This window comes from Halichoeres trimaculatus, unplaced genomic scaffold (genome assembly GCF_033239565.1).
Source record: "Halichoeres trimaculatus isolate MK-OKI-2021-1 unplaced genomic scaffold, fHalTri1.1 fHalTri1_scaffold_12, whole genome shotgun sequence".
Classification (NCBI taxonomy): domain Eukaryota; kingdom Metazoa; phylum Chordata; class Actinopteri; order Labriformes; family Labridae; genus Halichoeres; species Halichoeres trimaculatus.
This window is the reverse complement of record NW_027437190.1, coordinates 12,456,085-12,527,823: the sequence shown is the minus strand read 5'-3', so window position 1 is coordinate 12,527,823 and position 71,739 is coordinate 12,456,085. Positions and strand designations below refer to the sequence as shown.

Genomic DNA, 71,739 nt, shown 5'->3' with positions numbered 1-71,739 from the left:
ATCCTGGGGCACTTTATTCTCTTTCAATAAAAGGTTTGATGAACAAATATTTACAAAAAAACATTTTGTCCAAATAGATCTTCACAAATTGTATTTGTGCCATGATTTAATAGACTTAAACTTTAAACTAGGTTTGAAGATCATTCAAAGAGCTAGAAAGGTCTAGAAAGCACAGGAACAATGTAGTTGCCCTTTGTATTTGTTATTCAGAGTATAACTGTATTAAACATGAAATTTTCAGAGTTTGGACAAAACTGGGCATTAATGTTTGAATCAATCACCTGAGTGGAAAACCATTTGCACAGCTTGACCATTTCCAATTGAAATAAAAACCTTTTAGCATGTTGTGCTTCAATCAAAAAGTTACTCTTTCTGCTTGCAGAAAAAAAAATGAAAAAATCATCAGTGGTTCAGGGCTCTGTCAGTTTCACACCGCAGCGAGTGACATTGCAGCACTACGTGCTCTCGGGCCTTTGCTCACTGCTGCCAGGGGAAGCTCTCAGAGGTCTGAAATAGTTAAAAAAAAATGTATAAAAATTAATATACAAACTGCCAATGCTGTTATTTGTCTTGAATCTAACAGATGAAATTAAATTCACCAACCATATTCATTTTCACCTTTGCCCAAGAGAGGAGGTTTCTAAAAGGTAAAAATCAGAGCAGTGAACAAAAAAGATTATAGTAAAATTAAAAAAGCAGACAAAATACGTATAACTAGATAAGGAAAAAAAATCAGAGAATAGAAAACAAAAAAAGAAAAGAAGAATTGTGTCTAAAGGATAATATGCAGCTTATGTCTCTGTTAAGGCTCTGGTGGGTTTATGTTTCTGGCTAAGGTGACCCCCACCGGACTCAGTGCTGCAGGAGAACACAGAGGGTGACAGACAAATATAATTTACACTTTCACAGTTGCTAAGTGGTTAAAAGATGCTCAGTATCTCATTTACATAAGTTTATGCAGAGTATTGATGTTGTCAGGGAAAACTCAGAGTCAACCTCCACAAGTGTTCAGTGTGTACACACATTGAACCCAAAGTCCGATGATCCTGCTTCAATACACACCAAACACAGATGCAGCAATTAAAGAGCACAAATACAGTATAAAGTGTCCCCAGCCATGAACGATCTGTCTTTTATTGCACTGACACTGTGTTAATGGATGGTATTAGCTATTGTTGAGTGGCCAAAGCTGTGTACACACAGAGATACAAACATACACCCTCACAGTGACCTTTATATAGCCACAAAAATGAGATTTGTTCATGCAAAAAAGTCTCACAGACTCTTTCATTTTTCATACAAACATCACTTGCCGTCAGTCTGAGTTTGATTATCAGCCATCATAATGAAAACTGCAGTTATATATAAGTCACTAGATCAACAACCTTTTGTTAACCTTTTCTCTATGAAATTTGAAGGAGAGCAGCTGAATGAAGAGCACTAATTTTACTCATTGATGAATCTGCTCTCTCACAATGATGATTTCCTAACAGACCATCATCAACTCTCTTTTTGCTTTTAACATCTGTTTCAAGGTGATACTTCACTGAAATCTTAGAGTTCTAACTGGAAAAGTGAAATGAAATTTGTTTCCCCTCCCTTGTGTGTGTGTTGTTGTTTTCCCTGTTCTGTTCTGTCTGTGTCTGTCAGGGTGTGGCTCTCCCTCTGTCTCTGGTTGCCAGTCTACTCCACACCTGAGACTCATTCACCAATCAAGCTCCTGCACTATATATACCTCAGCTTCACAGCCAGTCCTCCGCCCCGTTTACACAAGAACTTTTCATCTGAAACACTAAAACGCAGTGGAAAAAAATTGCATTTACACTGAAACGCTGAGGGACGGAAAATGCTGTTGTAAGCTTGCCAGGCCTCTAGTTGGCACTATAACTGTCTCGTCAAGAAGCTGCTTTTGGTAGATCTCCACTGAAGCAGAGTTAAGCCGATCATCTGGTGTATTGGTGAGTACTAAGTGCAGAAGTGGCAGAGTGGCCTGAACCCACCAACATAAAATGGCTTCAAAGATTTGGGGGTTTTGCTAACTTTTATTGTCACTTTATCAGGGGTTGTAGTAGGGTTGCTGCTCAACTCTCACACCTCACTTCCCCAACATTTAGTTGTCCTGGACCACAGAATCTAAACAGACCTTTTAAAAAATAAAGAGCTTTTTACATCTGATTCTATTTTGGTCCAACCAGACCCTTCCCACTGTTCATGGTTGAAGTGGATGCCTCTGACACTGGTGTAGAAGCTGTTCTCTCACAGCGCTCTAGCCCTGACCGAAAGCTACATCCATACACGTTTTTCTCTCATTGCCTTTCTCCAGTTGAACGTAATTATGATGTTGGAAACAGGGAGCTTCTTGCAGTTAAACTTGCCTTGGGGGGAATGGAGACACTGGCTTAAGAGGGCAGAAAAAACCCTTGTGGTTTGGACAGAGCATAAAAATCTACTTCTTGGAGTTCCTCTCCTGGATAGAAAACACCCATAACACAGTGGCGGCTGCTGGTCAGTCAAGGAGGGGAAGCTCATTTTTTTCTGGCCTACATCATACATTTTTTTTATTGATTTAAACGTAAATTCTACCCTCCGTTCCTTTTTAAGAAAATGATCAGTGACCCTGTCGTACCAACCAGATGTTTTTTCCAGGGATTTTACCAGTGTTCTCTCAATGGCCAGCAGAGCTAGACTGCTTAAACAGCCTTGGCCCATTGTGTTGTGGTTGTAAGACTTGAGCTGCTTTAAACTCAACGGTCTTCATTTTTAAAAAAGGTAAACTCGCTGGGAACTGAATGTACAACTGAGAAGATGCTCCGGTGGAGGGTTATACTTCAAGATCGCTGACTGGCTCATTTCACTGTCAATCCAAAAGGGATTCAGCCTCAGACAGATCATCCAATCATCATGTAGAAGCCCAGCGTCCAGGCCAGCCCACTGCCTCATAGACCCCCAGAGACGCTGAAAGTCCGAGGGCGGGACAAAGCCCAGCGTTTGTCCAATGACCGTCCAGTTTCCACAGTGGAACAACCCACTCTACGCTTCCCCGCTGAAGTCAGAAGATGCTTAGCATCCGACTGTGTTAAAGCGCTGAGACGCTGCGGGGATGAATGAGAAGGAGGTGGAGCCAGTTACCTGTGTTAGGTAGCTGATTCTGAACAAAAGATGAAGGAATTCTAGCACAAACATTTTAGGGGAAGCTGAGCTTCCCTTGTAGTCTTAGAGCAATCGCCACTGCCATAACACCTTCACCTGTTCTGCCACTGGTTCGTCTCCATTGGTTGGAAGATCTGGAAAGACAAACGCTTGGCTCTGCTGATCAGAACCGGCTCATTGCTGACTGTCACCAGACTCCAGCCGAAGAATAGAAACCAACTCCATCACTTTTCTGCTTTTCAAAGACATTGCAATTTACCCACAATATAAAAAGGGCAACTCAGAAAGAGGGATTTTCTGCTTCCTAACCCAGAGGACTTGAAGCACACAGCTTCAGGTTGTGATTGGTGAGATGGATGATTGGGGCAGCTGAAGAAAGATAAAAAAAAAAAAAAAGGACTTGAGAGGAAGAGAGGTCTAATTGGGTCAGAGTCAGTCTGCAGAGTCACTTGTCTTTTATCAAGAACAAAGAAGCCCGGACAGGGACCGTCATTAAAAAGCAGGCCCTTTAGTGTAATCACTGTGCTGCTACATTTAGCTCAAGTGTTGTGTGTTGACCCTGAATCTTGTGGAGCGTGTCTAACAATCTCTCTGAGAGGCTGTTTGTCCGGCAACTATCCATGCTGAAGCCAGAATATTTATTTCTAGCACTTAAGGGGTGATTGTTGTTGTTGTTGTTGTTTTTTTCTTTTCAATAACCTGCCACCAATTTGTAGATAAAATCCTCAGGTAGATGCAGGGAGGGCTCAGCAGAGAGACTTAAAGAAGATGGATGAAGAAAAGAGACTGTGTACATTCAGGGACATTGGAAGGTATAATACAATAACTGAGTTAATTGGTTACCTGCAGGCATAGAGTTTATATTGTGCTGCAAATCAATAAAGCCAGGGTGGAAACAGGTTTACAGATGATACATGGACATCAATTACAATGCTTCCCAGAGTTAAAGTGACATCTACGGTATGTGCTAAGCTGAAAATTTACTGACACAAGAAGCCCAATGCTTCTGCTTTTAATGCAAGTATAACTAACAGGCTCATCACAGGGCTATTTCTTAAGGCCTTGTCAGGGCTATTAGGAAAAGCGAGTGTTTTACTGGGGTAAAGACTCCTTTCCCATGAGCACCATCACCCTCTATATAAAGATGTGACTCTTACCAAGGTGTGCGTTTATCATCAAATTTTTTCCTTTCCTCCAAGACAACTTTATGCAGGATGCAAACCAAAAAGGTAATGTGTTTATTTGTGTTAATGTAGCCCTTTTATTTGGAACGCGACATCAAGCAGACTTTGAAAAACTCAGTCTGTGACGTAGTTAAGTGCTCTAGGATGTGTCCATAATGTGTTTTTAGTGAATGCTGGTTATGTAGTACCACCGCTCACCTGCCAACTACAACCCCATCAAGCGGAGAAAATGTAACCTTACTCTTCATTTTATTGATAGACTCTCAAGTTTGAGTAGATCACTGTAGAATAACTGCTGACTGTGGGTTAGGATGAACATTATCACAAATCGCTTAACCTGTGCTCCGTCACTCTGCTATTTAGCTTTTTTCTGCTCTTCTGTTCTTTTTCTTTTTGACAGTTCAGCTCCAGTATCCACTATTACAAAATAAATCCAGGAAACCTGGGGCCTGTACTACGAAGCTGGATTAAGTCATCCAGGATAACTCTGCCACAACTTGCTGAACTTCACCGGATCTCCGTCATCCAGATCTGCTGTACAACGAAGCACGTTATCAACTCAATAAGTGAATCCGGCTGGGATCTGTGCGCGCACACATGAAATGGGCGTGGTTAGCGGCCCCAGAGCATTTTCAATGGAGAAGAGAGCAGCCTACTTTACAGCGGACGAGCAGCAAATAATCCTGTAAAAATACGAGTACTGCAGTATTATCCAGGCCAGGAGCAACACGACTGCGGCCGCGAGAAGCCGGAGGGATTGCTGTTAAAAATCCACTCTGTGAATGCGTTAATTTCCAAAAGGCTGATATTAATAGACCTATTTCATCATGTGACGACACGGCCAGTTAGGTCCTTATTCATTCATGTTGTCAGTCAGTGTGTGTGTGATCAGCATCATATCCGACCTCATAATTAGAAAGAGTCCACTTTCCTACAAATCCCAAGGAAAACGCTCATTATAGGCAGTTTGTATAACAGATACAATAGCAGTGGGGAAAAAAGGACGTTGGAGCAAATAAAAAATAAATATAAAAACATCCTTCAAAGTGTTCAGTATGAAAAATTCCATTTGCACACATTTCTACTTTTCCCTGACAATGTCTCAGTTATGATGATCAGTGAGATATTGTTTGTTCACAGCCCATAAGAAAATATGGGCCAAAAAGACAGGGGGCGGTCCCGTGCCGGAGGACTTCACTCCGGCTGAGCAAATTGGTGACTGAGTGGTCTTTCAAGCCCGGGAGAAACGATTGGTCAGCGGGCGGTCTGTCACGCCCCGTGAGCTCTTATCCTGGAACTTAACCTGCTCTGTACCACGTTTGGTGTTCAGTATCAGTTACCGGGGAAACGTGTCTGGATAAAAAGAGATCCACATTCGTAGTATGGAAAACCCGAAACTTATCCAGGAAGTTATCTCTCTAAGAGCTAATCCAGCTTCGTAGTACAGGCCCCTGATGTGTTTCCTGCTCTTGTGATTATTGACCCTGCCCTCATTGTTTCCACCTGTGGCTCATTACCTCAAGTATATATAGGGTGCGTCTCAATGCGTTAACTTCGTGCTTCCTCTGTCCTATCTCCTCCACGACACCGGAAGTACTTTCCCAGTTGCCATTTTGAAGACTGTCCCAAAGTAATAATTGTGCTCGAAGGAGAGAGGAGAAAGGATGGAGGAGACTGATCGGAGGAGCGATGATCACGGAAACATGGGAGCTGGATTTGCGGAAGTTTTTTCACTGACAGATACGCCCCCATATGGAATATCACTCTCTGATTAGACGCTGCAGCGGCTCAGACTTTACATGAAACTTCACAAACACAACAGAGTTTAATGAGAGAGAAAAGACAAGCTGAAAATAGGCACAGAGGATCGTTCAGAAACTGATCATAAATCTGGTGATAAAGTGTTTGTTGTGATTTTAAGGCACAAAACACTGAACACATCCATCATCAAATCAATATAACAGAGGATTTAACTGAAAACTGACTGATATATAATATCTTCCTGTGACACAATAAGGTGGGTTATTACTAATAAGTTTCAGAGTTCACGATCAGATGGGCTCTAGATAAAGGCTAAATAATTCATAAACAATCTAACAATTACACATTTTACCGGTGAAGTGATTCATGAGCTTCTAAACAGCTCAAAGAATAAACAGAGAGCAGGTTTTCTTAATGGTAACATGTTTGTTTAACTGGTTAAAGGAACAGACAAAGCTCTGTTACTGTTTCTGTTCGATCAGAGTTATTACAGCGCACATGTGCAGACACACAAACAGCTGTTAAAGCTGACTGACAGATGATCCAGAGGTGATCAGCTGATGCCGTCATCACTGAAACACGTCACTCCATGTGACGCTCTGGAGGAGAGGATGTCCCATTGTTCTAGAAACGAATCTCCTCTCTCCTCTCTTCATTTCCTCGCGTCTCTCCCATGCATCTCTGGTGGGAGGGACTAAGACGCCAGTGAACGACGCAAGTGGAGGAAGGAAGGATGAAACTTTGGAGCTTCGAGACGCACCCATAGTCTGTGTCTCCCATTGTCCTGTGCCTGTTTCCCTCATCCTGCCAGGTTGACCCTCTGATGTTTCCTATCAAGTTCTTTTATCGTCAGGTTTGTTTAGGCCAGGTGATCCTGTGATTTTTAGTCCATTGTAACTTTGGTTTTCCAGCACACGCTGAAGTTTTTGTTCATTCTTCTTCTGAGTTTTTGCCACCTTTTATTCCCAGTTTCTTTTCAATAAATCATATCAAGCTTTACTAGTCGTGCGCCTGAGTCCTTGTAGACAGTCTTGTCAAAAATCATTTTATCAGAGAAAAGGCCAGATCTCGCTTCTCTCTGCTAGCTTCTGCTGGCTAGCGTATTGTACGAGCATGGTTTTCCAAGCTGTCACCTCGTCTAAGTTACCTGGAGGGCATCTTTCTTCATTGATTATGTCGTGTGAAGTGAGTTAAGGCGGTTACACACTACAGGATAATCGAGCTGATTTTGATCCCGATCTCTAGAAGAGGAAGGGAGAAATCTATCTGTAATACTTGAAACAACTTTACTCACCTCCAACTTGCATTGTTATTCATACAGCCCATATCCCTGCTGTCTCCACAACCTCTTCCACAAGCCCATTTCTTTTTCTTTTTTTTCTTTTTTTTGAAATTCTAGAGTCTAAAGACAAAATATCTTTGCTTTCTCCCAAACATCCGTCATGTTTGTTCACACCGATGTCACCATTTTACTATGCAAGATTTGGACTATTAAGCCTGAGGAGGCTGAAGCTCTGCTGAAGAATCTGTTAGTGTGTGGTGTCCTTGGAGTGCAAACCACATTCTGTAAGAACAGATCTCTGCATCACTCTGAGACAAGATGTGTCTGATTTTTGTATTATGAACAGGGGGACAAAAAACACCATCATTGAGACTTGTTGGATATGAGAGTTTAAGGACATGTCAGGACAAGATGTGTTTTTCAGTTTTCTTCAGATGAACCAGCTGCAAATTAGAAAATTCCCTTGAGTTTTTGATGAAGGCAATGAGTCACTCCGACAGAATTTAATGTCTTGATCTTGCTTATTGTCAGTAAAATATTGCTTCCCTTGACCTAAGCTTTTGAGTTTCTGAACCTTACAACAAGCTTTTTTCTATCCTCTTCCACATAACCATCATTAGTTTCAAGCTGAAAGTTCAACGTCCGCAAATGCACATTTTATCCTTGTTTTTTTAACTGTGCTGCCTTTCTTTAGGTGAAGGACCTTTACTTTAACATTCATCCAGTTTGTACATTTGTTTCTCAGTCCACTGACATCCATCAATGAGCTTAACGTGTCAGTTCATTCAGTTTGCTGCTCATTTGACTGATAACACCCAAAAGGCACAAATGGTTCACTTCCTCAGACCTTTTGTGAGTAAAATACAGTTTTCTTCATGATGTCTATCCTTGGCTGAAGAATTTCTGAATGTAGAAAAATAAGGTGCAAAAATGGGTGTTGGATTTTCTAACATCAAAAATGTGATAAATTGAATTTATTCCACTGGCTCTAAGAGATTACAGATTTAAGCCACATTTCTTGCTTTGGATATCTGGTGTGTTTCGTGATATATTGAGCTCATTTTTTGTCTGGTGTGATCCGTGCAGATTTTAATTCCCACTCAACACAGCTAAAGCTTTCTTCATTTGCACCCAGAGCGCCTTTTGACCTGAGACTGAAGAACTAATGAGGACCGCTGCTTTTGTCCATTAATCAGCCCGACACCATAAAAAAATGACTCAATAATGTTTGAATTCAGAAACACGGAGGCAGATTAGTGGTGGTTTCTCTCTGTAAACTCTCTGTGGGGATTAACCATTTAAGCCCATTAAATCAGGAGGTAGTATAATCCATGTCAGAGGAAATTGTCTTAATTGTGCTGAACCTTCTCTTTTAAATATTTACCAGGAAAAGAGAGAGCGAGAAGGATTTGCATAATGAGACAGAAACAGTAAATCAATGTGCAGCAGAAACAAGTCTGTGGAAATTAAAATTTGTTTTGGCATTTCTTAAAAAAAGTTGTGATTTAACAAACATTTTGATAAACACTTCTAAATAATGAAGCAGACTGTCCCTAGTCACAGTGGGATAGTGATACTTGATACTTGATACTTGAAAGAAATATTGTTGAAAAAAATCTATACATTTTTTTCTTACAGAGGGTATTCATGATTAAAGACATTGGCCTCCATTTATCAAGCTTGAATGGGAGTTGGTGCAGATCTGGGTGTGAAAATGAGCTCACGGCAAATCTCATGTGTGATTTATGAAACATGCGTAGCAGGGCCAACCACTGCGTATGCCTGATCAGGTGTTGATGACTGTGGCAGACGAAAAAAATCGTAATTTAAATAACATACCCGTAAATATTTAAGGTTCAGCTGCCTCAAGCCATGGAATTTAAGACATGGAGGGACGCATTACGGAGAAAAGACTTTTCTGTGCTGGTGATAAACAACACCACAGCAACCAGGGTAGAAAGAAAGGACGCCGTGTTGTTTGGCGGTGGGAAAAGTGGAAAATCACTGAATGCAGTGATCCAGCGTGGGTGTGACAAACTACAGCAGAATTTTAAACATAAAATTTACACATCCTTTTTTATACCTTGATTAATTAATCTGTGATATACCACTATTAGAAGCCACGATTACTGTTTCCGTTCAGGTCCAGAAATGTGGAAAGTTGGATTTAAAAATGTGGTTGAGCTCTTTCAGAGCTCAACCACATTTTTAAGTGACACAAATTTTTGGATTATTCAGGATAAAATGTACGACTTGGGCAAATTAACAAGCTTTCATGATGGCAGAAACAAACTCTTCAATGCAGAAGAAGTTGTAATCATGATTCTTGAATCAGTTGCAACTGGTGTGTGATTCAGTTCACTATCATAAAGGCTAAGGTATAATGTTGTGGAGTAATTTAGTCTAAATTTAACAAGTGACAGTTTAACTACAAATTTAGCTAATTCTAGCTAGCTACCTATTCCTGGCTAGCCCACTTATTCTGTAACCCAACATTAATGAGCATAAGACAATAATACCCTTCAAAGATTTCTACATTTCTACAGCTTCATTTAGCAGATAATTTTGTCCAAAGTGACGTACAACACAAACAAGAATTTAGTCGACAGAAGGGAAAACCTAGTTAGTGCGACAAAGTGCTTCAAGTTATTTGGCTGCAGGTGCTGCCATTAAGTGCAAGAAGACTTTTTTTTCTTTCTGTTTTCTATTTTTTGTAGAATAATGTAGCCAAATAACCACAATTGAGTGCTGCAACAGTATGATTCAACCTTCAACAATATTCAGTAAGTGGTGCTGAAAATTCCCTAAGAGCTGGGTCTGAGCCCTACTGACTCATTCTACCCCTGAGGACAAAGAGGAGAAAGGTCAGATTAAGTGCTAAGTGTTCCCTAAACAGATGCGTCTTCAGACATCTCTTTAAGTAGAAAGGGACTCTATTGATAGTATAGAGTTTGGTAATTCATTCCACCATTCGGGCACAACAGAGGAGAAGAGTCTGGCTAAAGATTCAGAGCCGCGCTGGGCTGGGAGCACCAGGCGTCTTTCACTAAGAAGAGCCTAGTGGGCAAGAAGGAGTGTAGACCTGGAAGAGGGACCCCAGGTAGGCAGGAGCTGTTCTTTTCAGTGTTTTGTAAGTCAGAAGAAGAGCTTTGAATTTGATTCAAGCTGCCACTGGAAGCCAGTGAAGCGAGATTAACAGCTGGGTGACATGTACCGTGTATTTTGAAAGTTAAGAAATGTTTTTTTTTTTCATTTTGCAAGGAGCTGTATGACTATGCCTACTCAGTGTATGAACTGACCTGACATTTGTTCAATTCAGGTTGGAGTTATGTTAGTTTTGAGTTTGCTTTGTAGAATTTAAGGACAGTCAATGGTCAGGTTTCAAAAAGTTGACAAAACTGTAATGGGTTAAGTTTTATAAAAAAACCCAACAAAGAAGAAGACACAAAGTGGGGAAAGGGACTGCCCCCTGACCAATTTAAATTAACCTGACATTTGTTTTATTTAACTCAGGGTAATTTCAGTTTTGAGTTTGCACTATGGAATGAAAGGGCAGTTTAAGCCAGGTTTAAAGTTGCCTAAGTCAGATTAGAGTGTTATTATTTATTTATTATGCCTAAGTCACTTTATTCTTTAATGTTACATGATTGACACACTATGTTACATGTATGTCAACAGCCATCCACTGTGAAGGCCTTTTTGATGTAAATTATTAATAAATTTTTTATGCTCTGTGTTTGGTAAAGTTTTTTGTTTTTTCTCAAAAACTTGAAAAATTGACTTGGGCCATTTGGGTGACGATATGCAGGGACAGCAAAGACCCAGACTATAATTGATTGGCATGCAATGAAAAGTGGGAAACACACACAGGCACATGCACAGATAATTATTGATTAATTACAGCCTATTGTCATTTTTCTCTAAAGTGAAGTAAAATTGTGTCTTTGCCCTTTAAAACAATGTGAACATTTGGATAATAAGCTCCATCAATAATCCCCAGTAATGCCTCACTGACAAGACCCACACATCAATAGAGCCGCACACTCAGTTCACGGCTTCTTTTAATGCTCATTACCATAATGGTTTCCTGTAAGACTGCTGAGGAGCAGCAGCATGATGGGTTGGGGTCAGTGACTCAGGTGAGATCATAAATCACATTTAACACTGCTCAAATTTCTACAGATGATAAAAGCATGCATAGAAAAAAACAACAGACTGCTTGTGACAACTAACAAAACACACTGGACATCAAACAAAGAAAACGCCTGAAAGACAAAACAGGTTCATCTGACCTTATTTAAGTCTGATTTCTCCAACACAACCACAGTTTGATGGTGTTTCTTAATGAGGGGATTAAAATCAATGGGGTCAACACTGGATCTGATGTTACAAGTAGCCCTGCTCAAATTAACATGGGGCTACTTTGAGGTCAACATATCATAATTCATCTCAATGGCTCGGCACAACAAAAATAAATAAATAAAAATGTTGTAAAGTTGCCCGACTATCTTCAAAGGTTCAATAATGTTTGCAAGAATTACAGAAGTAAAAACATTTTGTTACAATAAAGTGCTGTACATCAACATGCTGTCTTATGACAAAGAGACTGTTCTTTTCTTTCTTTTTGGTGTGACACTTTCTACTATAATTACACAGTTCTCATAATGAGATTATTGTGTTTTCTTTATTTCCTCAAAATGAATCAACAGCAAACTTCTCGACTTCATGCAGTCTTTTGCCACCGGGGATACAGCAAAGTCCATGAGTCTTTGACCTGCAAGTGGTTGGTGTTGCATTGGAAGTGCTGCCGACAGTGCAAATGGAAGAGCTATTGTTCAAGATGCAGCTATAAATGAACCATTTAAAAAAACTTTTTTTTTTTTTTTTTTAAGAAACAATCAATAAATCATATTTTGAGATTATATTAGTTGGTTGATAAGCAGGATAATGAATAGCGGGTGAATGGTAATGGCAGATTGGACCTCCTTGGGAAGGACTGAGACGTTCCTGCTGGATTCCAATCTGCTTTAACCACCTGCTCTGCAGTACATTGTCCCTCACTCAAAGCATGGAGGCAATGAAGCAGACCCCATGAAAACGTGACAGTTTACACCACAGGGGTCAGCCTAATGTTCTGTCAGGGTTTTTGTACTCAATATAGAAACAGGGTCATGAATCATGGGACTCTACAACATTTCATATGGAGCCCTGGAAAATAGTTTGAAGTTGTTTTTTTAAAGGTGCCATATTCTGCTCCTTTTCTGCAGTTTAATATGGATCATTGATGTCTTCATGAAGCGGTAGTAACATGTTTTAGTCCAAAAAGCCAATAAATCAAGCACAGCAGTGGGCGTGACCTTCATATGTAAATGAGCCACTGTTGATACCGCCCGCTCTTCCAAGTCACTAAGAGCAGCGCCACAAACTCAGAGTGCACAATGTTTAGAAAACAGCGAAGCTCGTTTACCGTAACATTACAGGCTAAAACAACAGGCTAACCACAGCTACAGTTAGCATCCTGAAGCTAACACAGAGACAGGGGGACACTGAGGAAAAGCTCTTACATCTGCTCCACAGCACACAGCATTTAAAATACTCACATTTCCTGGGTCCGAGGTTTGTTGGTGGATGGTTGGTAATGCGCCTGGATTCAGGACCAGTCTATTCTCTAGCCCTCTGTTGTACTGTCCAAAGTTGGAAAAGCAGTCGGCCGTGAAGTGACTAGCACACACATGCACAGTTTTATTGAGTGTAGCTGGAACATTTCCCTTATAAATGAACTCTAGCCACTTAGTCTTGTCCATTTCCGAGATGTGAAGCTTGTGCATGAAACTATGTGGCCGTTTACAGCCAAAAACAGCTACACTCCAATCTCCAGCAGCGGGAGTGGGTGGGGAGGGGGTTCAGGAGTATCTACTCAGGTGTACCAATCTGGTCAGACTTGTTCCTGATTGGTCAAAAAAGGGAATCACTGACGTCGGCAAATCCCCAAAATCCAAACAGCTCGTTTTAGGTCAGGATTTTACATTCACAAGCACTACTAAGTACAGGTTTTGTCATTAAATATCACATTTTGTGGGCTGGGAGGAAAACCAAAGACCCACAGATTTCACTAAAAGACTTAATAAAGTGATTTTTGCACAAAATGGGACCTTTAAACTCTAATAATAATCATCATCATCATCTTAGAAGAGAGGATTATATAGATTACTTGCACAACGCCAAAGCATTGTTCAGAGCAGAAATCTCCCTTAGAGAGATAAATGCCGCTTTTTTATTCCTCAAATAAATCCCACTGAAAAGTGAAACACCAGGGAATTGGCCCTTCATGTTCAAACACTTAGCTTCAGAGTTAAAGCGACACGTTGAAAGAGACTGTGAGTGTGCGCTGTGGTTGTGACCTGTCCTGTTGGAACAAAGACTGATGGAAAGAAATAGCGTGCTCTCATGATGCCAGCAGCCCTGATTAGCTGCTCAGTCTGCCCGTGCATAATAACTATCATAGACCCAAAGTCAAGTGGCCACTCACAGCATCAAAACCAGCAGCAGAATGTGTGTTTGCTTGTGTGTTAGTTTGTGTCCTTTACTATGAACCCATCAATAACAGTCTCAGTGTAAGTGGTTGAGTATCTTGTAGGGTTGTTGTTTTTTTTGCATGTAATTATTTTGCATTCATGTAATGCTTCAGGGTGAGTGTGTTAATGTCATGATGCTTCTGAACTTGCAGCAGATGAAGTTATGATTTTTATATGGGATGCTTTTACACTCGGGAACCACACACAAATGAGAAATGTAATTTTTCCTTGATTAATTATGTAGCTTTCTAGTTTTTGAGACACAACAAAGATTAAAATTAGAACAAGACCGTTTGAAAAAAGCAAGAATATTCCTATTCCTACATTACTTTCGCTGATGTTCGCTTTTCATAGGTGAACAGCAGCTTTGCCCAAATACTGAAGAAAAAGTGGTGTCATGTCCAATGGACAGCTGTTGAATGATGGTGCAATTTCAGTTTGACATCTCTCAGAAGTTGCACAGGGGACATTTCTTATTAAAATGCCACATCTGATCAGGGTGAAGAATCCTGAATGCGGTAATCAATGTGCCAAAACTCATCATGCAAATGGTTCAATAACAGCTCCAACAATACACACACACACACACACACACACACACACACACACACACACACACACACACACACACACACACACACACAGTTTCAGACATATAAGCAGAGGATAATGTCTTTTTGTGTCATATATCTGGATTAAAAACAGCATCTCTCATTTAGAAAGGGGATGAAACTTTAATTCACTGTATTGGAAGAATCCAGATCAAGTTTCAATATTGCAAGTCTGACTCTAGAAGTATTGTGCAGTCAGATTCAGCGCTGGAAATGAATTATACAGGCTGTTTAATGCCAGTACATGGGTTATATCTGAGAGCATAGGTTTTTCTGGATCAGTTTAACATTTTCAGGGGTTTCTTGATCACAACGCTTCAACTACAAAATCCCAGCAAAGAGTTGAGGGTTGTTGCTCTTTTTGGTACACTGGCTTCAGGTTGTTGTAAGGTTGTCTGGCTGCTCTCTTAAGGTGACATTAATGCCCCCTGTTAATCTGACTTTCCACATCAGATATAAAGGCCCTCAACTATGATAGGCAACTTAAAGCAATCACTGAGCTGTGTTGCAGCAGATTGCTAAAAGCTTCTTTGTCAGTAAAACACACAAGGAGCGTCCTAAAGCCTGGAATACTGAAACCATTGCAGAAGCCCAAGGATGAGCAGTTCCTCAAGTGTCCACTTGGGGCTTGCTCCTAAAACCAAAGAATTTCTCATTAACCCCTACAATATGCCAGAATGCCCTTTTTTATTTTTATTTTTATTTTTTACGGTAAACTGAATATGTCATCCTGGTACCAAAAAACATAGTGTTATTAGTCTTTGTTGCTAGGCACCACCCTGTTGGTTGTTGGTGTTGCAGCAGCTCTCTCTTCTTTGTCTGTTTCTTGTAAATTTTTTGTCTCTTTTTCCTCATCTTTGTATCTAGAGTGGGTCATTATTTTATGTCTTCGACAACTGGTTGTGGCTTCAGTAAAATTTTTACTACTTTTTCTCCTGTGTTTGTCTGGAGATCCTACATGTAACCATGGCAGCATTGTTTACATGTGAAATCAGCTGTTAGCAGCCTGTAGCATGTCAGTGCTAGCTGGTGCAAGGCCTGATGTCTTCCCACAAGATGAGGAGAAGGAGGTGAGGACGACATGTTGGAGAAGAAGTGACGACATCGACCTGTCCTTCTATCCATCATTTTTGGGAACTTAAGATCTATCTCCAATAAGATGGACAAGCTAGCCGTGCTAACCCATCAACAAAGGGAATACCAGAAGACAGATAAGCATCATGCTATTCACAGACATGGCTAACAGAGCTAAGATCAGACACCAACGCCACATTGGAAGATGTTCACACACTGTGAGCAGACAGGATCCAGGAGACAGAGATGGAGCATGACTGAAGAAGCTCAGTCCTGGACCCTGTGTAGGTGGAGGCTGGCTGAACTGGACAATGATGGACAAGCTGTCATCATCTATTTTCTGATGGACCTTTTTGCTTTTCTATACACTTTCTTACATTGTTTTTTTGATTGCTGCTGTGACTCCCTGAATTTCCCCTTGGGGACAAATAACATATTTTCTATTCTATTCTATTCTCTTTCTATTCTAGCTCATGTCTAAATCTTTAAACATTGAAGGTGATGTTTTGAGGATATAAAGAGCAAGATGCATACATTTATTTGCAATAATAGGAGCAGTACCAACAAGCTGGCACCATTTAGTTGTTTGCACTGAGGCCTCAGCTCTAAGTCTTTGTCGGTGTCTGGATGGCTAAAAAGTTTGGCTGTGCCTGGTTTTCCATTATGGTCACTGTCATTGGTGGACTTTAAAACCAAACTATAATATTACCAGTTGAAGACAAGTAGTGGAGAGGAAATGGTAACCGAATGTTGTTCATTTATTTGTATGTGCACAGATATTTCATGAGTCAGTGCACTGATTCAGCCACCATAATCAGAAAATCTGAACACACCCCTGGTAACAAATGTTCATTGATTCTAATGTCAGATAACATCATAATCATTACCATTTGCCAGAGTCTAAATGGTTATACAGCATTATAAAACATTTACTCTAACAATGTTACACAAAACATATAAACACACATAAAGCACTCAATCTTCTTCCAGCCTTTTCTCTTCCTCACCCTCTTTCTGCTGTCGACCATTAAAGCTGCCATAAAGACATTATGACAAACCCACAGAACCTCGAAACCATAAAACAGAGTGACAGATGTGCAGAAAGTGCACATATTAGCAGGAGCCACGTGGTGTCTGAATGCCCAGAGAATGAAAGATAAGAAAGTCAACCAGCTTCAGTTACTGGTAGAAATAGAAAACTGTTTTGCTAGTTTGTCATGCAATAAAAATATCCAATAATTATTATTTATTAGACAAAGTTAATTAAATTCAAACATAGTGCTGTCTGATATGTTTGATTACACTGATTGATTACAGAAATGATTACACCACGGCTCCAGCAATGCAGCTGATCTCTTTTGTTGTCTCTGTTAAAATCAGGTTGGTGTTGCTCTGCATTCAGATGTAGTTTTTCAGTCATTACGGTAAACGTTTGAAAACTGAACATTTTATGCCAATCTACAAGTTTGAAATTGACCAATGGCTAAGCCACACCCTCTACATCCACTCAGACAAACAATGAACATTCAGTAACAGGTGCCATGGCAGGTGTCACAGTAGGAGACATTTCGCAGAAAGCTGTTGATGATTTTTGGAGATAGGAAGATCACATATCATCTAGGAATTAACAAAATGGTATATACTACACATTGGAGGGCTACTTTAATCATTTCATTATTAAGAAGGTCGATAAAAAGCTTCAGTTACAAGCCTTAACTTACGGGTCCCAGTGCAAACTTGATAAATTGCATCCAAATTGCATCAGAATACCTTGTGTTGGAGTTGCATGTACCACATGAAAACCATTTGACAATTTTTAAACTCAAAATCTCAGAAAAACCTCATGAAACAAAAGGAAAAGTAACTTTCTACAATTCATTTCAATGAATGTATTGGCATAGAAAGGGAATGGCTATACGCAGTGTGATTGGCTTGTTTGAGGGTGGGACTTAGCCATAGGTCAAATCAAGCCTGGACACAGATATTGAGTTTATTCAATCAACTAGTCAAAGAATAAGAAAACTTATACTAATTTAGTTAAATTTTAACCTCAGATTTTTTATTTCTGTTGCTCATTATCCAAAGCCTGATTGTCTCATCAGGCAACATTTCCAAGACTTTGGAGTAACCACTTTCATGCTGTGGTTATTTGAAACAATGTGAGTACAAGTGAACTTTAATTTTCCTGTTAGCAGCAGAACCTGAAGGAACAACTTAATGAGAGTCGATGTCTTCACTGCTGTGGCACCTGGGTGTGAAATGGGTCCCTCTGTGTCCCTCAGCAGCTCCACTCATGATGGTCTCACTGTGACATTTTTACCTAATAATATTTACATCAAATGAGCTGAATTAGCCAGACAGAAAATTGAATCAAGTCAGATGAAGTAGAATTACATTTTGCTCTGTTTACCTGGGATCCGAGATGAGCTGAGATCAGGTGCTGACAGATATCACAGCCTAAAACTTTGTGTTTCTTTTTTCTTTTTTTTTCACTCAGCATGTCTGAAAACACTTGGATATATCTGAAGAGTAGCTACATGATCACATAAAATTAACAAATGGAAATGAGTTGAATATTGAGGATACATTTTAACAATGATTCACTGGGCAAATTATTTTTTAAAAAGTAATTAGTCATAGTTACTCATTACTTTTCCAAAAAATTTCAATTCATAACTGAATGAATCTTTCATAAATATAATTAGTTACAAAGCATATTGAATTTGCAGCTCCTGTTCTGGACAGACACATAAGTGATGATGAGTCCAATCATGTTGACACATTTTTTAACGAATTGCAAATGCTGAAGTGAACTTTTCAGTAACAAATATCTCACAGCTACCAGTGTGTGTCTGTGACCTGCAGTCAGAAATGATCTCCTGCAGCGTCTTGGATCCAACCAGCTCGAGGGAGAGGGGTGGATCCTTTTTGAAATTTGAATGTCAGGCTGGAGTAGCCGACCTTCTGAGACTTGAAAAAATATCAGAAATGACAGGGCCATACTTAAAGATCAGTGGGTAATCGGTAGAAATTACAAGTCGGGGATAGAATGGGAGTCAGAAGTGGGAAAATTCCTCCTAAATCTGGAATATTGGAATGTCTATCCAACCTGGATCGCTACAGTTTTTTTAACCCCATAATTCTTAACACTGGATATAACTGCAGGTTTTTTTTTCTTTTTCTTTAATAATCCAACTAGTATTTAATCGATCAATCAATAAGTCAATCTGTCTTCCTTTATGAAGCATCATTGAGAATATGCTGATAGAGCAGAGGCCCGTTGCACCAATTCTGTTTCTGGTGTGTAATACATTAGGGTGTAAAGTCTACACTAAAACTACTTCATTTGGAACTTGACTTGTTTTTTTTGTAAAACCATGTGGCCTAACACCTTAACTGTCACATTCATTGTTGGAGAAATTTTGGTTTTATTCCATTCAGCCATCCATTGAAAAGCTGTTTTCTCAATGGACTGTTTGTTCTGACTCTCATGCCTGATTTCCTCTCTGCAGGGAAAGGACAAAACAGCTGCTATTAAATCACCTTAACCACTTAACAGCAACTTATAGGTATGTGAAATGAGACAAAGCATCATAAGATGCAAGTCTAGACCATTAAAAGAACAAATATTAAGATAAGATGGGTGAGATTCAAACCTGTCTTTTCTCCACCCCAACTTGAGTAAAGCACTTTGTGGTATTCAGCTATGTACTGTAGCAAGGGAAAAAAGACCTGCTTTTCAACATACAGGAACTAAACTCCTGATATTAAAAGTCATCAACTGCAAGTGTATTAAGCTTAGAAAGTGTTCTAAAGGAAAACAAAACAAACAAACAAACAAACAAAAACAGGGATAGAGACAAGGACAACATCAACAACTAAACTAGCAAAACTGGAAACTACTATCATCATTATTGACATCAGGCTGATGGCCTACATTGTTACTATCAATCAGCAGTTGACAACAAGCACATTTTCAATTTAGCAGCATAATAAAAATGTTAAGACTGGTGTAATAGCTACAGCAGTACCCACAGCACCATGTAATACAAAGGAATCTATCAGACAAGGGGGCTCAGGGACCCATGGTTTTAGAGATCTTAGAGGTCTTAGAGAGACATGAAGATTTGTAGTTAGTAAAATTCAGACAGTTAAAGGAGGGAGCAGAAAGACTGGAGATCAGTGTGCCTGGTCCCCTAGCAGTCAGCACCCGAACTAAGAACTGCTCCAAGACTGAGCCAGCTCCAAGTATGAGCCTGGTAAACATTAAAATTTCTGAGTAACAGATTTCATTCCCCCCCAAAACCTTTTCTTGGAATGGGTGTTGTGAAATAGCACTATGGCAGAACACTATGATATTTGCACTAATTATTTTCAGTTTGTATTCATGTATACCATATTTGTCCCTTATTTATAAACCACTAAAAGTGTGTGTACTACTTGTTTTAACCTCAGCAGTCAAATTTATTTTAACTCTTTTCATTAGAATAGAACTTAATTTGTCATTGAAACAGGTACAACAAAATTGCAAATTTCAAAATACATTCAAAAAAAGATGTCATCTGTCATTAGTGCTTGTTTAATGTTGGGTAGTAGAGCATTACCACAACACACAGCAGTAGCCAATAACTGGAGCCATAGCTCAGCTGCACAATTGCTTAGACACAACATATGAACTGTATTTCAGGTCTCAATAACAAAAATACCAATAAGTCCTCCAACTGAGTATTAGGACATGTGCTAAAAGGTAGCAGACAGCTAGCATGTGCTGTCAGTTGGGTTATAAAAAAAAAAAGTTCACACCACCAAAAAAAATAAAAAAGGAAAAAAAATTATTAAAGACCATACATTTACAGTCAATTATAGTAAGACCAAGCAGCAAACTCCATTCTAAAATATAAGGCAGAAGTGCTAAAATCTGCAGTTTGTTGAGTGTCTGCTTGAGGCTGGCTCTGTAAGTACCAAAACCATGTACGCACTTACCCAAATAAGCAATTTTAACAGCAGAAATAAACATGTTTACACAGTGGTACAAAATAGAAAAATCTCACATCTGAATGGCTAATTCCACTAATGGCACACACTATACGGGGTGATTTTTTTCTAACTCTAACTTTGCAGAATTTTTGAAGATATTAACCACGCGAGTTTGCCCAATCAGAGGCACAGTTCAGCTGATTGACAGGCAGGCGCCCTACAGCTGTTATTGTGGAGGCTCAAAGCCTGCCCCATTTCCAATACAGCCCCTGTCGGTTATTTCCTTCAAAACTCTGTTTTAGAAACAGAGGGTGATGACTACATCCATTTATTGTGCAGTCTATAAGTAAGACTAAGGGAAAAACTAATGCTCCTCATTTCTTGAACCTGGGAGAGACAAAATCCTCCTGACCTTTGACTTGAGCTTTGCAAAACATTAACATTAACCTTAATTTGGGAAGCAGTTTATTTTAGAAGTTACATGGAGTGCTTGATGTCCTACAGCACTTGAAGTGGTGGCCTGAGTTTGACTCCCACCACTGGCCCTTCTTCCTCCCACTGTCATTGTCTCCTCACAGTTTCTGACTCCAACCAAGAAAAGCCCGCCCTCACACAATCAAACTACAATAAATTTGTAATGGTTTGCCACCTTTCTGTGAGAAAAGCTCCATACAAGCAAAAACATTTTATATTGTACATTATGTATTTATGGAACTATGCAGGTCTAAAGATGTCTCTAACACTGGTGCTCTCAAAACACCAAAGTTTGTGTTATACAGGAAAAACTCTTTACAGATATAAACAGCTCTGTCACATCTTATGTATTATTATTATTATTATTATTATTATTATTATTATTATTATTATAAAAAGAAGGAACATTTCACTTATATAGACGTGTATAACTATGTAAAACATTTGGAGGATATGAAGCACCATCACACCAGCATTCAGAGTTATTCTGATGTTTGTTGTCTAAACAGCAGACAGAAGCTGTCTAAAGATAAAGTTCACATCTGCTCGTCTGTAATGAAATCCTCAGAGAGTGCTTCATTTGTTCAGTTGTGTGTATGTCTCAGAGCTCGTTCAGCGTCTTAGACAGCCTGGATTAGATTTTGAAACATGGTGAAGTAGATCAGCAGCAAGAAGAAGAAGAAGCAACATAAGTTAAGCCAGAAACAGGACGTTCTGCTCTCTTTTTTCTCTGTGGTTTGTATGAGAAAGAGCAGGAGTGCTTCAGCTGAAATTCTTCATGAAATAAAGACTATAAAGATGTAAGAGTGCACTTCTTCTGCTGATCAGAGAGTCAGATACACTGACACCTTCAACTCAATGTGTTGGTGCGTGTGTCCATTGGAAGCTGGACAGGTGACGATGACAATTAGCAGCTGCTTACGACGGGAAACAGGCTAATGTTAGCCTCATTCACATACTGAAGAAGAAGTAAAAATACACCAGGACTAATCGAGAGAGTTCAATAGTATCTCCACAAACACTCAAACAAACACACATATCCACAATGCACAGAGAATGCACAATGCACTTCTAGTTGACATAATCTATCTCTAGGAAAAAGAAAACACTTTCTGAAATCAGTCATTTACATACTTGCTCCATGCATTCATATTCAGGCTTTCAGATTATGAAGCAACAGAAATGTTCACTATCATTTCTTCCCAAGGTCAGTGCAACATTTCAGACTGGTTGTTGAAATAATTCCTTGACACCAACATTTTTTTTTTTAGCAGGCTAGTGATGCAGGCTCCCTTTAAACTCTGTAAACTTTTCTTCCCTTGTTTTTCTTCACCAAGGACTTCTGAAACAATGACACTGAGCCACACAATAAAACCTTATTCATATGAGTCCCGGCTTCTGCAAAGGTCTCCAGGGATGTCAGAGTTTAGGATCTGAACTCCACAGAGCTTATAAGTGAAAATATTTTTCAAAGGCGCTCTGGATTTGTCCTCTGACCTCGCCTGCAGCTAAACAATTGAAGTATTTGCAGTGATTTACGCGAGCCCTGTGAGCAAATCAGTATTATGAAAGCCATAAAGAACTAGTGAGTCCTCACACAGTGCTGTCTCCCTGCTCTGCAAACCTGAAGCTAACTGATCAGAATTATTAATATCTATATTATTCTAATACTTAATATATGAGTGATTAAAAGGAGGCACTACAGAGGTCATGCTTTAAAATGTGGATTATGATCACACTCATTTCTGAGAGGCCAACAGCAGTCAACGAGGAAACCACCCATGTTGTCACTCATTTTATTCAGCTTTCTGCTACAAAGCAGACTTCCTGATGAATGGAAAAAAAAAAACAGTTTTTTTTTTTTTTTTTTTTTTTTTAAGTTCACGTTATTTGTGACACATTCCAGCAGATTGTAAAAGAGACCTCAAACTTTAATTGTTCATTCATTTATTTTTTTTGTGGGCAGAGTTTCTTAAAATGAGGGACCAGCTTCTTCACCTTTTTGAAACCACAACATCTCAAAGCATGTTTCACTATGTGCAGATATAAAATGTTTGATAATTTAAACAAAAAAGGTCATATTAACCTGCTAAGGGTAGAAATGTAGTGCTTGTAAGCAATATATTAATGTTGTCACTATACAGATAAAAAAAAATCCTATTAAAAAATAATAAAATCAGGATATATATATTAGCTTACCATAGATATTGTGACCATATCCCTTTTGGAAAATACTTAGGGCATGATACTGGTGAGGTGAAGATCTTATATTTTATACTTGTACTTTTTTCATGTTCCCCCCCCCCCCCCCATATTATATAGATTATTATGTGATGTGGAGGCATTGAAACAAACTGGGAATTTGACATGATTTGACACTTGATTTCCAGTGAAATAAACAAAAAGTAAAAAATATTATTGGGTTGTTTAAGGCGCTGTGTGGACTATTGAGATTTTTTTTTCTTTTTTTTCTGGAATAAAGACTCCATTTCCCATGAGCACTATCACCCACTATTGTAAAGACAGCACTTTTGCCAAGATGTGCATTTGTTCTGGGTGCAAATAACTGGAGCAGATCTCTGAACACAAATTGTCTTTGTTCAAGACAACTTCTTGCAGGATGAAAAGCCACAAGGTAATGAGTAAGTAGTTATTTGTAGTTATGTAGTGCTTTTGTTTGAAATGTGACAACAAGCGAACTTTGTTTACTCAGTTTGTTGTGTAGCTTTTACTTGTAGCAGACTGTTTAGTGGATCCTGGTTATGTCCTACTAGTGCTCATCTACCAACTACAACCTCACCAAGCAGAGCTAACGTAACCTCACTCTTCATTTTATTGATAGACTTTCAAGTTTGAACAGACCACTGCAGAATAACTGCTGACTGTGGGTTGGAATGAACATTAGCACAAACAGCTCAACCCGTGTTTTGGCTTGTGTATTCACATTCTCCTGTTTAGCTTTCTTCAGCTTCTTTTTTTCTTTTCACCAGTCCAGTCCAACATTACAACAAAATAAACCAAAGAAATCAATTTCAGTAATTCAGATTCAGCAATTTCAGATTTTGCTTCTCATCTGGTCAACTCAGTTTTCTCTGGTAAAAACCAGCCAGTGTAACGAAATCAAAGGGACTTTTGGGCTACGTGTTGTAAATGGATTGTTCTGGCCTTCCATAGATACAGAGAACTAGCAATCAGAAATTACTGACTTTGATCCAGATGATCTAATTTTAAATCTTGGATTATGAACAATAGATACATAAAAGTGAGACTATTTCACGATTACTTTTGAAGGCCTCACAGAGCCTTAAAGTGAGAAGCATGTTTCCTGTAACATATAACTGACCACACTTCCATCACTCACGACAAAGGTTTACTGAAAGTTTCAGAATTACATCCTGACCCACTTCAGACTCACTTTGTCCGAGATCCATTAGTGATAATTTGTGGTAGAAAAGAAAGCACAACAGAGAAATGTATTTCCTTTAGTGACCTGTCATGGCTACACAATGCAGGAGTGATTCTCCCTCAGTGGAACGCGAAGAACTCTGAAATGTGTGTTACCTCTGTGTGTCAAAAAGAAAAACTCAATCCCCTCAATATGTTGATGAAACAAGGCATCGAGCTGTACAGTGGGACTATTTCTTTTTGTTTCCATCTACCCACATGAATACATAATACACAAGAAAACACATAACCATTTCATTTTCTTTTACTTCCTTTAGTTAAAGTCTCTGCCTGTTTTTCTCAGTCCCCTTTTGCCATTTTTTATTTAATGTCAGTGTCTGTGCATTGTATGTGAGCATGTGTGTGTGTGAGAGAGAAGGAAGGGTGTGTGAGCAACTTTAAACCCAAGACACACCCTGTTCATCTCTGAGGGCCTTTTGCTAATACAAACTCATGTGTGTGTGTGTGATTGAGTGTGTGTGTACCTTTGTTCTTTTAGACACAGGTGAGTGAAGAAGAGGTGACGTGATTAAAGCTCCCACTTTCGTCCCGACCCTCTCTTCAAACTGCCTTGTGTGTGTGTGTGTGTGTGTGTGTGTGTGTGTGTGTGTGTGTGTGTGTGTGTGTGTGTGTGTGTGTGTGTGTGTGTGTGTTTGTGTGTGTGAATGAGTCTGTGCGTTAGCAGTGGACGTCCTCGGTTGCGTCAGTGCTGCTGTCAGTTTCTGCGCCACCAGCAGGCTCCTCCCACCAGGACAGACCCCTCCTCCTTCCGGTGTGTGTCAGTATAAGACATGGTCCCTCCTCTGTTTCTCACACACTCACTCCATCCTGAGGAAGAAAGAAATCTGCATCCTCAGACTCGTTCTCTGCTGGTTCGACTCAAACGATTGCAGGTAGGACTGAAAAATATTTTGAATTTAATCTTTTGTTTCTTGCTCTGCTGTCATGGGATGGAAACAGTAGTGTAGCAGTGTTTCACAGTAGTGTCTTTGATTGAGTTCCTTATAATTTTTTGTAGACATTTGATTTTAATTTCTTTAAATACATTTCAAATTAAATAAATTCCTAAGACAAATTTATATATTTTTGATCTTCCAGCTCTTATTTGTTGTTGTATGCTTATTTTCCTCAGTCTCCTTGCTTGTACTTAGCGTTTTTATTTCTGCTTTTTCTCTGTGGGCACTTTAATGCTTGCTTTTAATGTTAGGAGTATTATTAATGTAATGTACAACAATACAAGACAATGACATTTTAACCTCCTACGAGGAAAAAAAATATTTGTTCAAATCAAAGTTTTTTATATCCTGTGTGTCAGGCTCCAGCTAAATATTTATACTTTTCAAACATTAATTAAAACTTTATTTTGTTCATTGAGTTGCTGCTTTGGGAAAAAAAAATGTTCAAGAGCAAAACCAGAAATCAGAGACACAGCTGAGAGAAGTCTTTCCTGATACTTGCATGAAATGACTAACAGTGACATTAATCTGAGCGCAGCATGAATTATTTCCCTCTTCCCAAGTGTGCCTAGAGACAACACTGCACGTATGTTATTGTCATGAATTAAATAACACGTTCTGTACCTGTTGAGAATATAACCCATTGATTATACAATAGGGCAGGGGGAGACATGCAAACTAGTGTTTGAAAACAATCTCGGGGTAAAACCTGAGCAAAGAGAAGTGGGGAGAAGAGGGCTTTCACACATATTTCAGCACCATATCATTACCAGCCCACTGAATGATGAATCAGAGACAATGAACAGCTGCTAAGAGGAATTATATTAGCATCAAGAGAATGACTATTTACACCGCCACTGCGTGGATTTAAATAAGATTATTCAAATGGACTGTAGTAATGAGTACAGCCATGAAATTAGAGAGATATCAGATCTGATTGGTTTAAAAAAAGTCTCAGATGTGAGGTTTTATTCAAAGATGATGGACAGACTTTACTGTATGAGCGCTTTGATTAAGAGATCTAATCATTCTTTCTAACCATGTACAGTGAACAATCACCTAGATGTTCATCTTGTTACACTCAGCGCCACAGGGCATCTTGTTGATATCACTATTATTTGGTTATGGAGTGAGCATCTGTGTGTGTGTGCATGCTAGTTTGTTTTCTGAATGGATGGAGATTGAAAGCCTCAGAGCGACTCATGTTGTTGGTTTGATTTAATTGGATGATACATCCTGGAAATGTTCATGCTCAGAGTATCATTTATCACAACTGATAAGCTGCTCTATCAGCCTCCAGGGGAATAAACTCCAATCGACAGAAGCGACATGTTTTTTTTTTCTTTGTGTTTTCGTCAAATTGAGACAATTCTTAAACTTTTGCAACAGCATTTTGAACCTTCTCAGCAGATTGAGCAATGACAAAGGATGCAGAACAAGATTCCTAATCTTCATCAATCACAGACCCAAGAGAGTAATTAGAGACAAACCCCAGCATATCTGTTGTCTGGGTGCTGTCTTGTTAATGTCAACTGTCTTAAATCACAAAGGAAAGTGGGGATCAAAAAAAATTGGTATCACTCCTTTGGGATTCTGAAGCTGACAGAGGCATTCATCACAGCAACCACACACACTCTGCATGTGTGTGTCTTAAATATAAGATTGTCTTCTCTGAAACAAAGTGAGGTGTGTAAGACAGACACAATGATGTTGGCCTCAGGGTCCAGCTGAATTGTCACAGGTTAATCTCGTCGCCTCAACGCTCTGCTCCAACATAGTGAAAAGATGTATCACTGCTTTTCGCTCAACCCTCACCGCCTGCGACTGTTTCATCTCACAGAGACTCAACTGTTTTAACGAGCTGAAAGGGGCCGTAGAGGCCAGCAGAGGAGAGATATTGGAAAATGGTGATATTAGATGAGGTGGGTTTTTTTTAACCTTGTTTTATTTCGCTTCGCTGTTTCTCTCTTGACAGTCATGAATGTGGGGATCTGTGTGTGTGTGCTACTTGCTGCTTTATCGAGTGGTTCCCTGAGTCTGCCTTCACGTTTAATGGTAAGACACACGCAACACAAACACACACATACAGAAAGAAATGTCCATCAGCCTCTACAGGGGAACAATCATCACAACACCTGAAATTAATGAATGTTTCCAGAACCACACATTTTTGTCAGTTCAGGGGTTGAATTCATATCTCTCTTGCTGTTTGTAGTCACAGAGAGCTGAGGGTGAGGCTCTCGCTTCCAACAGCCTGCCTCCCCCCTCACCCAACCACACACGCCACACCCGCTCAGCTCCAGCACCACCATCAGGTCTGCTGACCAACCACAGCCAACGCCAGGAGGAGGCAGATGCTCGTAACAGCCTGAGCCAGCTCCTGGCCAGACTCCTCTCCAGGAAAGGTGAGCGGTTTTGTGTCACGTCACAGAGACAGTCAGACAAGAAACTGGAGCAAAGTCTTCCACTTTAGTCGTGACGTCACAGATTGTTCTTCCTCTCTAAGACCCATCCTTGTGTAAATGTGCCGTCAGTCATGCTGTGTCTGTGTCCCACCATCTGGCATTTCTCCTCTCCCTCCAGCTCTCTCCTTCTCCTCCCTCCCTCTGTCTTTTCCATTTCACTCTCGATCATTTCCTTCTGAACCCTCCATCCTTACCTCCTTCACTCACCTCCTCACCTCCTGACCTCACTCTTTCTGTCGTGTTGAGTCTCTGTTTCCTTTTAACTAAACACTGTGTGATAGTGAGACCTGCTGAGCTCACAGAGACAGGAATAGAAACAAAACACGTCAGTTTCATTCAGAGGCTTTAACACCACAGTCAGCACAAGTTGTGAGATGTACTCTATCATGTGATGTCGTCTACATGTCTCGAGCAGTGTCTCTGTCTCCTCTAGTCTCCCCCTACCACAGCAGAAGCTCTCTGACCAGCAGAGCCAGCGGTCCAGGCTCTGCTCACAGAATAATGGACAGAGACTACGAAGGCTGGATGGACTTTGGACGACGCAGCGCAGAAGAGTATGAGTACTCCTCCTAGAGGCATGGCTTGCTTTTGCTCAGACCAGAGCTACATCCCCCAACTCTGCCAATAAAAGCCCTCAAGAAGAATAAGCCCTTTTCACGCTGCACTTACTGGAACCAAGGGCTGAATTGACTGAATCCTAGAAGGTGTTTAACATTGTGACGAAAGAGCGGAGGAAAAAATCATCCATCCGGCAAATCCTGCAATCTGTTGTCCCTGATTCTCTGCATTGAAGTTAAGAGCATTTAAAATATGTCTGAAATACATTAAAGCACAACGTTTATATTTTCAGACATGTCTAATGATATTCTATATTGTGTTTCATGGCAGTAAACCCCATAAAAAAGTCAAAGTACCATTATGTTGTCTCTTATACCTGTCTGTTGAAGCTGAGATCATTGGTTTCTATTGAGGACACTCATTAAAACAGCTCACACACCTCACACATCCATCTTCATTCACAAACAGTCAGAGGGTTGGCAGGAGTGTGTTCAGAGTAGAGTGAAAAAGGTCTTGTACTACCCCTTTATCCTAATTCATAAGTGATTGTTTGGTTTTTATTAACGTAAAGCTCCTGTTGTAATTTGCCCATTAACCCCATTCATGGTGCTTTTAATTGTTAGTCTCAGAGTCAGACATCATCTCTGATCTGACTCACACTGATTTCCAAAAGTAAGCATTGTAGCTTTACAGAATCCTACAAATATTGCATTTATACAATAACATAGTCTTTAAATTAAATTTATCATCTGTGTGATACCTTCATGTATATAAAAAAAATACAACATCAGTGGAAAAAAGGAGTAAATAAATGCAGGCCCCAGTGAGGCCACCCGGGAAATATATCTATAGGTCTCTCTTCACTGGGCATATTGAAGGAGTGGATGGTATTTACTTGGAACTACTTTCATGAGCGGATGAATACAGTTTTAGTACTCTAAGGCCATGTCGACACCATAGAGTGATAAAATATAGATGTGGTCTTCGCAACGTCACCCGTCTGTTCCTCATAGTGTGAAATGAAGTCAAACACAACGAGATATGCCACATTGGATATGACTCCGGCTGTTAGCCAACTTTCGAACAGCTACAGGATGCCCGTTAAGTCACGTGCCCTGAGCTGTGTCTCTGATTGGACAATCAAACGATCCGAATAACTTCCAAACCGCCGTTAGAAAAAAAAATCACCCACCGTACAGAGTGTGCTGATAGCGAATCAGCATTTCAGCCTCAAACCGTTGTTTGAACCAGGCTGTAAATGCAGGCTCTTAAAAAAGTAAGTCTGTTTTTTGGCTTGGTGTTTATGTGACTTCCGGTCTGTCATCCACGCCAAATTACAGTTAAACTTGTGGTTTTGTTGAATTAAACTCAGGGGGCAACGCACTAAAATCGGTCTAATCAAAAGTACAATGAAATACTAAGATACACAACCCAAGAAGCATTCTTAGAGCTTCAGATAGTTACAAAATATTTCTCTATAACTCTCAAATTGAATACAAAATCTGTCTAGACTTATTTTTTCCCCTGATTCCAGTAAAAAAAAAAAAAAAGGTTTTGACTTGTTTGAAGGTAGAGCAGCCACTTCTTGGAACAGCATGAAAGTGAAAGTCTGTCTATGACCATCTTACCACAGGAGCACATTTGGTGGGTTTGCATCCAAACATTTCTTAGATTACATGAAAGCCATGAGTGTCTCTCAGTGGATTTGTGGATGAAAATGAATGAAATTGAGCCAGTTTCCTGATTTAACTGGATTTGACTGATTCTAATCCTGTTTGAGAAGTGGCTCTGAAATGCATCTTAACTCTGAAGAGATTATCATCAGCCATCTGTGTTGTTCTCATTAGACAGAGTTTGTGCTGAAAATCAATGTAAAATCTGTCCTCCTGTGAAGTAAATCTAAGCTTTCACTCACAGAGGAAGAGAGGAAATACTCACCATGAAGTTAAGTCATACCAGGTTTCAAGAAGAATATCATTTTATCACTAATGATATGGTGACATTTTATGGGGAGGAAAGTAATCTGTGTTGGGTTTGATTTATTCAAAGTGAGCAGAGAGGTCTCCCTTGAAATAAATTTTATTTCACCTTCAAATAAAACCCACCCGGCTCCATACTGTGAACGTAAACACACACTCACATCTTTTCTGCTTCAATGACCAACCCATCAAGCTTTTTATGAGTTTGCTGTTTCAGCCACAGAGAGTACAATCTGACGTCCTTACAGGCAGCTGTTCTGTTCTCTCACACAAAGGCTTATTGAGAAATATGAAGTCACAAAGGAGCTCATGTTTGCCTCTGCAAGAGCTGAGAGCAAACAGGAATGTCAAAATCTCATACAACACAAACCAAGGTCATCTTTCACACAAAGGCAAACAAAACCAAGCATGCAATGAAAGGATGTCTGTCAAACCAAAGCCCATGTGTTATACACACTGATGATGGTCATAAAAACAGAACACATTGATCCTATTTTTCTCCAACACTGAAATAGTTTGTGAAGAGAGAGGTGAATGAGTAGAGATCAATTGAGTGAAGATGTTGCAAAGTTTCAGGAGGAGGACACATCATCCCTTTTCATTTGTACATTCAGCACACCTCCCATCTCTCATCGAAGGTCCTAAAGAGGGTTTACTGTGCCTTTGAGCCACACCAATCACCTAACAAGCTACCACAAACTAACAACCGCACAATGTCAAATTATGAATCAACTTCAATTCAGTGAATCAATTATTGTCAAGTTATATCTCATTGATGGTGTTATACCTGCCAGTAAATCAGGACTTTGAATGACACTGAAACAAACAGCATCTGCAGATTTTCAGAATGAGATCATCATCCTGAGTTCTCCTCGCAGAGCTCAGGGGCTGTGGGACTGAGGGAAACGCGCAGCACCAGATTAACCAGATAGAAGCTGCACAAAAATAATAACACTTCACTCAAACAGTAACAGTAACTACTGTGAATTTGAGCCACCTTTAGATCATATTCTATGTTACTGATCTGATTGATTGTGGTCCTTTAGAATGAAATGCAAACACTGTTAGATGGGCATTGAAATGTTGGTCTTAGACCAGCTGAACAGGTGGTGAGTTTATGAGCCTGCCGACGACATTTATGGGAACGAACACTTTGGTCTTCTGCCATCCTGCTCAGTGAAATCATCCCTAGATAAAGTGCATCTGATGTAAAGCTCATTATAACACAGTTTCTCTCTGAAGAAACCAGGAGGTGAAACCCCTGATGCCCTAACAATCATGACATTACCACAGTATCTATGGCTCTCTGCTGCCCCTACATGGACTCAGTGAAAAGTACAGTGTGCCAGACTTTAGGCATATTTTTGCAGACAGTTCAAGAGATATGAAACTCTCCAGTAATATTTGACAGATCTCTTTATTTCTTCATTTAAATACACTGATTACAATCATCCACGCTCTCTCTTCGTAAAGTAGCACATGATAGGACATGCAAATATTCACGTATCAACCTACATGACTCATTCATACAAAGATGTGTAACACCGTTCATCAATAAAAAAAAAACTTGTTGACATGAAAAATTACATGGATGAGAAAAAACACTTTAAAAAGATCGTTAATAACTATTAACCATTCACCCTTAACCAAGCCACAGTGTCAAAAAAGTGCAAGAAGCCACAATCCCATAATGCAACTCACTCAGGAGCAGTCTTTTATGTTTCATTGGTGGTTTGTTGTGTGAATGTTTGATTTTATTCACAGCAAAAAAAACTTTTTTTAAAATATCAATATTTGCATTTCTTTTACCTGGAAGAACAAGAGCAGTGACTGAGGAAGTTAGTTATCTGAGTACAAAGTTATGCAAGTGATCTTCACATTTTAATCAACCATCAATCAGCTCTGATTTTTTTTTTTAGTTGTTAAATTGGGTTTTTGTACCAGGGATTCATGGCAGAGCTCAGAAGTGCAACAGATTATTCCATCAGAAAAGTTGCTCCCATTGGGCTTGATGGTATTTTTTTTTTTTAGTTTTAATGAATTAAAAAAAGATATGCGATGGATAATTTGCTCCCTTAAATGATCATTTGAAAACATTAAAGTCAAAAGAAACACATCCAGACATCCTTACATAACACACACACTCACATAAATATTTACATGAGAGTAAGAGGCCTGTGAACCCACAGCTGTACCTTAAAACTGTACAATCATATCATGGAATAATTACATGGAAACAAAATTAAGTGCTTTCAAAGTACGAGGATTATTAAGAGCATTTCATAGTCATACTATTATTATGTTATTTTATTGTTATAATTAGTTATTTTATTAAAGATTTGGCACTAACTGTTTTTTAGGCATGGTCAGTCGGATTGCTTGAACAGACAGATCAAAACTGTGAAATGATTTTGATTTGATTCAGATGTAAAACCAAATAAACTGTGCAGATGAAACCGGCTAAAGCGAGAAGTAGTTGTTGTGGTGGCAGTGAAAACAAAACAGCGTCACCAAGTTCATGCAAAAAATTACTGAGTAGTATAGTTGTAAAATTATTTAACACGGTTTGTTGAAGTTTGATCAAACATAATTAAAATGGGTGAATTCATGCAGGAATGTGAATAAAAAGGCATTTACTTTAATCTAGCTGCTCACAAATTTTACGAGTGGGTGTTAATGCGGAATCTTGCTCAGAAAACCGTCCGTTTCACACGACTAAATGTATCATTGGATCTTTGCAGAGAGGATGGATGAAACTTGAAGCTTGAAGCTGCTTTGGATAAAAAGGACACCACATGTCCTGAAACTATGAAATGTAGAATGAAAACTAAAACAGACACCCACACACTATCACAAAACGCTGGTATACCTTTACACACACACACACAGAGTGGGATTACTGTAGGTAATCTAAATGTCTATTATCAACATCTGCATTTACGTTATATTTGAAGAAACTATTCTACAAATTCAACTTGCATTCACTCAGGACTTTTGTATGTTTTTTTTGTACCTTCGCAAAGATGTAATGAATAATTTGTTCACCACAGTCAATCTCTGGATTTGACACAAGGAGGCGATAATTGCTACAGACTGTTCCTCTGAATAGAGTAACACAGTTTTTGGTCACTGAAATAAAATAAAAAATGAACACTTCTTTTCAAGTACTATAAGTCAAAGAAGCTACACAACTTCTGACTGAATCAATGTGCATTTGTGTGTAGTAATAGTGTTTAGTTTGAGTGATTTCACAACATTGGTAAATCTAAGAGTTTGGCTTTCTCATGAAGTTGGTTCCTACTTATGCTCAGGTTCAGCTTTAAAAGATTTGAAACTGTAATGTTTACTAAATGACTTTCTTCCATGTAGTGGTTATCTACTGACTGTGACTAAAAGAAAACTGAGATGTGTATATAGCTTTGTGTTGGAGTGTGTGTCAGTGGAAGTGACCCATGGCCTCAGCAGCCTTGGCTCGCACCACAGGATCAGGATCCTGGAGCAGCATCACTAAACCTGAGAGACGACAAAAAAAACCCACAATCTTAGACGAGAACCAGGATGATTCTGAAGTTACCGTGAAAGGGGCGATGTGCAGGGTGCTACCTTTAGTGACGCTTCCCATGTTCAGGTGGGAGAGATGCTCCTCCTGAAGATTCCCCAGCAGAAACCCTGATTACACACACACAAACAGAAGTCTATACACTGTGATGTGAACTAATCATTCTCTGTTTGTCTTAGCCTAACATGCTCCCATTACTAGCTTTATTCATGTGTATTTATTCATGTATTCATGTGTCAACAGTATATCACACAGAGCAAACACAGCAGTAGGACAGTACCTATAAACATTGCTGCTCCTGCTCGGACTTCATGCCAGTTGCTCTTGAAAAACTGGATAACTGAGATGTGATAGAAGTTCAACATGCTGGGGAAGTCTTGAATCTGTAACACACCAAATGTTAAGAATCAAACAACAGTAACTATTGCGTTTCTGCTGAGAAGGATGTCAAGAAGCACAACTGTTGTCAAAACAGTTTTTACTGGTTTAAATGTTTTGTACAGATTGTTCCTGTGACTCAGCAGGACCACAAAACTTCCTGAACAAAGACGCTTCATGCACATTCCCTTCATTCAGCCGTGTTTTTGTGTGTTTGTGTGTGTGTCTCACCAGGTACTTAGTGAGGTCATTGATGAACTCCCCATAGTGCAGGCTCTTGTCTTCATGGAGGTGGTTCTGAAACATGGCTGTGATCTGCTCTGATCCCACCACAGGAGCACACACACGCATTGCATACTTACACGCCTGCACACACACAAAAAAACATGTTTGTTTGAATGTTTCACATGAGTTTAGAAATGGATAAAAAGGATTTTCATTCCTGTACCTTGACCACCTGAGGGTTTGGATCAACCAGGTGTAACAGCAGGCTGACCAGAACATTGTGGATCTGGTCTTTGAATACCGGCTCTCCTGAGCCAAACTTGGACAGATTCCCCATCAGATGGATGGAGGCGCAGCGGATCTCATCATTCTCCTGGACAAGTACAGAAAAACTGTGTTGAATCTTTGTGTCTGAAAGTCTGGAAAACAGTGTCACCCTCAAGCAGAGATGAATGCAGCAACAGAAAACCCCGAATAGTTAAAAAAAACTAAAAAAAAAACTTTAAAAAAAAAAAAACAACAACAACTGTGTGATGCTTTAAGGAACAAAACACTATTGTTTTCAGCAGTGTGGGAAAAAAGTCTCATTTGGAAAACACAAAGGACACTTACACTCTCCAGGAACGGTTTGATCTTCATGAAGATATAAACCACCAGCAGGTGGACGTTCTTCTTGTCCAGATAAAGGAGGACTTTAGAGAGACCTGACATGGCTTCAAGTGTAATCAGTTTACCTGCAGAAAGAGAAAAACAAACATTTCTACCAATAGAGGAAAAGATCTCAGATGATTTATGGTCACATTCAAGATGGATTTGGTGAAGTAATGTGAGACTCTAGGTTTTAGGAGTTATTGCAACAAAGAGAAAGCAACAGTGACCCTGTTTCAATGACTTTGCTGTCAACTCACCAGGATCGTCTTTCTCCTCCATCCCTGAACTCATGGCTGCCAGCAGCTCCTTGGCGTATTTGTTCACCTGAGGAAGGAGCAATGAGTGAAAATAAAAGATGAAAAACTGAACTTCACTCCGGTTTCACAGCTGCTCTGATATTGTAGCACAGTGTATGTTTACTTCTTGGTGTGACTTAGAGTCGTACCTTTTCTGGTGAACCCACGGCTATATTGCCCAGCCCTCGCACGGCCAACATGCGGACAGCGCAGCAGGGATCTGATATCCTCTCCATCATGTTGTTCATCAAAACGTCTATCAGCATCAGCTCTGTCACCACGTGATGGTTCAACAGCTACGCAGAAAAAAAACAGAAAAAACATCACATCCTGTAAGTCAGGCGCACCGTCTGTTGACGTCTGTACATTAAAGATAATGTAAATGCTGTTCTGGTTTTGCACCCTTAGGAGGTTCAGGGTAAATCTGCACAGGTTTGAAGTGTATCACCTCAGAGAAGAAAGCTGTGATAGTGATCCTCTGGCACTCATAAATGTTGTTCAGGGATGGACACAGACATTCAACAATAGCGGGCAACCTGGGACCTGCATGCTTAGCCATCGCCCTGTGGAGCAGAAACACCAAATCTACATCAACAAGAACAATATTCACAGAGCATGTTTATTAATAAAAAGATGGGCTAAATGATTATTAAAAGGGTAAAAAGAGGAAAATTTATACAAGGCTTCTTGTGTTATCCTTTGTAAAGTTAACAAACATTTCTGAACTCTTGTTAAATGTGTGGATTATCACTTGTTTAGTATCCTGTGGTTTTTAAACATACCAGTCACATGTTGAATTGAGGTATTCATGGTCTAATTTTTGACTGTGATCTCAAACAAAATCAGAATCAGAAATAATTTATTAACCCTGAAGGGAAATTGAATAAAAACCCTCTCATACTAGTTTGTATGTGTAATATATGCACCTTGCCAGTAGTGTGACTCCAGTGATGTGTGTATTTTGTTCCTTCATGGCTTCCCAGGCGTTATCTTCATCCAGTTTTTTCATCACTTCATCTAGCTGCGCTCGGGCTAACAGGATGCGCAGAGCATCAGCTGCTACCCTGGAACACAGAAACGACACGCAGATGTGTTAGAGGACACTTAAACGTGTACAGATCTCATGTTGTATAAAGAGAGACAGAACCCCACCCTGCTACATGCACAGGAGCAGCGTTTTTAGTGTTGTTGTCCTTTGGTGCAGAGACCCCGACACTCGCCCCCAGTCTGACAGTGAGACAGGAAAAGAGCTGAGGGAACATGCTGACTGCCGGCTCCTGACTCTGACCGTTTAATAACAGCTCTTTCAGCCCACATGTCATCTGGAGACAGAAAACACACAGACACCAGAGTCAGAGCCAGAATTAACAACCGATTACAAGCACATTTTCAGAAGTCTACAACCATTTTCATCCCACGTTTCAGTGAAACACCAGTAATGATTTTTTATCTATTTTTTTGCAGAACTGAAAGCATTGTGACTGCTGCTCTGTTAAACACAGGTTGTTTAACTTCCAGAGTAAGTGAGAAACACTATTCAGAAAATATTAAACCCCATGACTTCAGTGTAATACTTTCAGGCTTCCCCTGAATAGATGTGAATATGTGTGACACCGTCTGTAGTGAAAATGTAAAAAGATGAATTTTCTTTCGTGACTTACAGCCAGTGGCTGGTTGGTGGCCATCTTTGTCATCCCTCCTCTCATTATTGACTCCTTCTTGTCCACGTAGGGCGCCATGATGACAAGCTTCTCCATCACCATCTCGATGATCTGATTGGCTACGATGGGGTCTGCTCCCAGTGCCATCCACATCTCACTGATCCAGCTGGACGATAAGACAGAAAAACTTCAGTCATTTTAATTAAGAAAAAGAAAGAAAGAAAACTCATGGCTTCATGAAATCAAAATAAAAACAGAAAATCTCAAGAATAAGCTAAATGTATTTGAACACTGATATATTCTGCTCTCATGCAGGTTAAGATCAGTTTGTGTTGTTCCAGCTTTGGATAAATACCTGTCATAAGGAAGTGGCTGGTTAACTAGTGTATTGATCACGGTCTGAAGATGCTGAGAAGCCAGAATGAGAACCGTCTGTCCTGCTGCCACTCTCACCTAAATGCAATCAAAGAGCCATTCAAGCAGACAGAGAGAAGATGAAGACAGAAGATCATTAAGTCATTGTTGATAATTACTGTGAGATTCATCTGAAAAGTTGTTTATGTTTGTTTTTCTGCCTGTACCTGCTCTTCTGTGATGCTCTGCAGACGAGAATGTAGCACCTCCAACATCTCTGGAACCTAAATACACACACACACACACACACAAACACACACACACACACACACACACACACACACACACACACACACACACACACACACACACACACACACACACACACACACACACACACACACACACACACACACACACACACACACAAATACAACAAACGACAAGAAAGAGACAATCTCTGAGTTTGACGACTCAGAGCATCTGTTGTTGTGTCAAATAATAAAAAAAACTATACTCACGGATCTATACAGATGTCTAAAGTCTGTGTGTGTGCGTGTGTGTGTGTGTGTGTGTGTGTGTGTGTATGTGTGTGTGTGTGTGTGTGTGTGTGTGTGTGTGTGTGTGTGTGTGTGTGTGTGTGTGTGTGTGTGTGTGTTCTGCATCACCTGGTCCTGTAGTCCCCCTCCCCTGTTCTTCAGCAGAGTATTCAGGATGACAGATGAAGCTCTGCAGCAGTTTGCCTGACTGTCGACGAGCCCTTCAAACAGCATAAACACTAATGTGGACAGCTGCTCCTGAGGCAGACGCTTACTCATCACCTGACACACACACACATACACACACACAGGTGAGACACAAACATATTGCTAATTAGGTTACAACTTCTGATGGTAACCATTAAAAACATAAACACTTCTCATTTGGTCAAATTCAGGTGGAGAGTCAAGCAGAATAAATTCAAGGTTAACACTTTACTTTAGAGGTCCGCAAATGTCATCACACTTGGGTAATTATTAGACAAAGTTCTTTCTTATATTTTTGAAATAAGCACATAACTTCTTTAAATTAATGTCCAAATTTATTGTCACAAGTCACAATTGGTAGGTTACTGTTTTTTTTCCAGTTTCTTTGAAATTTACTCCAAATTGCAAGGTAAGAAGGTGACAATTAGCAAATAATTGATTTGAAATTAAATCACAACCCACCACAAAATGTTTTCAGAAATATCCCAATGTTTCTGCTATTTCCAGAGAAGCAGGTGATAAATATCTGCTTAGTTCTTGAAAACAGAAGTTAGGTTCATTGTTTCCTCTGAAAATTACCTTTGAAATGTTAAGTGAATAATTCAGTTTCCCAATAAGCAGTTGATAGTTAGCTATTTGTTATTTAATTTCACCAAGTTCTTTAGTACTGAGTTTGTTGATATGCATAATTGAGATCACATGCAAAATGATAAACCTTTATGATTAGGCCTATAATGTTTTACATGATACAACTGAAGGCTTCAGATGTGATATTCACCAAGAATGGGGTTGTAAATTGGCCTTACCTGATTGTGATAGACACTGTGAGTACAAGCGCACTGCAAGACAGAATCTGGCCAGAAGTTATGTGCTAATTTTCACCAAATTCTGATAAAATTTTGGGGGTAATTTAAAATAAGTAAGAAAAAACTTTGTCTAATTATTAACTTAATGCAATGAAATTTGCGGACCTGTAAAGTGTTACCAATTCAGGTTTTTATTTTAAAGAAACAGTTCAATAAAAACAAATTCAAAAAATGTTCACTTTGGGCAGACAAACTGGGAGACATAAAGTGCACCTTGGTGAGGTCAGAGCAGGTCTTGTAAAGGATTGCATGGTCAGGGTTTTCTAGTTGGTCCTTCAGGGGCAACAAACTGTCCACAGCTTCATCCTTATAGTCCAGAGAGAAACCTGCACACAGAGAAAGTGAGGGGACATTACACAATGGATGTAATACAGTAGAAATTATGGGTATTAAAAAACATTCATCATAATGCCAAATAAGGAGAATGTCATGACATAAAACGAAGACTGTGTGTCTCTGTACCTTCATAGCGCAGCTGTATATAGAGCAGTGTGTAAATACAGTCGACAGCAGCGGTGCGTACGGCAGGATTAGGGTCAGAACATCGAGGAGACAGCCGACCCAGCAGAGCCCCGAGGTTGTGAAAAGAGACCATGTTCTGACAAACAGGTTTAAAGGGAAGGAAAAGTGTTAGACTGCTGTCATATAAAATGTCTGAATTTACACTGAGAGGAGGAAAAATAAATCAGAACCAGAGTGAGTTTAATGGCTTTTGAAAATAATTACACATTGACATTTTTTTATAAAATAGAGATTCAAAAAAAAAAATCTTAAATATGCGTTGAGACTCCAATCAAAGTTACTGCCTGAGGTGTGTTAAGGATAGCAAAACTGACAAAAACAAACCCAACAGGACAAACAGGTAGTTGAGGGAAAGTGTGTCAATGTGTGTGTGTGAGTTCACCTTGACTGTCAGGTTATCCAGGAAGTGAGCCAGGATGTGAGCGGTGGCTGTGACAGCTCTTTCTCTCTCGTGGTCGTGAGTGGAGCTCAACCAGGATTCAATGTGCTGCAAAGAACAATAACACATGTGTAAGAAAATAAAGTGCTGCAGCATAAAAAAAAACAGATAAGTGACTTATTTATGTACAGAAGTCCACAGTTTATCAAACTGATTCACACAGCTGAGAAGAATGTAAAGGATGTAAGGAGGGTAGAAACAAGAAATTGTAAAGGACGTAAGGAGGGTAGACAGGAAAGACAGGAAAACATCAGCATAGGAAACTAGGAATAAATTCCACCATCTTGGCTGTTATACATGCTAAGTTTGAAAGACTTAAATGAAGAAGGAGAAACCTGATCAGATGTTTTACCTTGAAGACACTTTGCAGACCATCAGGTGTCGGATCTTTAGCCAGGAAGCTTTTCAGCAGGTCCTGCAGGGCTGCAAACGTGTCTCTGTACAAATCCTGGAAAGGATATTTTAAAAAATGTTGTATTACTGTTTAATGAGAGCAGTAAAAATGTGGAGGCTTGTGTTTCTCTCTAAACAAGAAAACGTGTCACAGTGGAGTTACAGTAGTGATTAGAAAGCGTAGTTTTCAGTCTACTGAACTAGTGATTGAGCAGTATTTGTTTATCACAGCTGTCTGCTTCACTTCACCTTCCTCTGCTTTGGATCCAGGATCTCATCCTCCCTAGTTTTCTCTGGAGTGCTGGTCTCAGGCGGCAGAGACATCACACTGTTCACACACACCTTCAGCAAGTCAGAGCTTTCATTCTCACTCAGAGCAGGATCCAGAGGCCTGAACACAGCTGTTAAAGATACAACTATGGAAAGAGCAAAATCTCAACTGCAAGAAAACATTAAAATATTCTTCTAATGTTGTCAAAGAGCTGTTTTTACTTCAACTCTGGCCAAGATTTGACATATCTGTTTTCTGCTTTGTGCCTTAAAATGAAAACTCCTTGATTTTTATTAAAAACATCCAGTTAAAGAAAACAAAAAGGGACACAAATATATCTTGACAATAATCAAAACTATGGCAGGTCACAAAAAGTGAACTCTTTGTTCTTATTAAAACAGAAACGTGGCTGTTGCTGTCATTCTGTAGTCCTAAACCTTTGAGACCATAGAGATCAGATGTTTCTGATGTTTTTTCTCGTTGGAAGGATACATCAGGTTGGAACATGTGGTCATCACAAGGTGGCGTACTGGAGTCCTCAGTGAGTCAGACGGCTCTGCTTTGATGAAATCCTAAACAGAGTGGATGACGGATCAGAAAACAACAGTGACATTTGCAACAGTCAACACGTTAACTTGTTTTAATAACTGAAATGACTCACCAGCATGACATTGATGAGTTCCTGTTTGCGAGAGAAGACGTAGCCTTGTTTCTTCACACACTCTTTGATTGCTCTGGCGATGAGTCCCACACTCTGGACCAAACTGAGCTTCATTGTCAAGTCCTGAATGTGAGAAAGATACACATGGAAGAGTCACAGAAAAGACAAACCAGGCACAAGTTTTTTTGAAGTTGAATTAAACAGAATAGTTGTTAGAAATGCAAACATCGGGAAACTTCAGCCCCTTCAGCAAATGTAGCTCTAAAGTGACTGAGCAGAAGCAAAACCAGTCCAATCAATCCAGCAAATCAACTAATAAATAAGTTCATCACGGCATTCATTTCAAAAAGAGAGATAATCGATCCTGTAGAGAGCTCACAGACTGATCCGAAATGCTCAGAGAGAGAGAAAAGTCTGAAATCAAAGATTAAATCAGCAACCACCTTAAAGCTCAGCTCTAAGAGGTAAGAGAAGAGGCCCAGAGACAAAAAGATTAGTAGGATTGGCTGAGAAATTAAAAATCTGACAGAAATTAGTCTGAACATTGAAAGAACTGACTATTAAGAGATCAAAAGGAGGTCAAACTCTTTTGTAGAACAATAGTGAAAAAAACAAAATCTAATAAGGAAAATCGTTCCTCAAACTCTTTTTTTGATCAAAAATTGTAATCTTTCAGAAGTCTAAATATCACAACACCATAAAGAAATCATATACCTTCTTTTAAATCAGTGCATTTGAGTTAAACTCCGGGGCAAATATTGTTGATATCAAACAATCACTTCATGTGAAGGTGAATCCAAAGTTCAAGTTTGATGGTGTGATCAAAGACATTAATAAAATGTTGTGTTTTGGGGAAAATGTTCCTCGATGGGAATCCAGTAATCACAACCACCCTCGAGCACTCTGACTGTTTGATACTCAAAAATATTTGATGATGTGTCACTAAGAGCTACATTTCACAGAGGAAGAGCATTTTTTCTTTACACATTAGGTTTATAAGTTAAGCTACTGTCACCATTAGTTTCAGCCTGTGTTTCACATCCAAAGATGTTCGGACAGTTTGATTTCTATGCATCAAGCCTGTCCTCAGTTCCACTTGTCGACTGTCCATGCTGGTGAGGTCAGTTAAAATGGATCAGTCCAGATTTTTTTTAAACATCTATTGCTCGTTTTGTGAAATATAACTCAAAAACACCAACAAGCTCAAAGAAAATTAGTCTGTCTATCACATCAAGCCGCATTTTCTTGATTTGGACACTCTGAAGAACAACTGAAGAACATTCAGTTAAGACACCACACCCAAGTGTGCAGATCAGAGAAGAAAATAAAGGTTAGGGAAAGCGAGCAAGATGAGGAGGCGTAGTATTCCTGTGACGATACCTTTGTCTCTACTTTAATCCCCAGAACCTGTATGAAATAAAGGTGATACAGTCAGGAGTGAACAAACACATACAGCCCTTCTGCCTATGGGATCAAGGAGCTTGGTTCATGTCAAACTGCGTAAAGCATCAATTAATAGCGTAAACTGTAAATGGACTTAAAGCCCTTTGTCTTGTCTTCAGACCTCTCAAAGGGCTTTAACATCATGTTGCATTCACCCAATCATACCTCATTTATACACCAATGGCAGAGGCTCTCATGTAAGAATCCCATCAGTAATATCTAATCCCTGTTACACACTGATGGCACAGTGCCAGGGAAAGTTTAAAGGTTCAGTGTCTGGCTCAAGAACGCTTCTGCATGGGGACAGCAAGCACTGAGCCACAGTCGTCCCGACACCAAGGTCTGTTTTGGATCACGTAGTACAAGGTTGGAATGAAAAAATTAAAATAAAAACACTGCAACAAAGAACCAACTTCTTCTAACATTGATTCAACACAGCTTCAGCCATAATGCCATGTCTCTGTATTTCTGCCTCAAACCACACTCTCCCCTGAATCAGATTGAAACAGATCGACTGTTTGAAGACTGTTCAACTTCAACAGTCCGTCCTCATTTAAAGCTTTGTTACCATTTTAACACATTTGCTTCATGTATTTGGTCTGGTTGACCCTCAGGAAATCTGGGTCAGAACAAATGTGATTCTGAGAAGTTTATCCTCAGCTCAAAGTCTAAAATCCATTTTCAGCAACAAAAAAAACAACAACCACTCTCTTTTAAGCTTTCTCACTGGAATAAATCTTCATCTGTTGGCACCTCTCTGTCTAACTCCATGCTGCCCTTCCTTTTGTGATTACCATAATACCTCACAACCAGGCTAAGCTGCTTTTCAAGTTTTGAAAATACAAAGTTTGGGAGCGCTTCTTGAACTGGTCATTGTATTGGTACACACAGAGATAGATTAGTGCTGGCTTTGATTTGGACACAATGAATGACATCAGTGTGTCAGTTAAACTGTAATTTTTGCTTTGTTATAGAAACATATTGTAAAGTCCTCATTAGTGTTTCTGCAGGTCTGAAAGTCTCCTCATCAATAACAGCCATGTTACCTCAGTATTTCCATTACCTTGGTATTGAAATGTTTACTGATGGAGCGAAGGATGTCTTGATCGATGCGGTTCAGTATTTTCTCTGGAGGTGCATTCAGAGCCACTTGTCCGTAGCACAAGATTAACGTGCTTTTCACTTTCTCAATTTCAACATCATTTCGTTCCTAAGGAACAAAAAAGAGAAATAGAGCTGGAGTTATCATTGATAAAAATGAAAAATCATTAAAAATTAAAGGAAAATTAACAGTATCTTTAACGTGTAACACATCTTGAAACCTCATCATACTTTCAGCAGGTTGAAGATGCTCGGAGACTTCTTGAAGGCATCTGACTTCCCAAACTCATCCAGCTTGGCCAGAGTTCCCTCCAAGTGGCTGTTTGCACACAGACCAACGCCCATTGCAACTCCCTGAGAGACAAACATGTCAAAAATGTAAAAGTTGGATTATAAACAGGATAAGAATCAGTCAGATCAGTTATCTTCCTTTTTAAATATGTCGGACTGCTGTAAGACATCAGTGTTTCAGGCACCTCTCGTTCGATGGCATCACTGTGTCGAGCTGTGAGGAGGATTTCTTGCAGCTGCTTTTTCACCAGCTCTTTGTTGAAACACTGTTGGAGAGTCACTCCTATACATCGATACAGGAAACTCTACAGAGTGACAAAGAAAAAATAATATCAGTGTCAATGATTTAGGGGTGAAGTCTTGTTTTCATAATTTATCAAAAAGCCATAAGTACCAAGCCAGTGTGAATATATTACAGTTGTGTTTGTACCAGCTTGCAGGTTTTCAATATGCACGAGTAAATACAGAAACAATGTCCCCTGGTGTTAGTGTTGATTTAATTGGGTTGTTTGCAGCAGAAAATTCATGTCAGAAATGTTTTTTTTTTTCTCATTACATCTAAAAATCTACTTAACTGATTGTAATAAATGAACTTTCCTCCTAAAATCAAAGTGTTGTCTTTGGGAAAATCCTCTGTTCCTCAGAGAGTCCCAGAGAGTTGGCCCCCACATCAGGTTATCAGATTGAGTCAGGTTGTGCTAATGTTACTCCTTCGTTAGCAGATACCATGGAGACATTTTTGATCACGATTTTTAAAATGTTTTTCTGATTTTCTAAAGTTTCTTCACTTTCTAAGTGTCTTCACTATTGACTTTGATGGGTTCAACTGTTCACACTCTGTGGCTGGTTTTGAGGAATTGTTTCTCTCCTTAGGGCAGTCATGAACTTTAAAGAAACAGGACCACCATTTGACACAGTCTTCTCTGAGCTCATCTCATGAAGCTTTAAACTGAACTCACCCCTGACCGATCAGCAACTACATGTTACTGGACAGATGGTGATTATACAGGAGGATAACATCACAGCAGTAAGCAGTAATCCCACTCTGGTTTGAGAATTAAAAAGTTTTACCTTTTCTTCTAAGGCATTGTTGTAGGTGGGAAGATATCTTGTTGCCTCAGCTGCCAACTGACAAACCCATTTGTCATCATCGATGGTGTCCAGAGTTTTAGACAAAAGCTGGAAACAATTCAATCAAATTTCAATAAATTTCAAGCTAATTTTCTATATGTGAAAAAAATGTCTTCAGAAGTTTAAACCTATATGTTGAATTAATATGGACATTTATTTTATTTGCAGCACACGCTTCATTTCAAACTAATATCAAAGCTCAACAAACATAAAAACAAGAGATTACATTCAATAAAATGTTTTTTAAAAAATGAAGTAATTATCCTTGTAATTCTTCTAAGATGTATTTTAGGCTTCTGCTGACGATCAGAGGCCACAAGCTCAAAATTTAGAATTACAACATAACAGGACTTTTTTTTTTTCCATTATTTATTTTTTCTTTATTTTCATAAACACATAGACACATGTAATTCAATAATATTCCTTTAAATTAATAACTTCTATAGTTGTGTGTGTATGACTCTAAAACATTCTTCTTAGACAAGACGAACATACCTTTAGCAACTTTTCGTCCCAGTTATGTTTATCCAAACTCTCTGAGGTTGGCTCTGATAAAACAACAACATGATTAGAGTGCACTGCAACCAACAAGTTAAGTACTGCTCATGTTAAATAAGAGGGACAGACATAAAACACATGCAGACTATGGTGAGACTACCTCAGCAGATTACGGATATAGATATATAACGTCCATATGTTTCCATACCCTCAATGACGGACAGCAGAGGAGGGATCTCCTTCTCCCAGAGTATCTCTGTGTTGGGATGAATGTTGACGCTGAGGATTTGGAGAAGAGAGAGGGATGGAGCTCCATGTCCTCTGCCATGAAAGGGAAACGCTGCGTTCACCTGAAATATCAAAGTCAAAGGAAAAAAAAACACATGTAGACCAACGGATAACAGTCATCACAAATACTGAACACCAGTCAAATTTTATGCTCTGAGTATAGATATGTACAATGCTTTATTGTGCTCCACTTTACACTGAATATAATAATCAGGAAGTATGTCATAGTGTGTGTGATTTCAGTCTTCTGCTGTAGGCAGATCATATACTGGTAGCCCAGATTCCCTTTGTTTTTTTACTTACTACAATCCAAGAGGCTTTGCCTCTTTAAGTTATGAAACAAAATGTTAATAGAGCTGAATTTACTCACCAGTAATCTGATCATTAGTGTTTGAGGAGAAGGTAGATTCACTGCAGGAAACAGATAAAGCAAAAATGGAACAATAAACATTTCAAAACTCAAGGGTTGTCATGCAGTTCTCCACATTCGCATCGCTTACTTTTGTCAAACAAATATTTTCAGCCTCAATTTCAAAAAATGCTTTCACCATTTGCAAAAAATAATGTATCATCAAATTAAATTTGAGACAGTATGACTTAAAACGAAGAAAATTTGACAATCTTAAGTTAAATATGTCAATTTTGCCCTGTTTTCACAACATTTGGCCCAAATGTTTAGGACTATATCCCACCCTTATTTAAAAACCATCTGATTGGACATTTTGGTGAAGTCAGGTTTGTAACATGAACTGCTGATTGCGCTAAAATATTTCTCCCACCTTCTTGTGTGAAGTCAATGTAGAAACTGGGCTCCTGGCTGTTTTTCTTCTTGGTGCCCAAAACTATCAGACTCTTACACAAAGCGGTGGTGGCATTACTGTACTGTGCGGGGGTCAGGTAGTACAGCAGCTTTGGCCACAGCACCTGTTAATGACAAAACAACAACATCTAAGACAACATCAGTTAAAAACTGCTATTACCTGACATAAATTTAACTAAAGGATCTCTTAACACATGATAGTTAAACACAAACAGATTGGGGAGATGAGAAAACAAACTATCAACGCACGTCAGCTAGTCGTCCAACAGTGGTGGTCAGCAGATGAAGAGTGTTGTCACACATTGTCCTCAACGCTTCATTAGTCACCTCCTCTGGGTCTGCTGGCCTCTGACCTCGCTTCAGACATAAAGAGACACAATTAAAAGCATAAATACTACAAAATACAAAGAAAAAAGCTCATTTGAATTAGAATCATGAACTCTACCCCTGAATAAAATGTGCTCAGAATATCTTTAGGCTCTAAAGATAAAAATGAATGTTTGTGATACCTGATAGGTGTCGGGTAAGGCACAGTGTTGAACTATGAAGCGAACCAGCAGCTCTCCTCCCTCTAACTCCAGGTAGCCATGATGAGCCATTGCACTGATCACCTGGACCACACGCTTCTTCACCTGAAAGGAACAGTCACATGGCGTGTTTACAGAAACTGGTTAATAACACAATGAGCAGTATTTTCTGATGGGATTATTTCTGCATCGGTGAGTGTGTTACCTTGTTGCTCTGGTCAGCCATTGGTTGTCTGATGCTGGCAAGAATCAACAGCTTCTTACTCTCCATCGTTGAAGCTGCAGCACAGACACACAACTCATAAGATGAGAAAATACTACGTGATCAAAACGAGGAGTTAACTTCTGGCTGAGCTGACAGACAAATCCAAACAAATCAAATCCTCCTTGTGGAAAATCTATTGGATGGGTGCGTGTGTTCTGTGACTAATAAAAGCGTGTGAGTGAGGAAGCGTGCTTTTCTCACTGCTTGAGTTGATGAGGTGACGTAGGACAGCCAGGGAGCCGACCCTGCTGCGCTCATTACTGTTCTCCAACTTCTGCAGGACGAACATCACCAGCCGGTCTGGGAAGGAGTTAGCTGGAGTGAGAGGGATAAGATTACACAGTGAGGGGAAAAGAATTTAAAAGACTGCAGCTTTTCCATCCACTAAACCTGTGCAAATGAGCCAAGATGACATTATCTAATTCACAAAGCTCGCACGGATGGTTAAATGCTCCACAGACTGCTCTTCTGAGTAAATAACTCCAATTGGTACCAGTTTTGCTTATATTTAACTACTGAATTAAATGTGGATTCAACTTTAAAACTAGCATGATAAAAGCACACAGTGCAGCACGGCGCAGGGCTGCATGGTACAGAATGGAGATACAGCAGCAGACGTCACAATTAGACACAAAACTGCAAACTGCACTGAGCTGCAAAGCGTTGTGGGTGTTTTTGGACTTGTTAAAGCAATTTGCTTTGTGAATCAGATCTTTAGGGAGAGAAAAAGAGGTCCAATTCTTGATCCAAATAAAAGGCTCAATCCATTCTGCATGACTTCCCCCCTTTAGGTGAAATGAACAAATTTTCAAAAAATACAAGACATAAACAAGTGTAAAAACACACGACGGATTAGAAGGACAAGAGAAATGAGGAGGGAGGACGGCCAAGGGTTTGAACTAATTTAATTATCTCGTAGCGGACACTGAGTCTGGTGCACTAATAGATGATCTTATTACTGTCCTTGTGACTCCATAGAGCTAAAACAGATAGAAAAGACTGATGCTGTTGTGTTAACAAGGCAGACACAACTCAAGTCGAACCAATCACACAGCAAAGCTCCAATAGTTGTTTGATTTGAAACATTTAAATGCTGGAATGAAAAGCATGAACAAATCGGCTTTAGTACCAAGTAAGCTGAAGCAGCGCAGGACCTCGTTGTGGTTCTTGACAGTTGGAGGGTTACTGTAATCAACGGGGGCGGACACCTGAGGGAGACAAAGGAGACATTTCGCTTTAACAGCCAAGTGCTCAACTACACACCTTCACACACAGCTGAGGTGAAAACTGCCTTTGGTTACATGAAAAAGTTATAAGAGAATAACTCTATGCATACACAAAAAAAAAGAGTTTTTCTCATCCTTACCGTAGTAGTAATAATGATGATGAAAACATAATAAACAATCCTAAGCTCATACTGATCCTGTTTGTCTAAGGAAGTGGCTGATTCGTGTGCTATTTTTACAGCAGGAGGTCACACATGAAAAGTCACATTTACATTTTTCATCAGCTTTCCCTGTGCTGGAGCTGAAAGAAGGAAGTGACATTTTCAAAGTCCACATCACTCAAAGCCAACCTTCACTTATATAAATATACCTGTTCAGCTCAGCCAGCTCAGACAGCTAACAGGTTTTGCTCTGTGTTATAATGATAACGTTACTGTAACTCAGTTGTGAAATACTCCAGGGCCTAATCAGACAATCCAGATCATACACATCGTGGGCACAGTCATTGCGGTTGAATGTTGCAATAATCAGGCATAGGGCCAAGCATCAGCTGAGTCACAAGATTATGAAAACATATGACTACAATGACTCTCTGACAGCCACTTGACGCTTAAAGAAAGCAGAATAAAATAACACGCATGCAGTTTTTCAACACAAAGAGGGATTAATTGGTCCAATATGGTCTTCTTCTTTCTCTTTGGTCAAGTCTTGTGATGGAAAGTGCTGCAGAGTTTGCTGTGGACAGCGATCTGTCAGCATTTAAACCACACAGACAGGAATAGAGTAACAAAGCTTCTTTTTAAGCACTCAAAGCAAATTTTCATTCAGGGTTTGTTATGTTCCTCACAGATCTGACCTAAAAACCACTACAAACACAAAAACAACTATCACTCTTCTAAAACAATCAGGAACTCCTTGGAGAGACTTGTTAAATCTTCTTATATTTTATGTTTGTAACAAACTTCCCACATTGAATCTTACAACTAAAGCACACAGTAGGCCTATAAACTGTAACTAAATCAGCTTTCCTTTGCCGCACGTCAACTGTTTCCAAAATGCTGTGAAATGAGGTCATCCAGGAATAAGCTACAAAGTTAGAACATTCCTTCTCTGATTTACTCACTATTTACAAAATGTTGGCTCTTGTACATTCAAGAGCTGTGTAAGGACCTCTTAAAACTTATAACAGCCGGTTTGGATCCTAGATCTCTGGATTAAACACAAAAGAGCGAAACCTCTCTGAGTAAACCATAAAGGTGCCACCCTTTTACGAGTATCTGTGAATCATGCATCAGTCAGCTGGTTTACTCAGGCTTAAGGTGCCTTATCCGTGCACTTGATGTGTACCTGTTGGTGCAGAGTAAAGAGTAGATTGTCTAGTTGTGTCTCCAGCACTCTGCTGCCCATGTTGAGCGATGCATCCAGCACCTGGCACAGACTCTGAGTGAAGCCGGAAAGACAGAAAACATAATTAGGCTCATTAAAGCAATGGAATAAAAAAGAGATTCAGTCTCTTTTCTGACAAAAGGCAGTTTAGAGATGGAAGCTTCAGTCGACTGCATCCATGAATCAGGCTCATCATACCCACCTTGCTGATGACATAGTGCTCATTGTTTTTCTTGTACAAGGATAAGATGGCAGGGATCAGTTTAGGAATCTGCTCCTCCAGTTTGTCGCTGGCCATCAGATGACACATAGAGCCCACTGCCTCAGCTACTGTCAGCCTTAACTGAAACAGACACACAGAAACGTCAGGTGACAGACACACACAGATATTAGCTTCAATATAAAAGAGAGGCAGTGTCATATGTTTCAAAAACAAAAAGAAAACACACATCTTTATCTCAGCAGAAGTTGTGTCACTGCATGAACGGCCTGTGCAGATTGTTTTCCAGGGATGAACTTTGTGCTGAACTCTTTGTCAGTGTATAGAGCGCCTTTTTTGACTGAATGAATGGTTATCTATATTTAGCACTAATAGGTTTCCTGCCGTCTGTAATCCTGCATGAGGACACACTGGTTACATTGTTGAACATGGTCAACGTGGTCAAGTACAGGCAAAGTAAAAACTAGTATGGTAACTGTAGTATTTTCCCATATTTATCACTTTATCAGCCAAACACTATGGCTGATATTTGGTAGTTCCCTTTCAACGTAGTAAGAATCAGTGTCTGTAGGATATCCAGAGAGTGTGCGATCAGATTATTTTTTGCTGTCATGGCTTTTCCCACTGTTAGTGCTGCTGGTACCACACTTAGTGCCAAATGTACAACCATTTTTGGAGACCTTCAAGTTTTTTGCATCTCCTTTTTAATCCACTCATAGAAAATCCTTACCTTAGACTCTCTGCTTTGTAACCAATTGCTGAAGAGGATGTCATACGCAGCATATATTTCACTGGAGAAGGTGTCTTTTCTGACTGTCGGGTCTGGAGCCTTGTCGAGGTTTGCAAGGTATTCAAGGATACTATCACTGAAATGACACAGAGCTGTGGGAGAGAAATTGACACAAGGGGAGAAGAAATTATGTTTTGAAAGTTTTGGAGGTGAAAATATGGAGGAAGCATAATGTGTAAAAGTCTGCCTCCGGTGCTTACCGGAAGAAAAAACCCATTTCATGTTATCCTGTTTGGCCATGCCCAGCATGGGCAGCATGGTGCCCAGGATAGCATTCAGAAATGGTACCATGCCATAAACTAAAGGAAAAAAAGAACACAGGATTAGTAACATGATATAATTTACTGCATCCACTGAAAAGTAGAAACAGATGCACTGTGGTCATTTTCCATCTGTCATATCAGCTCTTAAATAGGAAAGATTCATAAAACATAAAAGGTAAAAATTCAAGTGACGGCTCCCTTTAGGCATTTAAATGTTCTAAGTATTACAACAAAAGATCTGTGTCAGATACATCATGTGTCCAAACAAATCAAATACTGATAAAACCCTGTGCTAGTCTTTCATTTGCAGATATCAAAATAATCTGAAGTTTATACTTCTTCAACAGATTACATGCAGGGCCGCAGAAATCCACATGTAAATGCAGGTTTTGTAGCCATGAAGAAAAGCTATTCAGAAGTTGCCAAGACATAAAGACCAGGGTGCTGCTTCAGATTTATTAGCCCCTGATCCAGATCAGAGTCACTGAACCAGATTCATTTATTTAGCATCAGGTCATTTTACTTTTGATAAAGAACCAAATTCAGTGCAAAGTTAACCTTCACAACAGGGAGGGAAGTGTGTGTTTCACAGCTTCTTAGCTCTTAACTTGTGTCAGTCTGGAGATGAGCTTCAGTTTAAATTTAGCCGTATTAAATCAGAAGCACTTCAAAAGGACGGATAACATTTTTGAGTCACTACCTCTGTTTCTTCCCTAATGTAAGTGAAGATGTCGTCAATAAGTTATATCAGTGCTTAGTGATTTTTGTTAATGTTATCAGTTCATTGAAGTTCGTTTAACGTAAATACTTTACTGATGGGATTAATTGTTCTGTCAAGTGATCAGACAGAGTTATAGGGCTAAAATAAAATTGGGCTTTTCGTACCTGAATTTAATGGATTATGAATGTTTTAGCCAGTTCAAAGGCTTTGGATATTTCTGGAGGTTTTAGTGCTAAAGCTCCTCATCTATGCAGACTTTGACTAGACTAAAGATATTTCAAACTCCATAACACAAAAAGACATCAACAACAGAACTGTACCCTGCTAGTGTTTCAATCTCTGTCCTGAAAATGCTGTTTATTGAACTGGTTTAACAGGTACAAGACCTTCTCAGCAGCCTCTGAATACCAGCTTTGTGAAAAGAAGTCACGATTTCCTGGTGTGTATTTGTGTGTTTTTGTGTGTAGTTTCTCTCTGCTCATTGTTTTACCATTGGAGTCAGAGAGGTTGGCTAGTGTCTGGACCACAAAGAAGTGAGGTATGAGCCCAGGCTGGAACTTGCTAAGTATCTCCTCCATGATGTCATTGATGTGTTTGTTTCCCACAGCAACCAAGATATTACTGGCTGCCTGCTGCCAATCAGGGATGACGTCCTGATCAAACCAAAGAGACAGAGAAACAGTGAAATACTGAGATTATCATTCCTCCACTGATAGGAACAGAGAGTGAAAAATTGACGTCTCACATTTTACCTTTGATCGCGTCATCTCCTCTGAGGCCAGAGAGATGATGCTCTTTATCCTCGTGTAACTGATCTCCTCAATCCTACAGCCCACGATCAGCTCGATGGTCTGAAGAATCACAACCCGATGGCTCACTGCCAGCTACAGAAAGAAAAACAGAGGAAGTTATGAAGGAGCAAAAGGGATACTTATTAATAGCACCACTTTTATTCATCTACATAAAACAGCTTAAAATACAATGTGAAAGTTTCAGGACTAAGTGACACATCACAAGGCAACTTCAGCGTCATTCAAATGAAGGCGTTATTTGTATTGTGTCACTTCTGTTTCAAAAGATGATTCCTCGGTTTAGAAGTTGTCTGGTGGTAATAAGCCAGAGTGTGTGACAGCGTTATGAGATGTTGCAACATCAAACTGACAGAAGCTGTAAGACCATTTTTCAGAAGCAAATGAGCTAGAGAGAGGAAAGCAGACAAATAATATTCATGTACCCCCCAGTGTCAAGCCACTGATAGTTTGTGGTTTCAATGATGAAGTTTATGGATGGGCAAAATGTGAGCTGTAGAGGCTGTAACTTTGTGTCGTGGAGGTAGAAGGTGTGTTTTCTGTTACTAGAGATACGTGTTATAGTTTTTTGATAATAAAAGATGAAACACAAGGTGATGAACATGAACATTCTCCCTTAATGTTTAATGCTGCTAATTTAACAGTGAAGAATAAGGATGCATTACCAGGGCTGACAGATTATCTATGACGATCTATCCGTCTGTGAGACGACTGATAGAAAAATCTGTAATCAATTAACTTTGTTTAAAAATCAATAGCTTTACAAGGTTCATCTTGGGTTAAAGACAGAAAATGTATCCTCACAACTGACTGAGGAAATTATGCCTGACATTTCACTACTTTCATTTTAAATGTGTGTGAGTACTGAATCAAAAAAATGATTGTTTTTATTGATAACTAATCATCCTTGCTGCATCGTTTCCACCTGCTTCAGGCTAAAAGTTAGACTCACTTTGAAAGAAAGAAATGTACAGCAAAATACTAATTTAACGTCTGCACAGGTTTGAAACTCCTAGAGTTAATTCTTGGCTTCATGCTGTCTGTGAAATAAAAACCACATGTTCCGGGTCCTGAAAGGCTTCCAAATGTGACCTGGTTTAACAGATTAGCAGCAGCAGCAGCAGCCTATTGTTAGCCCAGCTACTGGAGTCAAGACAAAACTTAAATAAAACCACAGACTTTCCCATCATATTAGTATCACTTCTTTGTTCTTGCTGTAATTTAAATGTATGGTTAACTGCTTCACACAAATTAATTTCCCCAAAACAGAGGTCAGAGGTACCAAGGACTTCCCCTGCAACTTTCACTCTCCATGTGTGATCGCACTGAGCTGTGACTGTAAACTGTTCCTCAGTGAGATGAAACACATGATACCAATAACAGCGGCAGCACTGCAGGCTTAGTTAAATCATACTCTAAGCAGGCTCATGTGGTTATGCTGATCTGGCCTTTTTTAAATAAAAAAAAGTCTACTGAATTGTGTGTGGTAGGGAAATAATAAAAGCCAAGTTATATGAGGTTATTTTTTATCTGACCTCTCAGCTTAAACTCTGAGAGATGCTTGACACAACAGAGGTGCACACTTTACCTTTGGGTGTTTCAGGAGGTAGTCCTGACACATGGCTAACACTCTGTCTGGCTGCTGCTTTCCCAGGGTCAGCATAGACTTTCTGACCTGTTCCTGCACTTCTGAGTCTTTATCTGTGGCTGCATCAAGTAGAGCCAGGGTCACCTCTGCAGGGAGCACAAAACAGGATTGAGATTAATCAGAGTAAAAGGATTCAAATGTAGAGAGCAGAGAGAAATTTAGGCTTCAGGAAACAAACATGTGTTTCCAAACATTCTCGATGAATGAAAGTGAGTCGGACATCAAAACAAATTAAGAGGAAAAAAGAAGAGAGTGGCTCACGTTCTATGTCAGTCTCGTCCATGTTGGACAGAGAGGCCTGGCCTACTGGAGCCTGGGACTGAGGATGAAGCTTCTCTTCTGGGATACAAACACAGACACCCAAGCTAAAAAGAAGAAGAGAAAAGGGAACAGAAAATGAATAAAAATGCCACATGTCCTGGCATTAGCACACACTTCACAGACTGAAATGTACCCATTCAATAATTATATACATGGCATTGTTTGATTTGATTTTATTAAGAACTATTTGATAATTTAATGTCTTTCTTTCTCCTTATATCCAATTTTTCAAGCACTTAAAAAAAAACTAAATTTCTTTGCTGAGCATCATTTTCAATCTGTATATCACAGTGAATCTCATTGTTAATAAGCCAACCAATGTCTATATATTTACAAAGTGACTTAACAAAGATTTTAATGAACCCATAGGACTAATATTCAGATGTCTTATTCACATGTCTGCTTACATTTACAATCTGACAACTGACTGGCAAACTAATGCAGAATCACACACTATCTCCCCTCTGTAACAGCCTCAGTAAAGTACATAATCAGACATCATTTTGGTCTTTAAAGGAAGGAATTAAAGCAAATATAACGTCGTCAATTCGCTTTAAATTTCCACAACCTGTAAATCCACTTGAAGAGCTACTGACACAGCTACTAATTAATACTGAGGAGCTAATACATGCAACTACTCCAGATTTAATGACGCTTTTTAAAATTCCGTTTAAAACAATGACATCTGATCTTACAGTGTTAAATCCTTAACAGGGCAGGTATCACGCCTGTCATACCTTGTGCTACTCTTATACGTCTATCTTTCACATGGTATGGAGGTGATGCTTCAGCAGAGAGCTAACCTACAGACTGAGACCCGTTAGCATGCTAAGCTAACAGCTGCTGCTACGGAAGAGCCGACAGCGTCCTCACGTCACTGAAGGAAAAACCAGACAGAGGAAATTAGGGCTAACTTACCGAGTCACGGAAAATGTCCACTGAATAATAACTCCCCAAGATAAAACCTTCTTCTTCCCCTTCTTCTCTCTGTTAACAGAAGGTTTCCCTGCCTGTGTGTTGTGTATGTTTCAGTCACTGCAGGTGTAAACACGCCTGGTCATGTGCTCGTAGTCAGCAGGAACGTATCAGGCAGGGGGCGTGGCCTCAGAGTCACAGCACTCCAACAGATAGAGCTGCAACATGAACTGCCGCTCTTACAATTTGTCTGAGTTTGGTATAACGCCGCTCAGTGGGGATTTAAAGCATGTCTCAGAATGATAATCAAATTGATTTCTCGTGCTGTGTTTCAAAAGACATTCCCCAAAATAATTATCCTCATATTGGTGAAACGCTCAGATTCAAGCTACTTCTGCATCAGTTTGTCATGAAGAGGTCAGCATTCATGTTGGATGGAAGCAGGCATGCACCCATGTATTCAATTTGCTCTGGATTCCCATGATGAATTCATGTTATTACTCATTTTTCCCAACTCAAGTTTACAGTCATAACCATGAAAAACAGGGATGAAAAAAAAAATAAAATAAAATAAAATAAAAATCTAGTGCAATTGACTTGTCAATTCTGACAACCAACCCTGCAAAAAACAGATGTTTTGATGCTCCAACACTTTAAATCCAATAGCACATATTACCAGCTCATCTGGATAAATGATGCCATTTCTGCATCCGAGATGTGTATGAATATCAGTGATAAACATGGCCATAAAGTTCAACCTTAATGTTTACTTGCTTGGTGCTAATTAGCTCCTGACGTCGCAAGAAAACAAGCATTGGTATAAGGACAATGTGACACAGAAGCTCTTTTTGAGCAGGAAAATAAAAATAACTTTTAAAGAGTAAATTAAATATTTCGTTCACATCCTTTTTCACAGTATCAATTTGTCCGGCATGTCCCATTATTTTTGAATACTTACTCTTCCTTTAATCTGTTTTGCTCAGACATATGACAAATATGAATTTTCATTCCCCTTTAGTTCAAGGAAGCTCTTTAAATCTGCATATGGTACCTTAAAAACACATTATATTGGTACTATAAAAGTCCAATTTTAAAGATTTTCTCCTGAATAAAAATGTAGAATATCATTTCAACAGCCTGCAAATTTTAAAAATTTAAATGTCAAGCTTTTTGTGAGTTTTTCAAAGGTCATTTAAAATCCTATGTTTTTTTCTCAATTTGTGTTCAAACTTTATCGAGCCATTCAATAATTTGTATCTTAACATACCTTTTTAAATGAACTAAAGGAATTAAAGTAATTTCAAGTCACTGCAGGATGAATTGAGTGAAAGTAATTCATTCCTCCTTATATGACTCCCTCTGCTTCATATTATTATTAATTTCTAAAAAATTTCCCACCCATTTAGGGCAAGAACATGCTCACTCTGTGTTCACCATGACCATTCACAACATAATTATTGAACAATGAAAACGAAACACATGGAACTGCTTCATTTTTATAAAATATCAAGATACATCATGTGTATGTACAAACAATTTACAGTGTTCAGTGCAGAATTTAAACAGCATGACAATACTATATGTATACTGAAAATCTCAAAAACCAAGAAGCTGCAACTGAGTTTCAGTGCTTTGATAGTTTTGAGTAACAGTAACACCATGTACAGTTGAGGAACTAAAGTCAGTTATGTTTGTTTTAGAGAGTGATTAAGAGAACTTTTCAAATAATAAATAAATATGACGACTGTATAAGAGTGAGTTAGTTTAGATACAGCTTAAATGCCTTTAAATGGTCAAAAAAGAACCCAGTTGCATTAAAACCCATTTGCATTAAATTAAGAAATACATTTTCATCAATAATCATCAGATCAGCAGCAACAATGGAAAGTTTATAACAGCTCAAAAATATTTCCAAAAAGTAAATCAAATGTCACTGGCACAGAGAAATAAAGTAAAAAAAAACAAAAACAAAACACTGCATAATAAAGCATGATCTGTTAAACATTCAACAACAAATGAGAATTTTTTTTTTTTTTTTTAAAGTTCATTTACCCTGTTAGACACAGATGTCAAGATTACCCCTGTAAATGAGCGATGAAGTGAAGTAAATGAGAGCAGAAAAAGCAACATATATGACTTCAAAATGACATCATTTCCTGTCCATAGCCTGGTCCAGAAAACACGCTGTCATAAAAGTTTACCGCAGGCCGGTCGTCTTCCCGCTCAATAAAAACAGAGCGGCTCCACCTGACAACCTCAGTCAGCGATGCTTCATCTTTGTCCGATGTTTGTAGTCTGAGTCTTTTCTGAGTAGCTTGTGAAGACTGTGTGATCATCTTATTTTCTCAAGTTATCTATATGTTCTTCCGTTGTTGGCTCACACTTATTTCATGTTTCTGTGGCAATACGAATCAGCTGTGGGCAGCTCTTTACGGTGTGGAGCTTTCTGTTGGAGAAAAAAAAAACATGTTAAGAGGCTGTTTGAGAAACTTACGATGGAGAATTAATTGAGTGAAACAAGTAGTCAAAAATGGGATGGGGACGCTGTTTGACCCTTGCTGTTAGACCTGCAATTTTAAAGGCTGATGTTGTCTTTTATGCCAATCCATCAAATTGTTGTGAAGAAAATAAATGTTTTTTGTTTTTGTTTTTTTAATTAGGTCAGTTTTTCTCTTCTCTTGTATGTATTTGATCAATTATAAACCATTCAAATTGGAAAGGATTGATGTGTATTTTTGGTCTTTTGTCATTAAAGTCATCTATCTCTGTAAAACAATCCTCTCACATGCTCCCATATAAGTTGATTTAAGTTAACTCATCCATCAGGTGCACATCCCTTCTTGAACAGGTGTTCCAGCTCTGACTGAGAGAATAAAAACCTACTCATATTTAGTGAGGGGAGCTTTGTCGCAGGTGATCTCTGTGAGCAGCCCACCATCCTTGGCGGTTGTCTGAACTCCTGTGTTTTGTAGAGTGCCTTTGGGAGTGGAAATACCCTTGAGCTTCACTTCTCTGCAGTCGTGAAAAAGTAAAAAAAAAATACAACTTAATGAGCAAAAAGTTTCTAAACTGTTCAAATATACACAATAAATTAAGCCACACATTTAAATTTTCAGATAATCTTAATATGTAGTCACCCGTTAGCGTTTCCGTCTCCATCTTCCATCATCCTTGGGCCCGACACTTTCTGTCCAAACAGTTTCACAGCAATGGACATGAGCAGGCCGCAGCGGTTTATGTAGCAGCAGGAGGCGTCTACTATCAGGAACAGCACCAGGAAGATCACCATCACGATGGCCACCACGCTGCCTTTGGTCATGCTGCGGCTGTTTGCTTTGTTCAGAGAGAAAGAGATGAAGGAGTCAGTGTGAATAAACAGATAAACACAGATCTGCACACATCTCTTCAAGAGTACATCTGACATCTTTTAAAGTTTAGCTTAAATCTTCAGAGGCTCCATTGTCTGACTAACGAGAAAATATTCATGTGATTGGTGGTGGAGGTTTTTGTACCTGGCTGTGGTGCTATGGTGAAGTTAAATAGTGTTGGGATAGAGGAACCATTTGCATTGACCGCTGTGACTTCCAGTTCATATTTTGAGCTGTAGGACAGGTCTTGAAGGGAGATGGAGTTAGAATTTGAGGGTAGCTGCTTTTCCTTCCACTCAGCCCCATCTTTATCCTGAGGAAGCACAAAAAGGCAGAATAAGAACAGACTGGTGGATGACTGTGTCTTTCTTTTCCAAAAAAAAAGTATTTTGGTCCACAATTTGTGATGCTTCTGCAAAAATAGAAATAATGTCTAAAAAATGTGTCGCTGTAAAGAAGAAGTGAGGTTGTGTCAAATTACTAACTACAAATTTGGTTGTGTTTTTTGGTTACTTTTGACAAATGCATTAATATTGTGTGATGTTTTAAGAAATGAAGTGATGATTTCTTTGTGAGATGTTGGGTTTAGAGACATATGTAGAAGGTCACCATACTTACTTGTTTGTATCGTACGTTGAAGTGCTGCACAGGAGTTCCTCCATCATCGTTCTGCTTTAAAGGAACAGAGAAAGAGTTTCCCTCCACTTTCATTACATCAATGAACAGAACTGGTCTGTCTGGTTCACCTGCAGACAGGAGACAAAGAGAAAAGAAATTGCTGATGAGATATGATCATTATACACATTTAGAGTCACGCTGGATAATCAAAATAAGATCTTTGGATGTAGCTTTGTCTCATTTTTTGTTTAGTAGATCAGTTTGTGTACTTTACCCTCTGAGGATGGATGACAACATGGCAGCATGAAAGGACATCAGGACCCACATGAAGATGTCATGGAAATGTGATGATGATTTCATGAAAGATAAATGTAAGACAAATTTGTGACGGACGATGAGAGGCAAACTTTTCCTTTGAGAGATATCTCTACCAAATGAACACAGGCATGAATGAGTGCTCTCCCACATTGACACTCTCTATGTTCATGAATTAACATGTCTCCTAATGCAAACATAAAATGGGCAACATGATGCATATGCACAAAACATGGCATGGAGTTTGCGTTTACTCTGTTCTGTTGACATTTTGTGAGGGGTTATCTGTGTGTGAAGAACTTACGTATTCCATGTGTGCGGACTGTGTTTGTTTCTGAAAACTGTCCTAGTCCCACAGCGTTCATGGCCGCTAAACGAACAGTGTACAATGTGTACGGCTTGAGGGAGGAGATCGTGAGAGGATCTGTAACAAACACAGAAAAATAAGAAGACATGTTATCAATAGGCATCCTCATTTTAACAATAATTAAGGTTTGTAGAGGAAACGTTTTTCACCTAGAGCTGGGACTGTGACCAGCTCCTTCCACTGCTCTGCTGCACTTTGCCTCCACTGCAGGACGTAACTTGTGATGGCTGCTCCTCCATTGATAGGTGGGGTTTTGAGGAAGAAAAGGACTGAAGTTGGTCCAGGTGCTACGGACAGGTATTCAGGAGGACCAGGCTGGGCTGTGGGTTAGGAGAAAAGACAGAGGAGAAGAAAGCAGAGAGAGAAAGTAGGAAAATTGTAAAAGATCAGAAGTGTGATTATTGAAGTCAGTTTTTACATCACATGTTTTTGAAATAAAGTCATACATAAACTCTTACTGGTAATTAAAACATCTCTTGATGCATTTCCAGATCTGCCGACAGCCATGCAGGAATAAAGTCCGCCATCGGAGGGCACCACATCATCAATTATTAATACTCCATCAACCACATGGACACGACCAGGGGTGGAGCCCTGACAGACGAGCACAGAGAATTTAGCACACAGAAACTGACAGAAAGTGAAGGGCAGTCGTGTGTGTGTGTGTGTGTGTGTGTGTGTGTGTGTGTGTGTGTGTGTGTGTGTGTGTGTGTGTGTGTGTGCATACCAGTGTTTGACCGTTGTGCTTGATTAGCCAGTGCAGCTCAGGCTGAGGATGTCCAGAAACGTTACAGGACACGGACACACGCTCACCCACTGAGACACTCTGTAACTCTGCTGACACAAAAACCTCTGGAGCCTCTGAGAAAAAAAAAGTCAAATCCAAATCAATCAACTTCTCGCCAAAATAAAAGAAAATCTCTGATACACATTTGAAATCGTACTGCATCTGGGAAAGAAAGAAAAATACTAGCGCTTCACTCACCAAAAACCTGGAGCATGATGGTGGCGCTGCTCTCAGAGATCTTGTTTTTTGCAGTACAGATGTACTCTCCATAGTCCGCCCTGGCTACAGAGGTGATAGTCAGCTGGCTTTGGTCTGAGTTAAACTGATGACGTGAGGAGTCAAACGATGTTGGCCTGAGAGGAGATAAACAAATGTGAGGGGATTAAATAAAGAGCAAGTGTGCAGTCAGGCGCCTGTACGTTCATGATTAGGAAAGAAAGAGATCACATGAGCACACAGAGCTTTTGATTTGACTCTACAACCCTTCAACACTGAAAAAGATGAGATATGCTATATAAGCAAAACTAAGAGGCGAGGTTAGAGTCTAATTATCAAATTTAAGTTACTCAGATGTGTTTCTAACTGTAGCTGGTCTGTCTGGTTCACCTGCAGACAGGAGGCAGCAACCATTGTTATCACTTATATTTGGGTCACCTGTAATGAGTAAAAATAAGAAAATCCACTTAAATTATTCAACAGTATCTATGATACTTTAAAAACAGTTCAACTCCTTCTATGTTAAACTTGTCATTTATTGTCTCTTTAAATAAACCGATGCAGAATGTGCCTTTTTTATGTTGTACTAAAACAATACAAGGAAGTCGAGTTATTTCATCAACACAAAGCTGAGTAGACAAGGTCTGCAGATTCCAGAAACTGATCATTGCTTAAATATACCAACTTTAAAACCTTTAAACCTTCACTTCTTCTCCCTTCTTTCATCATGTACTTTGAGAGATCACCATCTCCATCTTTCTCTGCCCTTCTCTGCAATTCTTTTATCATTTCCTCCAAAAAGCCAATAAACAGGCCTCTCATGGCTGATGACAGATCTTCCACTTATGATGAGCAATGTCTCCTTGCTCTGTGACAAGTCTTAAGATGTACTAACCCCTACTGCACTCTCAATCCTGTTTTTGGGGAAATGATATGAACCATACTTTTAGCCAGGAAACACTAAATCACTGTTTTGTCAAATTCTTAGTTCTCATCCGAACGAGTTGGAACAGCTGTGTATTCCTGTGGCTCTGGCCAAATGTGTCCTCCCACAAACTTCCCAGAAACTCTTCAAGACTGCAGTGTGTGTGCTGTGTGTGTGTCAACTTCTTCCCCCATGAGTGGAGACTCACATGGTCCAGGTGATGTTGGGTTGTGGTAGACCGTCCACCAAACACAGAAAGGTAACGTTGGTTTCTGGTCCAGCCATCACTTTTTTAACCTCCTCTGTCAGACGCACAGTCGGGTGAGCTGCAGATGTAAGTCAGGCACATGTCAAACTTTACATTAGATGCACTTTTTCCAGCTAAATCCATCTATAAACATCCATGCATCACACCAGGACGGTCCAGGGTTGTATGTTTTGCTTAAGGACACTCTGACATATGAAAGTGGGAGCTGGGATGAAACAGCCAACCTTCTGATTCAGAGACAACTCACTACCAGTGGATAATGTAGGCTATGATTTAATATTTGGTGGCATCTTAATGACTGAAAGTGATAAATTGATTTAGCTAAGTGTTAGTGCTTAACATCCAGTGTTGCCATAGTTACCTTAAAAAAGTAATCTGATTAATGATGACTCCTTTTGAAGAAAACATAGTAACTTAAACAAGCTGTAGCATTTTTATCCTGTTTCTGTAATACAAATTAGCTAAAATAAATAATATTGAAGTATGGGCTCACATAATCCCCAGTGCCCTGGTCGGGGCACCCAAGTCTAAAAAGTGTGGACACGCCCCTGTTCGCTGGCGTATGCTTCGAAGCTAGGCTACCTGCGGGTAGCCTAGCAACATTTCTCTGCTCATCAACGGATGGATTAATGCAAAACGAAGGGTTCAGCTAATGGAATAGAGGGAGTTACATTAAAAGACAGGACTCAACTTTCCCCCAGGTAAAAATCAAACAACTTCTCAAGCATTTATTGCCATGAGTTGCCCTCAATCTGAAAACGTGATTTGTCGCATACGTGACGTGTCCCGTCACTCCCCAAAATGCAAATAGACAGCATATATCGTTTTAGAAAGGTAAATGGAAAAAGAATAGAAACGCACAGTAACGTGTGCAACTTGAATCTGATTACTGGTTTTGGAGATAGTAACGCGTTGGATTACTCGTTACTGAAAAAAGAGGTCATAACTTGTATGGGTAACATAATCCCAAACTGTCTCACTAGTGTCAGAGATCTTAATGCTCTAAATTTTCTCTCAGACTAGTTTTGAGTCTTCTTGTGAAATAAACACTGACCGTTGACGACGACGGACACGGGGAGTGTCTTGTGGATAGGCCTTCCTCTGATCTGAGCCTGACAGTTGTAAGTCCCAGCGTCGTCTCTCTGAACTTTTTCAATAAACAGCGTGTTATCCTGCAGCTTGCGCACACGTCTACCTGCTGATGAAGCGAGAGAAGAAACCATGGATTGAAGAAGGCAGAGACAAACACATGGACACAGGAAAAAGACAAAGGTACAAGAAAGTTGATCATTCTGTTACATGCAGTGGCACAAAGCAAAATACACTTCCACTAATCCAATGGTTGGAGTTGGGCTCAGTATAGTAAGTCATACACACTATTGTTCTAAAACCACCAGAATCTGCTTATGAACATCTGACTTTTATCACAGGGTAAGGGTGTCTGATACTTAAGAAATAGCTATCCTTCCACTTTATGCCTGATGTGCTTGAAAGCAGTTTTCTGATAACTTACCCTACAGATCTAAATCTACATTAGCATCAATATGTGGAGTCATTCGGGTCATGTGTCATCTTAAAGTGTCTATGCTCTAGCTCTTGATTTGGGCTCTGAAGTTACCAAATACATAAATATAAAGAGAGAATTTTTTTCTTTATACTAACCATAGTGAAAGTAAAAATACTGATCAAAGCTTTGAGCCATCCAGTATTAACCCCCTCTTCCCTGTGATAGTTCTGGGCTTACCACTGGTGGGGATTTCTTGCTTGTCTCTGAGCCAAATAACGTCCACAGCTGGCTCTCCAGTCACCGCACACGGCACTATACCATCTGTGCCCTCCAGAAACTCATGGTAGGTGTTAGTGCCTCTAAATGATGGACCATCTGATGGAAGAGGAGAAGATTAAGATGTTTACTATTCATTCCCCCCCAAAAAAAGAGAGTACTATTCTGACTCGAACATGTTTTAACCTACCATAAATGTAGAGTGTTCTTTCGGTTTCATCCCTGTGTCCGCTGTCAAAATCACACACACAGGTGTACTTCCCTGTATCCTGGAGTGTGGCTTTCTTTATGATTATTTTAGAGGAGGTCTCATCCACCTTCGACACCTTATAGCTTTCATCAATGTCTTCACCATCCTTCTGCCACGTTATATCTCCCTCTCCTCCAGCTGTGACCAGAGGAAGCAGGGCGTTAAGATAACACAACAACAACAACACAAGACGCTTCAAAATGACACACTTAGATTAACTTCGAGAGCTCCCGAGGCAACGAATGTGATCAAACATATTCACCTTTACACAGTAGTATGATCTCTTGTCCCACCTGAACATCTTCTTTACTGGTGATGATGTCCATTTTAGCTTCTGTAGAAGAGAGGAGGGGATTTTAGCCTTTTTAATTGTTGTTACCTTAAGAAAACAGTTGAGAAAATAACACCCAGGGAGAAATGTGCCACACATACTTATTATTTATTATAAGTGGGGAAAATAACCACAAAAACACAATATTTCTGACTGATGATTATTTTAAGGACCAGAGAATGAATCTACCACAAACAGATTTCAACAACAGAGATGTGTATTTTAGACATAATGAACGGTGACTATTACAAGTCAGTTAAAATGTGAGAAATAAGTTCCAGAAATGAGTAAGCTGTAGATAAGTACACCTGCCTTTGACCTTTAAGTACAAAAGAGATCATGGTAACTTTACTTTAAATCTGCATTTGAAATGATTTGTTAAATGTTTATTGTACTCCAACACAAAACTTTAGACAATTTTAACTTTTACTGCATAATAACTCATCTGCATTTCTGATGCTATCATTAAATTCTCTACAATGTCCAAAGATCTTACCTGTGCTGTATGCCAGCAGCAGCAGGAGCAGCAGCAGCTGTGAGGTCACCCTGAGGATGAGAGCTGATTGGTCCATCATCCACACCTGGCTGCTGATGTGATTTTAAATAAAACCTCAGCAGCTTTCCTGCTCAGTCTGAAATTCTAAGGTTTCAGTCAGCACAAATGAGCAGATGTGGTGAACAAATGTTGATCTAATAATCTAAAGAAATAAACATAAACTCATCTGAAGAATAACCAAATTAAAGCTCAAATGTAGCTCTGTTTCGCACAAACACGCTGCTACTGTTGGTACCTGTCTAGCTTACAGAGCTATGATGGGGCAAGGTTTGTGTCAGAGGTTATATAGAGACACCAAAACAGAGAGGGGGAGACAAAGAGGGAGGGGAACAGAAAGAGAGGGAGGGAGGGAGGACTGCTCTCTCATCTATCTATTGACTTCAACACAGTCCCCGCTGGTCATTCATGAGGACTGGACGAAGGGCCCGTTCTCCTCTTATTTCTTTCCTTTTTATTATTCCTTATTTATTTTTATTTTTTTATTGAGTCACATTTTTCCAACATTGTTTTTTTTTAAATTTAACTTTATCTTCTTAATTTGTTATTTTTTTCCTCCATCCTCTCTGTCTGTCTGTCTCTCCACCCTGTTTGTCCTCTCCTTCCCTCCAGACTACCGGATGAAAGCTGGGGAAGCAGCCCCCCCAGGGAAGAAGAGATGGGCCAAGATATTTTTATCATGCCATCGTTTTTTCCTCTCTATTTGAAAACGGGTCACATTCTTCTCAAGCACACGCAACCCTCACCTCCCCACCCTACCGCACCATAGTGCACAAACAGTAAGCCAAACTCTGCGCACCATGTTGCTGTAAACGTGCATCCTCAAGGATGCTGATATCAACAAACTTCACCGACACCCATTCAACTTCAAAGAACACATTTTCTTAACTTTGAACTTTGATTGGAGGAAGGAATCAAAGGAACTGAACTTTATAGTTTTGATTGCCAACTGGGCCTTAAACAAGTAATCCTTTGAATCAAGCTTTTGTAGCCGAGGTAACACTTTGATTAATGTCAGTGCTGATTAATCCAAAGTTTTTCAGTAGAAAGTTGACAGGGTGTGTAAATTGTTATCAGTGATGGGCTGTCACATGCGGGTGCTGTCTGCTGTTAGTGTCTCCTACATCAGTCACTTAGCTTTAAATCTAAACTACCTTTATCTTTTTGAGGCCCTTTTACTACTTTTCTGCAGTATAAGATAAAGTCAGTATGCTTTATATTGTTACCTGAGATTTAAAAAATTCTGTGAACCTTGTAAGGATCAGTTGTGATTTTTTAATATCAAATATTAATTCATTGATTCATCTTCCAAACCCCTTATCCTGTGCAGGGTCACAGGTGGCTGGAGCTGTTTTAGGGCGAGAGGCGGGGTACACCCTGGACTGGTTACCAGCCAATCACAAGGCTATCAAATATCCATAATTGATCAAATTAAATAAAAAAAAAAAATCATAAAATACTTCATGTGACATTATCCCACCTTGGTCATAGGAGTGTAACGGTACATGTATCCGTGCCGAACCGCTCCATTAGGCCATTCAGTTCCGTACAGTGCTGTATTCGAAGAGTACAGTAAGTTTACGTTAGCCGCTGCCCATGGCTCTTTAATATTCACGAGTACTCTTCTATGATTGGCTGAGCAGGGAAGGCGTTTTAACATTCATGAGGAAAGTGGTCTGTGATTCGTGCTTTGCGATCATTTGCATATCATGTGGACGTGACGTCTCACAGTGAGCCAATCAGAAGATGAATATCAAAGTAGGGCTGCAACGATTAGTCGACATAATCAACTACGTTGACGATGAAAATTCATTGACGCAAATTTTAATAGTCGACGCGTCGTATTATTGTTTTTATTGTCGTTGTCACATGGTAAAATCAAATACCAGGGGGTAATACTCATTCCTAACTTCAGTTCACAGCATGAGGTGCTGTGTTATTGGATACTTTTATGGGAAAAGATCACTAAGTTCATACGTGAGGAATATTGATGAGGAAAAATCTCCACTTCCAGAGAGCGCTGTGCGCTGACAGGGGCTGACAGCTCCCGGAGTTTATCGTCTGATAACGTGATTTAGAGTCTCCTTCACTCTCTGTTACAGACAGTTTTTCAGGATCTGAGTCACAAACCATTGTCAAAACTCCCCTAACTTTTCGAAATAGAGAACATTTAGCCGATGGAGCTCTCACTCTCAAGCTCACGCTACACCAGTAACGCTCAGTGGGGAGGAGGAGGGGCGGAGTGCGCATGAGCGAAATAGCGCATGTAGAGAAACGAAACTAAACGCGTTGTCATGGAGAGCTGGGAGAGAGTCATACAGATCATACAGAGAGCAAAGCAAGCCCCAATAAGCAAATAAACATTAGAAAACAAGACCTAAGTCACTAGTAAGCGCTCTGTCCAACACTGCGTACAACAACTTCATTTCCCTGTTACCTGCTTAATTCATTTTGAGATTTATGTATTTTTTTTGTATAGTACTTGTATTTTTATGTCATCATGAATGAAATAAAGATAAACAAACAAACATGACACAGGGCTGACCAATCAGAGGTGAGAACCTAACTCTGGGTAAATGCAGTGAAAATGCAACACACAGGTTGAATTATAAAGGTCTGCACATTTTAAAGGCCAAATTAGGTTGAAACACAAAATAACCGTGATTAGTCGACTAATCGAAAAATAATTGATAGATTAGTCGACTTTAAAAAATAATCTTTAGTTGCAGCCCTATATCAAAGAGCTTCCGTAGCCACAGGAGCTTGTGTACCAAACCGTGATTTTAGTGTACCGTTACACCCCTATGTCGTCATGTATTTTTCTTTTCATTATCTATTCTCAGGTCTCACGTTACAACTAGTAAGTGGTGACTGTAGCCCCCTGGGAGCTTGTTTGGCTAACTTTTAGTTGAAAACACAGTTATAAGAACAAAGCATTGATGCCAGGCACCTGTAAAACTGACATTGAAATAAAATTGTTGAAGTGAAGAACTTCTTTGAAATAATAAACAAAGATGAGATGCAAACTTTGCTAGGTCAGACTAACTAAACAGAAGTCTATAAAAACATAAAAATGTTTACTTTCTTTAAGTGGCTTATGTTGGTTGTTTAGTCTGATGAAAAAGTCTAGTCACCATAATATGTTTCTGAGGGAAACACAATGTTGAACTAACTTGTTGGCTAAGATGACTATTCCGAAAATTAATAAATTAATAAAAACACTTTACCCAGCCTCCTAGAGATACTGCGAAAATACCCAAAGACACTTAGAGATGAAAAGAAGCTTTAAAAACAAACATTTATTATTAAAAAAATCTATTTTTGCAACTTCACTTTGGGGATCAATAAAGGATATCAGAATCTGAACCTGAATTTGAAGGGAACATTTGGTAAGACTTTACTTAAGAGGTCCATAAATTTCATCACACTAAGGTAATAATTACACAAAGTTTTTTTTTTTTTTAATTTCTTTCAAATCAGCATGTAACTTTTTTAAAATTAGCACATAACTTCTTTAAAACTTCTGTTACTTTTTTCCAATTTCTTTGAAATTTACTCCAAATTGCAAGGTAAGAAGGTGACAATTAGCAAATAATTGATTTGAAATTAAATCACAACCCACCACAAAATGTTTTTGGAAGTATCCCGACATTTCTGCTATTTCCAGAGAAGCAGGTGATAAATATCTGCTTAGTTCCTGAAAACAGAAGTTAGATTCATTGTTTCTTCTGATAACCTTCTGATAATACCTTTGAAATGTTCAGTGAATAATTCAATTTCCCAATAAGCAGTTGATAGTTAGCTATTTGTTATTTAATTTCACCAAGTTCTTTAGTACTGAGTTTGTTGATATGCATAATAGAGATCACATGCAAAATGATAAACCTTTATGATTAGGCCTACAATGTTTTACATGATACAACTGAAGGCTTCAGATGTGATATTCACCAAGAGTGGGCTTGTAAATTGGCCTTACCTGATTGTGATAGACAATGTGAGTACAGGCGCACTGCAAAACAGAATCTGGCCAGGAGTTATGAGCTCATTTTCCCCATCTCATGAAATTTCAAGGGTAATTTCAAAGAAATAAGAAAAAACTTTGTCTAATTATTACCTGAGTGCAATGAAATTTGCAGACCTCTAAAGTAAAGTGTTACCGAAAATTTTCTATAACCTAAGCATAAACAATGCTTCACAACATGCTTAGATAAAAAGAAAAGGAGGTAGCCCATTGCTCAAGAGTATATTTCTTTTGAGCAAAAATGTTATGTCTCAAAATCTCTGTTAAACAAAAAGAAAAACAGAGGTATTCTTCAGTGTTTTTTTGTAAACAAAAGAAAAAGAGAGGTCATTTATTCTTGTTTTATTTGGACCAATGTAAAAATATTAAATAGTGGCTCAAAGTTAAAGAAAAAGAAAGTAAGAGGTAGCATCTTAGTGTCAGCTCTGCAGACATAAACAGTGCTTCCCACCAGTCACAGCCATAACTGAAAGAGGGATACTTTTTCTGCAATTTGACACATGCAGCGTGCATGCTCAACATCTTGACTGCTAGGTACAACAGAATGGTCTGTAAAAACCAGCAAGCAAAAGCAAAACCCAGACATTTTGAGGTACTTTTTAAAATCCCTCCATACATATTTTTTACAACCAAAAAGGAGGATGGGTCCGGGGAAAAGGTTCTGTGGTCACCCTATTGTTGGCCAATGAAAGTCACCACAGGCTCTAAAAATAATTCGGCAAACCAAATGGCAGAACTCAAAGTTACAGATATCTGGCTGGCTGATGAGCCATTTGGTGGTGTTTATATTTCCTGATAGGTCCTAATGAGAGCATTGGCAGTGAACCAGGGTAAAGTGTAACAGCCACAGCTGTTAACTACACCAGCTAAACAAATTAGCCAAAACTTATCTTACACACTTGCTTTTTCCACTGCAACATGTGGGACCAACAAGAAATCATGATGGTGTTTATTTACACTCACAGATTTTGTTGTTGATGCTGTAACATGCCTGGGACAAAGGTTCAAACAAGTGCCCATCCTTTTTTAAGAGCCACACAAACACAAAGCTTACATCACTGCCTTTCATCTACTTGTGTCAGCTTCTGCTGCTAGCCATCTGATGTCCTGAGGGTCCAATCAATTTTATTGGCCAGCAGCCAACCTACCCCTCCTACCTCCGTCTTGATAGCCTATAAGTGTCTCCACACCGCCATCCAGCCGACCAATAAAGGAGCGAGAGTCCAAAGGGGCCGCCTATCAGGTTGATTATCAGAAGGTGTTATTATGGCTCATTTAAATGGAGTGTGCTCATAATGAGGGTTGTTATCCAGCTCCATTAACAAGGGTGGGCACTCACTGACAGCTCTACAACATCAAATGTTCAGGCGCAAGTTTTGTCATCAACTCAATTTAATGGATGTCCTGACAGAAACCCCGTTTTAATTGATGCTACCATCATAGCAGTGGTTAGGTCTCTACTCCCGATCGCTGAAAGTAATATGACCTCCATTAACACACAAGACCATTAATTGTTATAAAAATAGACTATTTCTAGTGCCAGATATGATGATGTTAAGCGTGCAACAGGACTAGCTTTCTAATTTTTTGCATGTTCTAAAGTTCAAATGAGTGAGGACACTTTGTGCAAAAAAGGAGTACGTAGGATTGCTATGAATTAAGGAACAACTCATTAAAACACTGATATTTGTCACTTTTTTCCAAGGGCAAAAATGGGATTATCTTGATCTTTATTTTAACCAAATTACCCAGTTTGAGTATT

At 39.4% G+C, this 71,739-nt stretch overlaps 3 protein-coding genes across 5 annotated transcripts; 1 reads left to right on the top strand and 2 right to left on the bottom strand.

Annotated features, from left to right (window-relative positions):
* Positions 1-25,316: 25,316 nt before the first annotated feature.
* On the top strand, positions 25,317-30,477 carry LOC141801319 (cholecystokinin-like). Its single transcript, XM_074684317.1, has 4 exons — positions 25,317-25,425; positions 27,464-27,543; positions 27,704-27,893; positions 28,387-30,477. The coding sequence occupies exons 2-4, from the start codon at positions 27,466-27,468 to the stop codon at positions 28,524-28,526; spliced, it is 408 nt and encodes a 135-aa protein (XP_074540418.1). The 5' UTR covers positions 25,317-25,425; positions 27,464-27,465; the 3' UTR covers positions 28,527-30,477.
* A 1,424-nt stretch (positions 30,478-31,901) lies between these two features.
* On the bottom strand, positions 31,902-56,349 carry mroh1 (maestro heat-like repeat family member 1). Of its 3 annotated transcripts, none has more exons than XM_074683383.1 (45): positions 56,179-56,349; positions 55,201-55,304; positions 54,880-55,025; positions 53,235-53,366; positions 52,973-53,135; positions 51,699-51,797; positions 51,439-51,590; positions 50,691-50,831; positions 50,450-50,542; positions 49,006-49,084; positions 48,078-48,191; positions 47,817-47,890; positions 47,594-47,716; positions 47,334-47,441; positions 47,044-47,188; positions 46,635-46,675; positions 46,185-46,326; positions 45,974-46,026; positions 45,419-45,526; positions 44,533-44,652; positions 44,288-44,410; positions 44,019-44,165; positions 42,893-42,919; positions 41,513-41,635; positions 41,344-41,423; positions 40,830-40,971; positions 40,540-40,635; positions 40,131-40,235; positions 39,689-39,824; positions 39,440-39,552; positions 38,283-38,435; positions 37,842-37,898; positions 37,616-37,713; positions 37,261-37,426; positions 36,752-36,921; positions 36,526-36,663; positions 36,048-36,162; positions 35,749-35,895; positions 35,561-35,627; positions 35,265-35,386; positions 34,876-35,025; positions 34,659-34,793; positions 34,330-34,432; positions 34,094-34,159; positions 31,902-34,003 (listed from the first exon to the last, which is right to left on the bottom strand). In XM_074683383.1, exons 2-45 carry the CDS (start codon positions 55,220-55,222, stop codon positions 33,927-33,929), a joined length of 4,911 nt encoding a protein of 1,636 aa, XP_074539484.1. In that variant the 5' UTR covers positions 55,223-55,304; positions 56,179-56,349; the 3' UTR covers positions 31,902-33,926. The 3 variants fall into 3 exon arrangements, with proteins under 3 accessions (XP_074539484.1, XP_074539485.1, XP_074539486.1); XM_074683384.1 differs by lacking the exon at positions 56,179-56,349 and adding an exon at positions 55,998-56,088; XM_074683385.1 differs by lacking the exon at positions 42,893-42,919.
* A 1,910-nt stretch (positions 56,350-58,259) lies between these two features.
* ncam3 (neural cell adhesion molecule 3) lies at positions 58,260-65,975 on the bottom strand. Its single transcript, XM_074683190.1, has 16 exons — positions 65,900-65,975; positions 65,335-65,406; positions 65,013-65,210; positions 64,784-64,921; positions 64,094-64,237; positions 62,980-63,097; positions 61,829-61,983; positions 61,571-61,704; positions 61,302-61,437; positions 60,993-61,163; positions 60,781-60,900; positions 60,162-60,289; positions 59,688-59,856; positions 59,313-59,508; positions 59,059-59,187; positions 58,260-58,621 (listed from the first exon to the last, which is right to left on the bottom strand). The coding sequence occupies exons 1-16, from the start codon at positions 65,973-65,975 to the stop codon at positions 58,564-58,566; spliced, it is 2,142 nt and encodes a 713-aa protein (XP_074539291.1). The 3' UTR covers positions 58,260-58,563.
* Positions 65,976-71,739: the final 5,764 nt, after the last annotated feature.

Bases quoted from the DNA above. Each gene is read 5' to 3' on its own strand.
- LOC141801319 (XM_074684317.1), top strand. From the start codon at position 27,466: ATGAATGTGGGGATCTGTGTGTGTGTGCTACTTGCTGCTTTATCGAGT. The intron at 27,544-27,703 runs GTAAGACACACG...TGCTGTTTGTAG, and splicing joins GTCTGCCTTCACGTTTAATG to TCACAGAGAGCTGAGGGTGA. The intron at 27,894-28,386 runs GTGAGCGGTTTT...TGTCTCCTCTAG, and splicing joins CAGACTCCTCTCCAGGAAAG to TCTCCCCCTACCACAGCAGA.
- mroh1 (XM_074683383.1), bottom strand. From the start codon at position 55,222: ATGGACGAGACTGACATAGAAC. The intron at 53,136-53,234 runs GTAAAATGTGAG...TGGTTTGATCAG, and splicing joins AGGAGATGACGCGATCAAAG to GACGTCATCCCTGATTGGCA. The intron at 37,714-37,841 runs GTACAGGCAGAA...GATTGCATTTAG, and splicing joins AGAGCATCACAGAAGAGCAG to GTGAGAGTGGCAGCAGGACA.
- ncam3 (XM_074683190.1), bottom strand. From the start codon at position 65,975: ATGGACCAATCAGCTCTCATCCTCAGGGTGACCTCACAGCTGCTGCTG. The intron at 61,984-62,979 runs GTGAGTCTCCAC...ATCTCCTCTCAG, and splicing joins CCCAACATCACCTGGACCAT to GCCAACATCGTTTGACTCCT. The intron at 61,705-61,828 runs GTGAGTGAAGCG...TTTTTTTCTCAG, and splicing joins CATCATGCTCCAGGTTTTTG to AGGCTCCAGAGGTTTTTGTG.